The sequence below is a fragment of the Cyprinodon tularosa genome, unplaced genomic scaffold (genome assembly GCF_016077235.1).
Source record: "Cyprinodon tularosa strain WSP-4 unplaced genomic scaffold, ASM1607723v1 ctg298, whole genome shotgun sequence".
NCBI lineage: Eukaryota > Metazoa > Chordata > Actinopteri > Cyprinodontiformes > Cyprinodontidae > Cyprinodon > Cyprinodon tularosa.
In genome coordinates this window covers 919506-991094 of record NW_024039005.1, presented here as the reverse complement: position 1 = coordinate 991094, position 71589 = coordinate 919506, and the positions used below count along the sequence as shown (strand labels likewise).

General features: G+C 40.3%; 3 protein-coding genes and 1 long non-coding RNA gene across 7 annotated transcripts in view; 2 read left to right on the top strand and 2 right to left on the bottom strand.

Moving 5' to 3' along the window:
- The window catches only part of LOC119787404, a 9307-nt gene extending 2354 nt beyond the window's left edge, over window positions 1-6953 (top strand). The window contains exons 2-3 of the long non-coding RNA XR_005281318.1: window positions 5336-5743; window positions 6694-6953. This is a non-coding gene — a long non-coding RNA (uncharacterized LOC119787404). The remainder of the gene's footprint in view (window positions 1-5335; window positions 5744-6693) is intronic.
- The window catches only part of LOC119787403 (CD81 antigen-like), a 21521-nt gene extending 14342 nt beyond the window's left edge, over window positions 1-7179 (bottom strand). The window contains exons 1-2 of the mRNA XM_038291247.1: window positions 7019-7179; window positions 5029-5143 (exon numbers count right to left, since the gene is read on the bottom strand). Of these exons, the coding sequence (XP_038147175.1) occupies window positions 5029-5143; window positions 7019-7084 (181 nt within the window). The 5' untranslated portion in view covers window positions 7085-7179. The remainder of the gene's footprint in view (window positions 1-5028; window positions 5144-7018) is intronic.
- A 4252-nt stretch (window positions 7180-11431) lies between these two features.
- kcnc1b (potassium voltage-gated channel, Shaw-related subfamily, member 1b) lies at window positions 11432-42813 on the top strand. Of its 4 annotated transcripts, XM_038291259.1 has the most exons (5): window positions 11438-12995; window positions 23581-24496; window positions 26750-26923; window positions 34532-34568; window positions 42411-42813. In XM_038291259.1, the coding sequence occupies exons 1-5, from the start codon at window positions 12438-12440 to the stop codon at window positions 42457-42459; spliced, it is 1734 nt and encodes a 577-aa protein (XP_038147187.1). In that variant the 5' UTR covers window positions 11438-12437; the 3' UTR covers window positions 42460-42813. The 4 variants fall into 4 exon arrangements, with proteins under 4 accessions (XP_038147188.1, XP_038147187.1, XP_038147186.1 ...); XM_038291260.1 differs by lacking the exons at window positions 26750-26923; window positions 34532-34568; window positions 42411-42813 and adding exons at window positions 26142-26166; window positions 27798-29818 and having other exon boundaries at window positions 11432-12995; window positions 23581-24446; XM_038291258.1 differs by lacking the exon at window positions 42411-42813 and having other exon boundaries at window positions 11440-12995; window positions 34532-34937.
- On the bottom strand, window positions 40208-70253 carry sergef (secretion regulating guanine nucleotide exchange factor). Its single transcript, XM_038291261.1, has 11 exons — window positions 70149-70253; window positions 69762-69900; window positions 67834-67986; window positions 65244-65338; window positions 60201-60261; window positions 59979-60092; window positions 59819-59881; window positions 58249-58407; window positions 53302-53459; window positions 50835-50871; window positions 40208-41451 (listed from the first exon to the last, which is right to left on the bottom strand). Exons 1-11 carry the CDS (start codon window positions 70188-70190, stop codon window positions 41285-41287), a joined length of 1188 nt encoding a protein of 395 aa, XP_038147189.1. The 5' UTR covers window positions 70191-70253; the 3' UTR covers window positions 40208-41284.
- Window positions 70254-71589: the final 1336 nt, after the last annotated feature.

Below are 71589 nucleotides of genomic sequence, written 5' to 3'. Positions count from 1 at the left end.
TAAGGAGTAGAAGTAAAAAGTCGCCATAAAAATAAGTAGTAAAGTAAAGTAAAAATATCAGAAAAATCTACTTGAGTACAGTAACGAAGTATTTGTACTTCGTTACTTCCCATACCTGGTTAAGAGTGGGCAGGCATCAGAATAAACTAATTAAAACAGTGAGTGAATAGCTTGATCTGCATTCCAAGGTCCTCTTGGCCAACAAAGTAAATTATGAATGTATATTGAAGTAATAAAACAAATTATTTAAATTAAACCTAATTGAATTGAAATTTCACTTCATGCATCTCTTAATGTATTTAAATCCCTTGCCTTAACCCCCTCCTTGCCCCCTCCTGATACATTTAGTCTAGAACTGTAAGCAGTTAAATAAATAAATATTTTGTGTTTGCTAAAAATAATTAAATTGAGATCAACCAAAAATCACCAAACAACACCTAAAAAATTATTCATGTGATTTAATATTTAAAATATTAGATTTTTCAGTCTAACAATAGTTAACAACCATCTAAGCCTTATATATTGGAGGAGGCACGGCTCAGCGAGCAGAATAAAACCATATAGAGGTTTTAAAAAAGTACGACTGAAAATTACAACCTTTTAATTTTTTTTACCAAATACGGCTGCTACTTAAAATCCTTTTCATACACTGCAAAAACGATCTGAAAATTAGTAAAAATGTCTTAAATCAAGTGTGTCTACTCTTAATTTAAGTAGGTAAATAAAATGATTTGCCAATGGAATCAGTATTTTTACTCTTAAAATAAGATAATTAGATAATATGCGCTTGAAATAAGACAATATAATTATTTTTTCTTATTTTAAAAGTAAATTGTCTTCTCCCGTTGGCAAAGTTTCTCACTTACCCCCGTAATTTAAGAAAAAATTTACTTATTATAAGAAAAATCAGAGTTGTTGAGATTTTAATTTTTTGCAGTGTAAGACGCCGGTGTAGAGAAACACAGGGCCGTCTCTCCTTGACACACTGCTGCACACTGCTAAACAGCTGGTTGCAAAACACGCTGTTAACGCCGTTAATTAGATTTCTGTACAGATTTCACAGAAATAGCGTGCTACTTTAAGGCCATCTAAGGCCTTAAAGTAGCACGCTATTTTAAAACAAGTAACACATTTTTTCCTGTGAGCAGCATCCCTGAAATATGACGTTCTGAACAATAAGCTTTACTAAACTTCTAGCCAATAGGTCATGTTATGCATTACCTATTTTATAGTTTTGTGTACGTAGAAAGAAGGAATTTACAAACTTACAAAATAATTAAATTTCCAGTTTGTGAGAAGATTTATTGTTACAATTAGGTCTCTAAAGATTCACTTTATGAACTCCATGCAGAAAGAAAGTATAAGTAGCATTTAGTTTTTGTTTTTACTCAACATTATTACAGTGATCAATCTCTTTCTGGCTCAGTCTTATATCCATCCATCCATTTTCTGTCACGCTTATCCCAGCTGGGGTCCACAGTAAATTGTTAAATATGCAGTTCAAAGTACATTGACTCTTTTAGAATTATTACAACAGCTGGAGTAAAATATGCACCACATAAAGTTCTAACTTAACACTGATTCTGAGTGGGACTAAATACTAGGTATGTAACGATATCAAAATCTCACGGTACGTCAGGAACCCATCGTGTACAACGTTCCGTCTTTTGTGATTGGTTGAGGTCATTCATTGATTTCTCGCTGTAGCGGGGACATTTTTATTAGTTTCATTTCCAGACTTTCTATTTCACTGCTTGCTAAACGGCTTTGGGGAGATCTTTAAGCCACATGTTAAAAATGCGTCTCCAACTGCACCTTTAATCTCACACAGGAGAAATTCCCTCTCTTCATACAACCCATCCCCTTGGGGAGCAGTGGGCTGCCACTGTGCAGCACCCAGAGAGAAGTGTGGGGTTTAGGGTCTTCCTCAGGGACCCAGAGTGCAGGCTGTGGGGATAGATACGGTTCACATGCAAATATGAAGCAATCCAAATGTATTCAGAACAATATATTTGAAGAAAGAAGACATGAAATTACTTAAACATGTTGGAGTTACAATTATAAAATTAATGTGTGGGCATATGAAACATTCTGGTTCTGGTTCTATCCTGTGATTCAATCAGGAGGGTCATAAACTTTTATGACCTGCATCCAGTAGGTCATGAGGCAGAGTCACACGGTTGTGTGACTTCCATCCAGCGAGATGGTCATTTCACACTGTCCTATGACCTGCATCCTGCCAGATAATCATTACTGGGTTTTCTGTTTAAGGCCCGCCCCATTATGTTGTAAACTGTTAATAAAAGGCTTTGCTGTGAAGGGATCTGTGAGAAAGGGTGCTGGTTTGGAGCAAGCAGTCTTTCTCCCCTTTGCAGAGGTTTACAAATCCCTGTCTGTGTTTGATCATTTCGTCCTCTTAATCTTTTAAACTCACATTTCTCTGGATTAAAACCCAACAAACATCAGACGACTTTTTATTCATAGGCTCTCGCTGCATTTGTTTTTGAAAGTAGGCAGATAGGATTAGAGAACATGGGAAGACATTGGTCAAAGGCAGGGTTGCCAACCGTCCCTTAAAAAACTGAATTGTTCCGTATTTAGAAATAGAAGCACCTGTCCCTATTTAGTGGAAAAGGAACGCACGTTGTCCCGTATTTAGTGGAAAAGGAACGCACGTTGTCCCGTATTTAGTTGAAAAGGAACGCACGTTGTCCCGTATTTAGTGGAAAAGGAACGCACGTTGTCCCGTATTTAGTGGAAAAGGAACGCACGTTGTCCCGTATTTAGTGGAAAAAGAACGCACGTTGTCCCATATTTAGTGGAAAAGGAACGCACGTTGTCCCGTTTTAGTGGAAATGGAACGCACGTTGTCCCGTATTTAGTGGAAAAGGAACGCACGTTGTCCCGTATTTAGTGGAAAAGGAACGCACGTTGTCCCGTATAAAGGAACGCACGTTGTCCCGTGTTTAGTGGAAAAGGAACGCACGTTGTCCCGTATTTAGTGGAAAAGGAACGCACGTTGTCCCGTATTTAGTTGAAAAGGAACGCACGTGGTCCCGTATTTAGTTGAAAAGGAACGCACGTTGTCCCGTATTTAGTGGAAAAGGAACGCACGTTGTCCCGTATTTAGTGGAAAAGGAACGCACGTTGTCCCGTATTTAGTTGAAAAGGAACGCACGTTGTCCCGTATTTAGTGGAAAAGGAACGCACGTTGTCCCGTATTTAGTGGAAAAGGAACGCACGTTGTCCCGTATTTAGTGGAAAAAGAACGCACGTTGTCCCGTATTTAGTGGAAAAGGAACGCACGTTGTCCCGTTTTAGTGGAAAAGGAACGCACGTTGTCCCGTATTTAGTGGAAAAGGAACGCACGTTGTCCCGTATTTAGTGGAAAAGGAACGCACGTTGTCCCGTATAAAGGAACGCACGTTGTCCCGTATTTAGTGGAAAAGGAACGCACGTTGTCCCGTATAAAGGAACGCACGTTGTCCCGTATTTAGTGGAAAAGGAACGCACGTTGTCCCGTATAAAGGAACGCACGTTGTCCCGTATTTAGTGGAAAAGGAACGCACGTTGTCCCGTATTTAGTGGAAAAGGAACGCACGTTGTCCCGTATTTAGTGGAAAAGGAACGCACGTGGTCCCGTATTTAGTGGAAAAGGAACGCACGTTGTCCCGTATTTAGTGGAAAAGGAACGCACGTTGTCCCGTATTACTGTGGGAGTAATGGAAAATGAAGAACAAGGGCACGTTAGATACAAAACTTACGGTAACTTGTTCCCGTCCCTGTCCTGCGTTGTGACCAATGAGCTGACAGCATATATGTAACGAGCCAGAATCCCCTCATCTCATTGGTCGAGCCAATTGTTGCTCACGGAGAAGATGGCGGGAGACAACAGAGCAGAATAGGGGACTAAAGGAGGAATTTAAATGCTGACGCACCGTCGGAAAAATATGTTTACAAGTTTTTACAAGTTTGCTGTTGCATCTAAAATGGACACTATTTATTTTCAGTTTTGTATACATTTTTATAGTTTGAAGTTGAGCAGGACAGGCTTATGTTTAGATTAGATTTAGATTAGATTAGATGAGCTTTATTGATCTCGCAGCGGAGAAATTCACTGGTCACATATTGGCATAGAAGTTACAGAAGGTGCAAACAGGGAGGAAAAAGTTGCATGAAGAATAAGCAATATATAGATAAGATACTTATCTGTATATATAAGATACTTATTTTATTCAGCAAAGTTTGTTATTTTGTATTAAAGTGAATTGCTGGATAATAATCAGTTTTCCATGTGTTCATGTCGCTCACAAAGATGCAACTAATTCAATGCAGATTTCAGTCAAATAGTTAAAAAATCCTTTCACACACAAAGCGGGGCTGAAAAAAAATCCCAACGCCAGGAGGGGTGAAGGCAATCGTGTGGGACGCACATGAGGTGACCCTTTTTTTTTCTTTTTCAGAGAGTTGGTAACCCCAGTCAAAGGTCATCAGGCCAGGACTCCAACCAAGTTTATCCCCTTTGTCTTTAGAGAGCAAATAAATGTGATATAAAGATACTGACTGGTTGAAATTCCAAGCAGTAAAGTTTAACATGTTCCTGCTTAAAAAGGATAAAGACTTAACAAGGAATCTATGAGAAGAATCAGAGATTAGATCTGCTCTGGCCTAAAAAAATCGTTTTCATAATCTTTCTTTTTATTTTTTTTTGCTCTGAGTGCTTTCAATATATTTTCTACGGATGAGGATTAGGGCCACTGAAAAAAAAAAAAAGTTAACAGATTTTCTTTTTTTTTTATTTCAGTATAGTATGGAAAAAAAGTCAGAATTCTGACTTTAATCTCAGAATTCTGACTTTTTTCCCATGTTAAACTGAAATAAAATTTAAAAATCAGTTAACTTTTTTTTTCAGTGGCCCTAATCCTCTTCCGTAATTTTCTTAATGGGATTCAGAGAAAAGAAGATTTTTAGCAAATATTTTCACACAAGAAGCCATACTTATTTCTCTGGAGGTTTAGTTTTACTTACTGATGTAAAAGGTGCTGGGCGCCTGCTGGCCTTCAAACTGAAGTATGAGAAGGTTGCTGGTTTGACTGTCATGGCGTAACCACAGGGCCACTCCTAAGATCACACCTCCGGCCAGCTGTTGCAAAGGAAACAGGCTTTAAATGTTCTTTCCCACATTTTTCCCCCCCCACTTCAGTGACACCCTTAGGGACGGGCGCCATATACGGCTATAATGAACTTTAAATACATAGGATACAGAACAAACTAGGGTTAAAAATGTCCTCAAATTACACTTAAACTTTTTTTCTAATTTCTTTCTTAACTCCAGAGCGAAACTGGGATCTGTAGACTGGGAGAAGGACATCCTGAGACCTCCATGACCCGCGGCACAGAACGTGCCCTCGCAGCATTGTTCAAAGCCAAATCAGCGCAAAACAGCTCTGCCTGCTGTTTCATAAAGGAACAAAAATATTCAAATGTGTTTCCTGTCTTAAAGGCAAATGAAGCATTGGGGTCGTTGACATTTTTATGCCAATATTCAACCTATATCAAGATTTCTCCTCCCTTATTATTTTCTCTCTGTTATTTCACCTGATTGGTCACTATTGTTCACAGAGAAACAGGAAACTGAAGTCCTGATGTGAAAAATAGCCGAACGAGGAAGAGGGGGCTCAAGAGCTTTCACAAAGACGGGCACAGCAGCGCAAGCAGCAGAGGAAGCCGTCGATTAAGTTCGGTGAGTCCAGGATGTGGTGACTCTGCTCATCTAAACAATGCACTGCTGTTTAATGTTCCAAGTGGAAAATTAAATATAGATCCTGGGTGAATGTCAGTATCGGCTGAGGCGGTTTAACTTTTGAGTTTAGCAAAGAAATGACAGATATGGAAAAATGTTGGACGTTTTATTTAAAATCTTGGAGTAATCTTGAATAAATGTTGTCGTATCAAACCGAAGCTAATTTAGTCGTCTTTCTATCGTGATTTTCCTAATCCCTGTGAAGATTTGTAACAAATGTACCACTTAACCTTTAACCCTTTAAAGCCAAATGTATCATATTTGATACATACGGTTTCTGAAATGTTTTGCGTCTGACACCTTTTGCATAATTTAAAAACTTTGCTCAAAATCCTATTGTACACAATCAGATATACCTGATAACAGCCAGTAGAAGACTACACAAAAAATAATCTTGACTTATCGCATAGTAATAAATCATTAATGTTTTTTCTTTTTACATATTTTGTTAAAAGGCCAAATAAGGACTTCAAACCAAAAAAAAAAAGTAATTTTCTGTTTGGTTTTATTCTTGGATCGGGCTTTAAAGGACCTAAAACCTAAAAGCCTGAACCATGAAATAATTCACAGAAAATTCAAATCTTTCAAAATTAGAATTTCATCAAACTCTCTGAAAATTAAATTAGATTATTTATTTGATACGTTAGGCATTTCTGTATAACCTTTTATATGTCAGAAGTCTCAAAAAGTCATGTATTAAATATGCTTTAGATGGTTAACTCATTCAAACACGCTGTCACTTCTGCTCAGCCAGAAGTCGTTCCGTAGGAAGCGTATTTTCAGACCTTCTCTGATCCAGATTAAAAAATTAGAATTCATTCAACTTTATTGTCATTTCATTGTCAAATACAAAGCAACAAAATTCATTCTGCATTTAATCCAATCCACAGCAGTGGGCTGCCATTGTGCGGCTCAGGGAGCCAGAGGTGGAGGCTGTGGGGATCGAACCGGTTACTTGCAACCTTCTCAGAAAAGAAGCGCACTGCTTTAACCACCAGGCCAACATCCCTATTTAGCATCTGTGAGTTAATCCTGCTTTTTCTCATGAGCCACAATCTTTAAAACATGTAGCCCTCTAAAATACAAGCTCTAATCCGTTTACATGCAAATATGAAGCAATTAAAAATGGATTCAACACAATTTTTAAAGAAAGAAGACATGAAATGACTCAGACATCAGAAAAGTAAAAAATGCAAAAATCAAAGACTGACTCACCCAGAAAATAAAATTAAAGAAAAATAACATATATTTGATGCATTTTGTGCAGCCTGCCACAGCCATGGTTGCCACTTCTTTTCAGCTCGTCCTTCACTTCAAACCAAAGTCTACTTCCAGGATTTCTGAGACTTTATTCAGGCCAGCTTAAACAGAAACTCCTCCTTCAGAAGGATGAGTGAAAACCGATGCGGGGGACCTGCCCACCGAGTGGAGCAGACGGGGCAAGGCTGAGAGGAAAACAAAGTGTGGAGGGAGGGAGGGGGGGCCCACGTTTCCCTTCAGCAAGGTTAGGATTTCACACCGAAAAAAAATCTAAATCTACATAAGTTATTCTTTCTTCAAATAAATGCATTAGTTCTTGGATTGAGGAGGTAAAGAGACATTTTGACAATGGAACAACAAAATTGTATTATCTTATTTCAAGTGTATGTCACCTAAATATTTTATTTAAACAGTAAAAATATTAATTCATATTTACCTGCTCAAATTAAAGGATAAATACACTAAATTTAAGGAACTTTTGCTTATTTCTAGATAATTTTTTTCAGTGCACGGGCACCATAGTTAGATTTAAGCAGCTAAAAGAGACACATAAACGGAGCTTTGCAACAATATTCATATTTTTTAAGCTGTTTTAAATGTTTTAGGTGTTAAACCAAAAAACACGCAATAGATCAACATGCAGAGAACTGGAAGGAGAGGAGTAAATGTTTTCATTTTCAAATGAAAATATGAAAAGCGTTAACTTTAGAGCAGGGGCGGAGCTAGATGGGGGGCCAGGGGGGGCCATGGCCACCCATAGCTAATCGTCGGCCGCCCCTGTGGCCACCCCTACTATTTATTTCCCTCTAATACAGATGGTGGAAGCAGTAATACTCTCAATATTCAAAACATTTAAATTTTTCATATATTACCAATTACTTGACAACAAAAACACTGTGGTTAATTCTGCACATCAATATTCTAACATTAAAGATAATAAGTACAGAATTCAAGCAGAAATAGATTTTGTGTTTTATGAGGAAAAGAGAAAATGATGTATCTCTGTTTGTCATTTAGGATTCTTCAGTGAAATCAAGGATAAATAACTATTTTAATAAAAACTTATTAAATAATCAATTAATGTAGATATTAGTACTTGTAAATATAGATTTTATGCAGAATGATTATTGATAAAAGTAGGTAAGTAATGACAATGGAAAAGATTTTCGACCATAAACTCAAACCTGAAAGAATTTTATCCGCTAGACCTTTAATCTAGAAAGCACGGATGTTGAATATATTTGTCTATTTGTTAGCAAAGGCTGTGCGAAAATATAGTTTGTCTTTATTTAGAAAATATTGATGTCTTGCTCATTAATTTTCCTGTTGGAACAGTAGAGATTGACCCTGAGGATTTGGTGCCTATCTACTTTCGGCCCCCCCCTCAGTGTACATTGGTCATTGCCTGTTCACCCTTATAAAAATGTCCTGGCTACGCCTCTGAGCAGGGGTAACCAATTAAAAATCAGTTTAGGTCGAATAAAGAAAATCATCAACCAGTAAAGGTGCGGGGACATTTTTAATTATAATCTGTTACTTTAAACAGAATTTAACGCTGAAATAAAATGAGGTGTTTCTGCTTCCATGTTATACATTGAGTTATACCGTATTAACAGGAGAAGAGGCGCAAGTGAAGTTAAACACTGTCGTTGGACAACATGCGGTAATTTTTAAATGTTTTAAATCAGGTTGGGTCCGGATCGGAACCGCGGTCCGCTAATCCATCACCTCTGCTTTACAGAATCAACTTTTGCTGCAAGTCCCTCATTGGTTGAGGATAAATTCAGTCTTTTGCTGGCATTAAACTGAGGTCCAGCACTGTGGAAAATGGATTAAGTATTGGATAGCGGTTCTAGACCAAATGGCCAGGAGGGGGCCAGGAGGGGGCCAGGAGGGGGGCCAGGAGGGGGCCAAGAGGGGGCAGGAGGGGGCCAGCGTGTTTTCATGGGGGAACCTAAAAGCATGAAATAAAAAAACAGGGCAAGGGATTCAGATATACTAATATAGCTGCATACAGTGAATTTTCTATTCAAATGGGTTAATTTAAAATTATATATCTTCTTAGGTCAATATATATTCATAATTTAGAATTTTAACATATTTTTTACTTAATTTAAGTTAGAATTACAGCTTTCTATAAAATCTCAATTAGAACTCAAGAAAAACTGATAAATTCAGCTGTAACAATAAGAGCAATTTGTTTTGAAAAAAACATTTAGCAGATGAAAACTGGGATCCTATATTAATCCCACTTTCACCTTATTGTTTTTGATAATTAGAGTTTCTTTTGAGTATTATGTCTTCAGTACAGGGGCCAGGACATGGTCTACAGGGGCACCTGTCCCCGTTGGACCCTGTCTAGAACCGCCCATGTGTGTACTGATTGTTAATAGTTTTGTTCACCTTAATTGGAATAAATTCTCTTGTTAAAGAAATATTTTGCAAATATAATTTCTGATTGATTGGAATTTAGCCTTTAAGTCACAACTTCTCAACAATATTTAGGTTTAAACTTGTTCATGACTATTCTTTGAGCTAATCTATTTTTTGTGGCTCTGGCAGAACGCTTAGGGAAAATGTCTTTTTCTAAACTCAAATATTTATCATCCCTCTATAGAATTGTTTTTTTTTTTTCCAGGATCGCATCATATTAAGCTCCCTCAGTATTCCTATCCAGTCTGAGCGGCTTCCTAACAATAGCTTATTAAAAACTAGGGATGCAGGATATTGGGATTTTGGCCGATATCCGATATTTTAAAACTCATGTAGCCGATAGCCGATATCGATACCGATGTTAAAGCTGGACAAAAATAAGTAGTCATTGAAAATAGCAGTTTTTTTATCCATTTCTGACACTTTGAAAAATAATATACTCAAATATATTTTCATATGCTGATATCAAATAGATTTTTAAAAACGCGGTATCGATCTATTTTACTTTCAAAATCTGGTGAAATTTCATCGTTCTGTTACAAACTCTCGTGATATTTTGCAAATTCTTGTGAGATTTTGTTAGTAAAATAGATCGATACTGCGTCAATATATCAACATATAAAATATGGCAACATTTGGTGAATTTTCGGGGGATTTCGTAGCATAACGATGACATATAGCAATATTTCATTAGTAAAAGAGATTGATATGGTGTTTTTAAATGGCAATATATCAGCATATGAAGATATTGGGATATTTTAATGGATCAATATTTTTTCCCTCGTCTTTAGAAGTTTTTAAGTCTGTAAAAAATACGTTTTTTGAGGAAGAAGAAGAAGTAGTATTTTTTTTTTTTTTTTTAGACTTAAGAAACTCAGAAGCTGATCAAATATCGGGTTAAATATCGGTGGGGGGGCCGATGTCCGATATTCAGTTTTAAGGCCGATACCGATAGGGGGCCGATTATATCGTGGATCCCTATTAAAAACTGTAAACTTATTTTGCCATTTTTTTCTTTTTGCACCTTATCTGTAGAGTGCAAGACTTACAATTGGCTGATTGTGAATCTACGCAGCTCCTTAATGTAGTTTAGGGGTGTAATTCCAAAAAAGTCCAGTGGACTGCTTTTAATTTTTTTGGAATGACTATAATAACCTGGATGACTGAGAATCTTCACCAGCATTTAGGGGGTGGGGGGGGGGGGGGTAACCATGCTTTCAAAGGTTTGTTGCCCCCCCCCCCCCCCCCCCCCCCCCAAAAAAAATCTCTGCTTAAATCTTTTCTTGGTGTGTGCTTTCCTTCAGCCTTCACTCCTTCTTTTTCCACTTTATAATTATGAACCACTTCCACTTAAAACATGTTAGAGGTTTGGGTTGTGATTTGCTAAAATGTGAAAAAGTTTCCTTTTACTGCAAATTGCTCATATTATTAATGCTACACTGCAAAATCTATCTACAAATAAGTAAAAAGAAACATTTATTAAGTGCATTTACCCTTAATTTGATTAGGTAAATAAGATGATTTGCTTAAAATAGGATAATTAGATAAAACGCACAATTCTTTTTTTATTATTTTAAATGTACATTGTTGAGTTCCATTGGCAAACTGTCTCACTCAGGGTATTAATTCCAGAAAAGATGCACTTATTTTAAGAAAAAAAAAAACTTATTTAGATCTACTTTTTTGCAGTGTAAAAAAAACACAACTCTAGGGAAATACGTTATATTAAAAAAAATACAAAAAGAAATCAGCAAAACTGTAACAAAGAAAGAGAAAGTTTTGATTTTTGTTTTTGCAATACTGGGGGTTTAAAATTCTCATGTTTTTTTTTTTCTACATAGATTAATAGCGCCCTCTCCTGTCAAATAAACATCGAGCAATGCGTCGTAATTACCTAGAAGTGCAACATTTCCAATTTATCAGATTTTTCTTCTGTTTGCATGGATCGTAAGTGATCTTAGTGATCTGGATTTAAATCTGCAGGATAAAAACCTTCGTTGACTCTTGAATCCCACAGTTGGTCATTGATCTGTGGCGTTAGAGGCGCTTCTGCGCGTTCGTGGCTCCAGGGTCACACCTTCTGCAGACAGCTGCGCAGGAGGAAGGTGATTCCCTGCAGGCAGTTGGAGCAACTCACCGACCACAGGGGGAAAATAGACTAATTAGAAGAAAACGTGGGCTGCTTTCAGACAGTTTCCACATCTTGCTAGGAGAGGAGACACGGCATAGATGCAGGCTGATCCACTGGGCATGCTCAATCTGCTTTGGAAACAGGAGCAGAAAGACTCGGTGTGGATAACAGGCAGTTTGGGCGTTTTTGTTTTTGTCTTTTGAGGAGGATCATCATGGTAGTGGTCATCTTCGCTTCTCATCAGTCTGTCTGGTAGAAGAAAGAGGATCCTTCAGCCTTTAATCTGATTTGGGATGTTCTCCATCCCGATCGCGTCTGAATGACAGCAGTGATCTGATCCGATCTGCTGAGACAAAGAGCAGCGGTGGCGGAGAGAGGGATCAGGCTGAGCTCAGCGCGAAGGAGGGCAGTCTGTAGGCAGTCTGCATCAGGCGCTGTCCGCTCAGCACCACCGCAGTCACCTTGCTGTGTCACGAACAACTGGTTCCAACCGTTTGAGATCTTCTATGAGAACATCTAGCAGCGATGTGACGTCCTTCCCTTTAAGGTGATCCCATTGGCTGCTCTCATTTTGGATTTCGATACCTTCAACAGAGCCTGACATTATTAGTCTACAATCCACCAGATGCATGTCACATGCTGGTAAAGGAAACAGGGTAGTGGAGGGGATGCATGAACATTTCAAACAGATTCCTTCCCAATTGGCGACAGGTTGCTTTCGTGCGTAATTGCTGTGCGCTGTTAGCGGGGTACGCCTAGACTGACCTTTGCAATGAGGGGAACTTAGTGGAGAAATGCATAAGGGACGCGATGGGCCTGAGCGACGACAAGGATCGCATTGTGATCAACGTGGGAGGGATCAGACATCAGACATATCGCAGCACCCTGCGCACCCTACCTGGAACCCGCCTGTCCTGGTTGGCCGAGCCTGATGCGCCGAACCACTTCGACTATGACGCCAAGATCGACGAGTTCTTCTTCGACCGCCATCCGGGCGTCTTTGCACACATCCTTAACTATTACAGGACAGGTAAACTGCACTGCCCGGCCGACGTCTGCGGGCCGCTGTATGAGGAGGAGCTGGCCTTCTGGGGCATCGATGAGACAGACGTGGAGCCATGCTGCTGGATGACCTATCGACAGCACAGGGAGGCGGAGGAGGCCCTTGATAGCTTCGTGGGAGGGGGTCTGTTAGACCTGGGGAGTGAGGATCCGGAGCCAGAGCCGGAGCATGAGGATGATGATGAGATGACAAGGAGGCTGGCGCAGGGAGACTCACCTGATGTGAGGAGCGGCAGCCTGTGGAGCCGCTGGCAGAAGCGGGTCTGGGCTTTGTTTGAGGATCCATACTCTTCAAAATATGCAAGGGTGAGTCTTTCCCATTCTGGGTGGATCTAAATGATGTAGCAGTACAAGCAAATGGTCAGGACTGATGCGCAATTCATTCAATATAATGAATGGAGAACAGAACTTTTAAATAGCTGCTGGTGAAAGTCCTCAGTCATCCAGGTCATAGTCATAACAAAAAAGAAAGAAATGAAAAATCAACCCACTGGACTTTGTTTCCAAGTTTGTTTGTTTCTCTTCCATCCAGGAAGATTTTTAAAATCAAAATGTCCGAAATGCAAAACACAAAAACATGAGAGTGAAAGACCTCACCTATTCATCCAGGCCAACTATTCCCTCTAACGACCCCCTTTCAGAGACATAGACAGGTATGGGGCATTGCAGGCTAACAAAGAAGCCAAACGACCCCCATCCCAAAGGGGGGGACCCGTTCATTCGTTTCTATTTGCATGTTTTCTAAACTAAAACCAGGCTTTGTTGGGCTGCTGGATAAAACCTGGAACTAAACGCTATTTCTGACATTTTGGATTGAAAAATCTTCCTGGATGGAAGAGAAACGTCTTCAAACTTGGAAACAAAGTCCAGAGGATTGATTTCATTTATTTATAAATAGCTGCTGAGTTAATGGGGTTATTTAAGTTGATAACTTTAATTTCCACCTTTAAATATTTATAACTTAGCCTTCCAGTCTCTTGTTAGTTTTAGAAACTTCCTTAAGTTCTGTTCTGAGTTTTAGCTAGTTCTGCCATCCTAGATGTCATATTTCATCATATCAATTCACTTTTTACAGTCTGGCACTTTTTTTATGGAACAAGTGGATCATTTTTTGGACAGTAGGCTGACAGGAGGGGGGGGGGGCAGAGACAGGCAGCAAAGGACCAAAGGCCGGATTCGAACCCGGGTTGCCCGCATCGAGGACTAAGGCCTCTGTAAATGGGTCTTGCATGCAAACCACTGCCCCCACCATCCTCTCTTTATATAACAGGATAATTAAACGTAAAGCATGATATTAAATTCTGTCACATTTTGTCTTAAATGTTTATTAAATCAATGCTCCCTCCCAATTTCCTCTTCCTACCTGCATGGAGGTGCAGCTGTTCTGGAACCAGTCAGAACTGTACAAACAACACTTGTTAATTTGCTGTTCCTGTTGTGAGGTTACAAAGGAGATTAATGAGTTTAGGAGGCATTTTTATGACCTTTGCTTTGCATTCCCTGGAGTTTCTATAGCAGGTTGATGAGAATAAAAAGAGAGAGCAGCGAAAGAGAAGAAAAAAAATGTCTTATACTGAAAAACTTTTTAGATATTGTCCATCGTCCTTTATTAGAATAATACAGATACTCACTGGCAGTGACCAGACTAGACCAAAGGTAACGGGGGGGGGGGCTAGGAGGGGGCCAGCGTGTTTTCATGGGGGCCAAGAAAAGCATGAAATTAAAAACAGGTCAAGAGATTCAAATATATTAAGAGAGCTGCATGAAGAGAATTTTCTATTCAATTGGGTTTAATTAAAATTCTATGTCTTATTAGGTCAATATACATTCATAATTTAGGAATTAAACATATTTCTGACTTAATTTGAAATTACCCTTTTCTCTAAAATCTGAATTAGATTCTTTGTTTTGAAAAAAAAAAAAACATTTAGCAAGTGAAAACTGGGATCCTTTCTCAATCCCTCTGAATCGATCACGTTATTGTTTTTTAAATAATTAATAAAATAGAAAAAAATGAAATAGATCCAAAGGAGCTATCAGTAACCATGTGAGTTCCAGCTCAGATCATCATTAGAATTTCTTTGAGTATTGTGTCTTCATAACAGGGGCCAGGACATGATCTACAGGGGCAGTGGCCCCCGTTGACACCTTTCTAGAACCGCCCATGCTCGCTGGACTTCCAACAGGTGTGCAGGTTGCTTTCTCAGGGCAGAAGGATCAGCTGCACATAAGAACTCAGCTCTTTGGCACCAGTGGAGTGTTTGTGGCAGACTTCCAAACCAAAGTGAGGTTTGCTGTTTCAGGTCTCATTATTAGCCTTTGCTGTGGGCACCTTTCCATCTGGGCACCATGCCGCCACCTTAGTAAAAATGGAATGACAGCCTACCTTTAATTTTTTTTTTAGAAGGGCTATGATGCCCCTACATAGGGCTGCTGTGCTGCATGCTGTTTGAACTGCTGTACCAACCTGAAGCTGCTTTAAAGTTAGCGAAACGTTCTAACCTTTAAGCATTAACACAGCAGTGTAGCTTAACTACCTGCTATTTACAGCATATTAAACTTTGATGGAGGAGGATAAAAATCCCTGCATGCACCCCCCCCCCCCCCCCCCCCCCACTGTCCTACATTCGACAAACACATGTGACAAAAGCAGATCAAAGATTGACAGAGTGCCGCCAAAACTGGCAAGAAGATTAATTAGATGTAAGCCTCAGAGTTAATTACAGACTCTATTCACAGCGGATCTAAGCCCTTGACACTGCATAGTAGGCCTGTGGTTTTTCAGTGACAGGGAGAATTATCAATAAGAAAAAAAACTTTTGTCTTTCCAATGACCCGCACTCTTCCTTACCGTCACAAACCGATCATTCAGGGGGCGGCATGATAAGAGGCTTTGTTTAGAGGGCTGGATCTTCTGCAGGCTGCACTCGGAGGCTTTTGCAGACAAAACAAAAGCAGCGTGACTAAAAACAAAGGATTCATCACACTGAAGCTTGCAGATTGATCTGTCACTTGTTCATTTGAGATGTAAAACCAATGGCACTGTTACTGTAGAAAACTTAAGCAACATAATTCAGCCAAAAGTGTAAGGGTTGTTAATTCTGAGTTATTGTGGAGCACAGTGTGGAGGGGGGGGCAAAACAGGATTATGCAAGCAGAGAAAACACAAAAACACCTTTTAATGCTTCAGAGCATGGACTCCAAATTTAACTTTGATCAAGACGAGAAAAGCTGCAGAGTCCTCGATTTCATTCAATTTACTGCAGTTTTCTTCCCTCATTTTGAACATCTAACTTCATAAACCGATTTCAGCTGAAAGGTATTGGAAGGCACATGAGAGCAGTTTAATATTTAAATACAGTGTTTGGATTTTATTGGATTGACTTGATTATATTTTTACCTTTAACTGTTTATATGCTGGATCTGCACTGGAAAAATTATCAAGAAATAAGTAAAAATGTCTTAAACGAAGTGTGTTTATCCTTAATCTGAGTAGGTAAATGAGATAGTTTGCCAATGGAACGAGAATTTTTACTCTTAAAATAAGATAATTAGATAATATGCAGTTGAAATAAGGCAAGGCAAGGCAAGGCAAATTTTTTAGCACAATTCAGTACAAAGACAATGCAAAGTGCTTTACATGATTAAAATACAGGAAGATAAAACAGAATCAAGTAATAAAAAAATGAATTAAAAAAAAAATGCAGAAACAAAAAAGAATATTAAAAACAGTTGGGTTAGCATTTGATAAAAAATTTCTCCTTGGGCAGTTGACAATTCCCCAGAACCTTGCCTTTTGTTCTACTACCATAGAACTGCAAAACCTTTCCCATTATCTACAGGTAATTTAACTCTGCCCGATACACATAAGACAATACAATTGTGTTTTCTTATTTTAAGTGTAAATTATCTTGTTACATTGGCAAAATGTCTCTTTTATCTCCTCAATCTAAGAACAAATGCACTTATTTTAAAGGAATAGTACACCCAAAACATGATTAGCCTTCATTTTCTACTCACCCCCATGCTGAACAACACTCTGGAGTACTTTTTTGATATCTCAAATGCATCTGGAGATCTGGGAGGCTTCTTGCTGTCTGCTGACATTCAAATAATGGAGGTCTATGGCGCCCGAGGCAGAAAGGTCCATAAAAGTCCACAAAAAACATGTCAATATTCCTCCATACTGCTCGTCCAATGTATTCCAAGTGTCCTGAGTGGGTAGCGTCCATAATTTACTCGAAACGAAGTCATTTAGAATGTTTTTAGAGCATAAACCGTAGTGTATAGGATTTCCTAAAAGCGCGTTCACGACGCTACGGAAACCGCGGCAGACCAAACCAGATGAAAGTGCGCATTCAGCTCGGCAAAGAACTCATGCTCTTCCTCAACACTGAAGTCCTCAGACATTTTACTTTCGTTGTTTCTTTCTTTGCACAGGTAAACAGCACATTTCTTCTTCTACGCTTGCATTATCGGCAGAGCAGACGCTGAATGCGCACTTTCATCTGGTTTGGTCTGCCGCGGTTTCCGTAGACTCGTGAACGCGCTTTTAGGAAATCCTATACACTACGGTTTATGCTCTAAAAACATTCTAAATGTCTTTGTTTCGAGTAAATTCTGGACGCTACCCACTCAGGACACTTGGAATACATTGGACGAGCAGTATGGAGGAATATTGACACGTTTTTTGTGGACTTTTATGGACCTTTCTGCCTCGGGCGCCATAGACCTCCATTATTTGAATGTCAGCAGACAGCAAGAAGCCTCCCAGATCTCCAGATGCATTTGAGATATCAAAAAAGTACTCCAGAGTGTTGTTCAGCATGGGGGTGAGTAGAAAATGAAGGCTAATCATGTTTTGGGTGTACTATTCCTTTAAGAAAAAATGATTTAACTAGATTTCAATTTCTTCCAGTGCGTTTGACTTGTGAACTTCCATGAGATGACGTCTGTTCATCGCAGTATGAACCTACTAGACCCCTCAGGTCATCCGGATCCAGCCTTTTATCAGTTCGCAGAGTCAGAACCAGACATGGAGAGGCTGCGTTCAGCTTCTATGCTCCACATGTCTGGAACAAACTCCCAGAAAGTCTCAGATCAGCTGAAACACTTAGTTTATTTAAATCCAGGCTGAAGACCCACCTCTTCTCAGCTGCATTTACGTAGATTCTATTCAAAAGTTAAAATCCGCACGTCTCTGTATTCTCTCTTTTTAATCTTAAATGTTTTTAATTTTGAATCACGCTTTTAATTGTTTTTAATTGTATTCTCTCCCGTTTGTTTATAATGTTGTATGTAAAGCACTTTGAATTGTTCTGTACATGAAATGTGCTATAAAAATAAACTTGCCTTGCAAAAGCTATAAAAAAAGCCGTAAATTGGATGAAACTAATTTCCACACTTAAAAAAAATCCAAATCTAGTTAAGTCATTTTTTCCTAAAATAACTGCATTTGTTCTTGGATTGAGGAGATAAAAGAGACATTTTGCCAATGGAACAAGACAATTTACATTTAAAATAAGAAAACACAATTGCATTGTCATATTTCAAGTGAATATTATCTAATTATCCTATTTTAAGTGTAAAAATACTAATTCCATACACTTAATTTAAGAAATTTGTACTTATTTCTAGATCATTTTTCCAGTGCATGGTGTACTTGTCTAATTTTGTATATTATTTTTTTGCAGTAGCCTGAACACGTCTAAAGTTTGTTTTATAGACTGCTATAAGTTCGCAGCCCGGCGGTTGACGTGACTCAGTCATCTGGAGTCAATACCTAGTGCCCCCCCGAGTCATTATCCTAACCTTTGGATGGGAAACAGACGTTCATAAGCAGCAATGATTTTCTCGGCATAGTGCGATGAATCGTTGGCGATGAGGATGTTATAATGAGCGCCTGTTTTCCATCTTGTGCTGTGCGCCCGCCTTGCTGTGAATGGATGCTGCTGCCAGGGACGGCAGTGTTTGCTTTGTTCAGCTGAATACACAATAGGATGCATGCCCAGACCTGCCCATTTTTATGCAACTTACACCTATCCTGAAGTCATTCATTATTTCTTCACGCCACTTAACAATGCCGTGCATTAGTTTAAGAGGTATTAGGAAGCTTGACGTTGATGCATTTTTATTCGATCTGCTATTGATCCCACTTTAGCAACTTATAGTATTGTAATCCTTCTCTTCCTGTTTGCTTTTCCTGTTCACTCACCTCACATGAGATTAAGATATTTATTCCTCTGCTTTAAGAGCACATAGAAAGGCCATTTCATACCTTCTTCTTGCCACTTAGTCCCTTCCTGCTTCTGTATCCTTCCGAAGTACTTAAACCATTATGTATCATTTTATTCATCTCAGTATATAGATATTAAGGATACATTACATTGAGATAAACAGTCGTAAAAAGCTCCAATCTGAAACATTAATTATTTTAGTTTTTTCTAAAAACACTGTGCTGCACTAAGAAGCTTCATTCAACCCTTTGAAGTTCAGCATTATTGGTCAACTGTAAGAACTTACAGCTTTTTGCAAAACATAAATATGAAGAGTAAAACAAAAAAGGCTGAGGTCAAATAATGTTACACATGCATCATATAATAAAAAAATAAAAGAAACAGTGTGCACTGCAGAAACGATCTAGAAATAAGTCAAAATGTCTTAAATAAAGGGCATTTACCCTTAATTTGAGCAGAAAAATAAGAGGATTTGCCAATGGAATGAGGATTTTTACTCTCAGAATAAGGAAATTAGATGATATACACTTGAAATAAGACAATGAAACAGGGTTTTTCTTATTTTAAATGTAAATTGTCTTGTTCCAATGGCAAATAGTTTCACTTACCTCCTCAATTAAAAAAAAAATCACACTTGTTTTAGGAAAAAATGACTTATCTAGATTAAGATTATCTAGATTAAGATTTCTTCCTGTTCAAAGGGAGTTTTTCCTCTCCACTGTCGCTAGAGGCATGCTTAGTGTGAGGGATTGCTGAAGAGTCAATGAGTCGATGCAATCAGCTGGTTTTTCTTAAATAGAAAACTTTGAATCAATCTGACTGGATGATCTGGTGAACTGGAAAGTGACCTGAGATGACATGATGTGAATTGGAGCTATAGAAATAAACTGAATAGAATTATTAAATACATCAGTCACTAAATTTCATGAAACTATCTTTAGTGTTTTGTAAAGAATCCTTTTGCTATTACGTCCTGCTGTATACCTGGTTGACTGACAGCACTTCTGTCGCATCATAGCTAACTCCTGATTAGCCAATCAGCAAATTCATCAGTGTTCCTGGGTTTCTGTCCTGCAGCAAATCAAAAGAGCTTTCCAGCCGGTCGATCATCTGTGATAACCACTGCAGAATCTTTCAGAACTTCTTCTGGAACCAAACCGTCACCCGTTCGGCAAACAGGAAGCCTGGGTTTGGCCTAGTGGTTAGGACATTGCACTCGGATTCCAGAGGTTCTGAGTTCAAGCCGCACCTCCACGGACTGCCAATGTGGGTCCCTGAGCAGGACCCACACTGCTCCCCGGGCGCCGCACACTGGCAGCCCACCCCTCCCCAAGGGGATGGTTTAAATGCAGAGATCTAATTTTGTTGCTCTGTACTTGTGACAGTGGAATGGAACGCTAGAAAATATCTTTTTAATGTCCAGTTAGACCTCCATTTTGTTCCCAAAGTTGACTTTATAGACTCTCATAAGTGCACGCTCCAACTGTTGACATGACTCGTTTATCTGGAGTCATGTTACTAAGCACTAAGCCTCAGAGTTTTTTACAAACAGGATATGCTTTTCTCTCCAGATTTCCTGCACTTGACTAATTCTGTCTCCATTCCTCCATGTTACAGTTTGAAACTCAGAACCAGGCATCATAAAACCCCCCCCCGAAAGCATAAATGAGCCATCGCCATCTTCTTCCAAATCTGTGCACTAGCTGATGTTTGTGGTGCTTATAGGTGAATAGTGGTGAACTTGGAGTTCTGGCATGAAGCCTAAAAGCCTTTTCTAAAGTAACTGAACCCTTAGTGGCTCCAACCACAAAGCCCTGCTGCAGATCTTATCCAGTCAGTTGAAAGTTTTTGAAGAGCCTCCTGCCCAGGAATCTGGTGGAGGCTCTCTTTCTAAAATGCTGTGTTCACACCTATCGCGCTTTGGGCAGCAGAAGCAGCCGCATTACATGCAAAGTCTATGGTTGACGTGCATAAAGGCACATCAAAGGTCCTGCAGCGTATCTAGAGCAGCAGGAGCGGCGCATCTCGACACATTTCAGGAGCGTGACACGCTTCACAAGCAGCAGCTGCTGGAGTTGGAATTGCACATTAGCTGCTGGATGTGCCGCATCAACCAATAAGAGAAGCTGATCTGGGAGCTGGCAGGGAGTCAGACACAGCACTGCTGATGCAGAGCGCTATGATCACTCCTCTGAAACAGTTTATTAACGCCTAAATTAACTTCAAATGTAGAAACCTGCCGGCAGAATATGTTGGCTTTTATTATCCTGCTGCCTGCAGTTTGTAGCACAGACCTGAAAAACGCTAACATCTACTTCCAGCCGCCACCAACAGGAGGGGAAAACCCTGGAGAGGCAAGCGGGCCTGAGGCAGCTGCTGCTGGGGATTCCCAGTGACAGCGCAGCGCCGGTATGTGGGGGTCTGAGCGGCTCCCACAGAGAAATAATCTTTGAAGGCAGGATGGTAATCTGGATGAACTGACTGCACAGACCATGTTTTCAGGAGGACTTTCTCACTTCAACATAGATTCTAACTACTTTCTACCCGCTGATCACAGCTAATATAGCAAAGCTGCTCTCTGGCATCGAACACAGGAGCAGCAGAAGCATCTGGACTCACTTTACTGGACATTTAAATCTTAATGTTCACAAGCATTAGAAATGAAGCAGTAGAGGCTTTTTTGATGCTCATAGCAGATGTGGTCTGAATATAGCGTTACATTTGAACATTTAAAGGGGAATGCCGTTTTTTTTTTACATCGGTCCCTTGATTTTACGTTATTCCATCATGTTCTACTCACCCATATGAGTGTTGTGTCATTTGGAGCTGTTCTGAAGATATTTGGTTTTGTTATATCCAAGTCTTCCTATGGCCAACGAGTTGAAGACACATACTAAACTGTTAATAATTTATTATTTATGGTTTGTGCCTTCAACTTGTTGTTCATAGAAAGACGTTACTTGGACATAACAAAACCAAATATCTTCAGAACGGCTCCAAATGACGCAGAACTAATATGGATGAGTAGAACATGATGTAATAACTTAAAATCACGGGCCCAATGTAAAAAAGACAGTGTTCCCCTTTAACATGACTATATTAGTATATGACTATACTATATGACCATATTGCCCGACATGCTATTTGACATTACCTTCGACTGTATTTAGGGTGTTTAAGCAAAGCAAAGCCTACCTGGTGCAACCTTTGAATGACTGGTTGCATCCTTGATTGTCTGTCACGGTTTAGTGGAGATTTTTGAGGACCCAATTGCAGAGCTCAGGAAGCAGAGGTGAGTCTTGTAGTTTAATGATTAAACTAAGTCAAAAATACAAAAAAAAACAAAAACAAAAAAAACGTTAGGGGATACTCAAACAACAACAAACCAGCACTGAGTGACTGCAGAGGTGGAGTATATAAGGGAAACAGAACAAAGGATAAACTAATGAGCTGAATATGGAGCAGGTGTGAGTGGAACTACCTAAAAGGAAGCCAAGGGGAAAGGAAACAAGCACATGGGGGCAATAGAGAGTAACTAAACCCTGACAGGAACCAACTAAAAAGAGAGGGCAGAGATAAAAAAACAACCTGATTTTCAAACATGTCAAATATTCTTGAGAAACAACAGTCACTGAAAGTAGGATTTAGAGGTCAATTTCGATCCCTGTTTTGAAATTCCACTGCACTTTATTTACAGTTGTGGTAAATCCTTTTGTAAATTCCTATTTGGTGTGGTCCTGGTCTTAGTTGGTGCCAATCGGCTCTCCTGAACATTCACATATTATGATGCCTTTGTAAATTTCATTTATTGGAGTCATATAACCACATTTCCTTACAGTAGACAAAGAAGACAATAAAAAAAAAACTTAAACTCATCGACAACCAAAGCACGTACAACTTTTCCCCATAGGAGGCCTGAATTTATGCATGGTTGCTACGAAGCATCTTCCTGCAGAGAGCTTTATTTCTTAAACTGCAAAGGTATAAAATGATGGATTAAATGACACCTGCTGTAAACCAGTTCTGCACGATCAGAGGCAGATAGCATAAGGAAGACCACATGATAAAGGCTTGCACTCTGCACCCCAGAGAGATCGTCTGTTACTTTCATGTTGCATGCACCAGAACTTCTCGACCCAAATGTGATGAAATCTGAGAATCTAATCAATACATAATGAAGGGTGAATCTCGCTTTAGCCATTAGGTGAATTGTGGGTTTCTCTAAGCTCCAGTGAAGTCCCAGGGGCTGATCCTCAGGACAGTGTGACCTTGTGTAGGGAAGACTCACAGCAGTGGTTGAGCTGAAGGAGATGCCCAGACTAAAATTAGTAAGAGGGATTACAAAAATGCCCCATTTCTTACTTTTGCTCTAGCTGTTGCAGGCTCTGTTTAACTCTGCATATAGGACACTCATCAAAATGCAGTGACCTTGAAATTTTGCAAAAGTGGAGATAGAACAAGGTCTTATAGTTCATCCCCTATTAGAGCAAAAACAGAAATCACCCTGAGCTCCAAATATATCAGATGTTATATCAAAAACGATAGATTAAGCTGAATTGCGTGATGCTGAGAATGGTTGCCAAGGCATCAAAGCTTGATTACACTGAATGTGTTCCAGTGCTCATCCTCCTCTCCGTTCTTTCTAACCCTCACAGTGGATTGCTCTGGCATCACTCTTCTTCATTCTTGTGTCCATCACCACCTTCTGTCTGGAGACCCACGAAGCCTTCAACCCCATTGTGAATCGAACTGAGACGGAGCTAGTGGACAACGAAACCATAGTGAGCACGTACCAGGAGACCGAGACGGCAGCCTACCTCACCTACATCGAGGGCGTCTGCGTGGTTTGGTTCACTTTTGAATTTCTGATGCGAATAACTTTCTGTCCAAACAAATTTGACTTCATTCGGAACGCGCTCAACATCATCGATTTTGTTGCCATCCTGCCCTTCTACCTGGAGGTGAGCCTCAGTGGACTCTCCTCCAAGGCAGCGAAAGACGTGCTGGGATTCCTGAGAGTGGTCCGCTTTGTGCGGATCCTCCGTATCTTCAAGCTAACCCGTCACTTTGTGGGGTTGCGAGTGTTAGGTCACACTCTGAGGGCCAGCACCAACGAATTCCTCCTACTCATCATCTTCCTGGCTCTGGGCGTCCTCATCTTTGCCACTATGATCTACTACGCAGAACGCATTGGAGCTGACCCCAACGACCCAAGAGCCAGTGAGCATACACAGTTCAAGAACATCCCGATCGGATTCTGGTGGGCGGTGGTGACGATGACGACCCTCGGCTATGGCGATATGTACCCTCAGACGACCTTTGGTATGCTGGTGGGAGCTCTGTGTGCCCTGGCAGGCGTGCTGACCATCGCCATGCCCGTACCCGTAATTGTCAACAATTTTGGAATGTACTACTCCCTGGCAATGGCTAAACAGAAACTACCAAAGAAAAAAAACAGACATATCCCCAGAGCACCCCAACCAGGCTCTCCCAACTACTGCAAGTCCAGCATCAGCTCCCAGCATCCAAGTCCTATACCCCATGACGATGTGTTTGAGATCAAATTTCAAGGTAAGAAGGAAGTCGAACATAAATTGTGATGTTTCGTTGTTCAAGTTTATTTTGCCGACAGAAAAAGCCAAATCCATCTTCAGCAGTTTCTCTGTCTGATCCCGTACTTTAATCAGCTTCTGACTCAGACTTCACGTAAAAAAAAAAGCAATTCTGAAATTAATCAATGAAGTAAAGCATGAAATAAAAAGCACATTTGACTTCTGATAAAAGACAAAAGAGACCCTGAGTATTCCTGCTATTGATTTTGCCCTTTCTAATGCAGTGACTCATTCCTTGGGTCTCCAAAGACTCAGATGATGTAGTTGCAATATTAAGTACAACCATTAGTAGATGCTGGAACAACTAAATGCTCCTCTGGCGATGTCAGTACTGAGATACATTGCATTATACATTGAGGTGTATTACATCAGGAAAACATCCTTTAACAGCTGTTGTGCTTTACAAAACCTCTCCAACAACATTTCGTCATGTTATTCCAACAACTTTCAGTGTATTTTAATTAAGAACAACCGGCATCACAAAGATAAAAACAGTACTCCAAGCTTAGTGATGTCTAAAAAGTATTCATGTATGAGAAAACTGCAAAACTACCAAGATGTGATCAACTACCTAAACTGAAAGGCTGAGAAGAGGAGGTCCTGTTTGCAGTTTTCCAAGGACTTTAAAGAGAAAACAATAAATATGTGAAAGAAGGTGTTATGATCAGAGGACATAAGAGAATTTTGTAATGTGAAAGTGTTCTTTTTTGAATGAAAAATTGATTTTTTTATATTCTGTACAACTGTTAATATGCTGAAACTTGGTGGGAGTGAAGTGCTGGGGACTGGGAGTGGCTCAAAGAGAAGTACAAGGTTATCCTGAATTAAAACGTTAGATATGCTTATCCCAAGCGGGGTGGTGAAGGGTGCTGGTGCCTATGTCTAGCTGTCTACGGGTGAGACCCTGGACAGGTCTCCAGTCCATCGCAGGGAAACACAGTGACCAACAGGACATACAACCATTCACACTCACACCTAAGGAGGATTTAGAGAATTAACCTAACACTGATGTTTCTGGACTGTGGGAGTACCCGGAGAGAACCCACGCATGCGCAGGGAGAACATGCAAACTCCATGTAGAAAGAGAAATCGAACCCGGAACCTTCTTGCTGCAAGGCAGCAGTGCTACCCACTGCGTCACTGAGCAGCCCAAATGCAAAATCCTTAACAGCGTAATGCTTGTTAACCTTAAAACAAGGCAGTAACCAAAAGAATAACAGCCAACGTCTCAATGGAATCAGTTGGGATCAAATTTATTCAGGTTTTACAATCATCCAGTTCATGCTACACTTTTTAGATTTTAAATCTTAACCCTTTATAAGGTATTCAGTGAAACACTATGAAAATCTAAATTTCAAGCCAATAGTGTTATTGGAATCCAGGACAAGGACTTATAACCTTCGTAATGTTCAAAATGTATGGATATTTTGATGGAAAAATAAATGTCAATGTAACAACAAGAAACTAGCCTTGTGAGACCATCCTGATCTCGCGAGCTTTCAAGATTTCACTCGCTAATCAGTCTGGAGACTCTCCGTTGGATAAAATTTGGAGCCGTTCACCATACGATCGTCCAATCAGCGTTGGCTTTGAGGGGGGTTGAGGTGTGACGCAACGAGAAGCGCGACAGTTCAGTCTAAAGAACATGGCGGCTTCAGCCGATGAAACTAGCGTTAGCGTGGCTATCAAGCAAGTTTTATCGGAATTACAGAGTATTTCTTCACTGAAAGAAGAGCAAAACACTGCTCTGGAGGCTTTTCTCAGAGGAAAAGATGTTTTTGCTCTTCTCCCGACTGGTTTCGGCAAGAGTAGCCTGGCTTGTGGTTGTGTTTTCGCTGTCGCTCTGTTAGTACGTCATATGTTTCGTTGATCTGATTGGTTTATTTGGCCCGTCTATCACCAACATAGGCCAATCAGCTAACCAGTATTTTCGCCCCTTCCCAAAATTACTTCAACGGAAGGTTTCCAGATGGATATGCGGAGCAAATCCATCTGGCGGAGTCAGGTTAACAAGAAACACCAACTTGCCCGAATATATTAACAAAAATAACAAAAGTGCTTCTATAATAAATGAATCTGATCTGTTAAAGGATAAGTCCTACGATAATGTTGAGTGGCTCATGGTAAAAACAATGTTGTCTTTCAACGTAGGTCAAAAGGTTGAACCAGAAAATTGATGTTTTTTTTATTTCATCTTGTTTATTATTCCAAGATTCAAAGCTGAACGGTGAAGCGGCTAACGCAGCACTGGCTAATGAAGACTGCCCGCACATAGACCAGGCCATATCTCCCGAGGAAATCTTCAGCCCCAGCGAGCGAGAGCGGCCCTGCTTCTTGGTCACGACGGCTGAACACCCCAACCACACGGGGGGCAGAGTAAGGAGGGGTACGTACAGTAACAGCCAATCACAGGCCCCCCCGAAACACTGACACCCTGTAGGCCGTAGACATGACATTGCTTTTTTTTGCATCAGTTTTTTTCCACAAACACACACATGCAACAAACCCAATCACTCACTTCTTCAACCATCCTGCTGGAGATTCTACACACCCACCAAAGCACACAAGCACAATCCCCACAACTGTTCAAGCTAACCCACAGTTACATAAGATCTATTTTTTATACCATGCATATTGTAATACCCCTATTTATTTACAAGTAAGAAAGCTATTTTTGAGATTTATATTATCTTACATGCCTAGGACGGTATTTTTTCGTGCTACATGTGTATCATGTATGTTTATGTGTTTTGATAAACACGTGTAAGATTCCGACTTACAAAAATATTCCTGTTGACCATAACGGTGCATGAAGTGTCTTGCTGATGGGTGCTATCAGTATGGTGAAGGAGCACAACACAGAGAAGGAAAGAATTTCCATCATTATTACACCTTAAAATGGCTTTAAATCTTATCTTACTTAAAAAAACTAAACAATTAAAGTTCAAAACATTCCTCTTGTTGGTGGTGCACGGTTGTGTGCAGCAATTCTGCCTGAGGCCGACTGTAGACTTCCTGCCCACAGTGCCTACTGTTGTTACAGTGTTCTACTCCAACCATTCCAGTACCACCCTGTGCATGCCGGTGTACTCCTGATGCACTCAATGCATGGAGAATAATAATATGTTTCAAGTCTGTGTTGACCTGTTTCTTTGGAGACAAAAACAAGAAAGCAACAGGTGCAGTGTAAGCAGTGAGAAATGCAAAAACCAAGTAAAAAAAAAAAAAGAAAACCTTCTGTCATGGATCCCGTGCTGCAGTGTACTCAGAACGTTCTCTGTTTTCCAACTGAAGGTTATGAAAAGCCTTGGAGCCTTAACAGCATGTCTGGCATGAGCGGGGATGCCTCTGGAGTGTCCTCAGTGTCCGCCCTACCCTGCAGCCCACCCTGTCTAATGCAGCACTCACATTCTCCCATCCCATCCATTATGTAGCATGGTTGAGTAGCAGACACAATGCCATTGGAAGGCCAGTCCACAATCCTCCTTCTTATCTCTTCTGTCAGACTTTGCTTTGACACTTGCCGTTGCTCCTGCTTTTCTTTTCTTCTCATTGTTGTTTTTTCTTTTCCCTGGAACAATGTACCTTAACTGTGCTTAAAACTTAAGCTTCCCAAGTGATCTACTTGGGTGTGTCATCATATTCTAGATTAGACAACATTGGCAGATGCCACTCTGCATGGGTCACTCATCTGCAGACAAAGCACCGTTCTACTGCAGGCTAACTCCTCTTTTTTTCCCCCTGTGTTGACATCATTGCCTGTTGCTCTGTTGCTTTTGATCTCATACTCTTCTACTAATAAGTTTGATCTCATTTGCTTTTTGGGGCCTAGAAATTTGTTAAATATTCTTTTCATGAGATGTAACCCCTGCTGATACAATGCTGGAAATTTACTCATTGCTTTGAAACATATCCAAAAAGCTGTTAAGGCAACTGTCAAGTGCTTTGTACGTTGCAAAGTAGAGACGTTTTCATGCTGAAGTGCAATCCAGACAAGACTCCATGTCAACTGAGTGGCCATTAAAGAATATATATATATATATATATATATACAAATATATATTTGAACGCAATGTTCACAATGTCCAATGCAATATGGAGATTATGGCAAATCCTTTGATGCCATTGATGAATATATTTATTGTCAACTGAACTGAAACTGTTAATTTGCATGAACTGCATGGTAAATCATGTTCAACCAGAAGCTAATTGTAATGCAGTACCTGTAAAGGAAGAAAAAGAATTTAAAAGCTTGCTAAGCTTTGTCATTCTTATGCATTTCAATACAGCTTTACAAGAGCCTCAGTCATAGCAGAATCTTCTATGTAGCCGCCATTCTTTGCCTTTCCCCAACTCTATACATTTACTTTCCTTGTCACCATTTGGCCGGGAGTTCAGACTATAAAGAGTCGTCAAACTTGAACATATTTGTCAAAAAAGCCAACAAATGCTGTTGTGAGCATAAATACTTTTTATATGACAGTATTTACTATTAATTTAGGGTTTTTAAAACTCTGTTAATACGTTTCAGGAAGTTCTGTTACTGCTCTGCTGCTTGAACTGATGCAGGACTCATGGGACATACAGGTGCACCTCAATAAATGAACGAGTTACTTTAGTAGCCAAAGCTAGAAAATGAAACTCAGACTAATTACATCAAAATATTTCAAGCATTTATATCTGTAAATAAGACCAATAAAAATGACATTTTGAGACACGAGTCTTATGAAGTTTGTGGGAACATGACAGCCTTGATGGGAGGAAAGTTAAGCCATCAGAAGTCTAATAAAGAAGCTGGTTGTTTACAGAACACTGTATAATATAGAAGGTTCAGCGGAGGGAAAATGTGTTTTTACAAAAAGGATTAAAAGGAGTATTTACACCCTTAAGGAGATTGTGAGGCAGTGTGTGTACTGCTGAGTTTTCTAGTGGATGGACTGCAGAGAGAAATGAGACAGGACTGTTGCTCAGTGGTCAAATATCCTAGATTTCAATTTAATTCGTAGCAAAGATCCCAAGGTCTGCAGGAAGAGTAGCTTGGTATTTCAGTTTCCTGTTGGTGAAGCCTGAATGAGCCATATCATAAGCCGGTGTTGCTTTACTTGGTTTTATGCAGTTCAAAGTCAGAGCATCTAGAGCATGCATCATGCTTCATTCTGGGAGTAAAGGCCTGGTTATCCTCCCGCAGCAGCGTGTCGCAGATATTTTTGATTTATGCCCAATATTGAAGCGTGGTCTGCGCTATGTTATTCCACGCCACAAAGCCAGAGGGCCAATCAGGAACTAGCTGTGGGTCTAGATACGGCCGAGGCAGTGAGGAAGTGGGGGCAGGTTTGTGTGACAATGGAGGGATATGAGGGCCAAAAAGAGCGGGGATCCAGGTGGAAAAAGGGTCCCAGCGTTCTCACGCACCTCGCTCTGCTAGCTGCTCCATCTTCACCAGTCGTTTTCCACAATGGCGATCAGACAAGCAAAACAAGCCGGTAAGGAACCAAACATAGTGTAAAGCAAATGTAGATTTGACCAGAGGCCTCTTGTCTGCAATCACCTACAAATTTTGAGAGGTGCAGCAGAGTGTCTGTGGAAGGGGGCGGGGCATATCTGACACAGATTCAGATGACCTGGTTTCTGAGTATAAATCAGCCTTTATTCAGCAGCACTTCACACCTGAGCCCTGTACCACAAAGGCAGCTCAAGTAGTGGGATTACTTCCATTACTTCCCCACTGTGGTACAATAAAGGGATTTTCTATTCTATTCTATTCTTTCCAGCTGTCACAAGTACAGAGCAACAAAATGAACCCTCTGCATTGAACCCCTCCCCTTGGGGAGCAGTGGGCTGCCATTGTGCGGCGCCGGTGAGCAGTGGGGGGTTAAGGGTCTTGCTCATTGCGGCCAGAGTGGCAGTCTGTGGGACTGGGGCTTGAACTCAGAACCTCTGGAGGCCACCACTCCCGAAAGCAGGCATAGCGGGAAAGGTCTTGCCTTAGGACCCACACCGGCATTCCCCCCCAGCTGGGATGCGAACTCAGGCTTCCTGTTTGCAGGACGGGTGACTGACCCATTAAAATCCAAAGGATCTTCTCACAATTTGTGCTTCTTATATATAGCTTATGTTTTATTTAGCTTAATTGATCAATTTTACAGGAAACAAGTTAATACCAGGACAGTTTAAGGACATTATAAAGGAGAAAAAAAAAATACAGAATAGAAAAAGGTATATCCAAAAAGAAGGGAAGGAGTTCACCAGATCATCCAGTCAGATTGATTCAACGTTTTCTAAGGAAAACCAGCTGATTGCATCGACTCATTGACTCTTCAGCAATCCCTCACACTAAGCATACTTGTAGCGACAGTGGAGAGGAAAAACTCCCTTTGAACAGGAAGAAACCTCCAGCAGAACCAGGCTCAGTGTGAGCGGCCATCTGCTGAGGCCCACTGGGGTTCAAGGAGACAGAAGCAGACATAGAAAAAGAAGCAAATTTAGTTTTAACTGCTTTTTGATTTTCAAGTCCCTTTATTATGATATATATGAGTGTTTCAGTTATTTTCCCTCTGAATTAATTTGAGTCTTTAATTTAAACTAACAGCTGATTGGCTGCTGGGTGGAGCGTTTTTTATAAGGTTCAGATCCATCCTGAAAGCAAGCCCAACCCAGAGCAGGTCAGTTGTTCTCAACACGTTACCATGGCGACCAGCCTTGCTAAGAATGAATCCAGCTCCGTGGTACCGGAAAGAACCCAAAGTTATCCAATAATCCTGCTTTGTGGTACAGGCCTCTACTGTGATTGGTCCATCAACAAATTTACCCGAACTTAAAACCAACAGAGAAACATTCAGGTCATATTCTACAAGTTGGAATAGTCTTGGGCCACAACATTTTTTGTCAAAATTGATACATTTTGTTAAACTGTATCAGATCTGAATGAACTCCTGGTTCTGGTGTGTCAGATGTATACCCCTAACAAAAACATCTGGACGGCCATGAAGTGCACACCTCAGACACACCCTGACTAATATAGAGTATTGCATAGAGAAGCCTTATAATGATGATAACATGAAGGCTGCTAAAAATGTCATCTGGGCTTTCTTATTAAACCAGAATCACAATCAGCTCTATGTGACGAAGCATTAATGTATGCAAAAGGAACACACTCACTGACGTTTGAGTCAATATCCTATTCAGTACTTGGACTAGACCTCTCAGTAGGTAAAAAAAATAAATAATTTATTGGTCTTATTTAATATTCTAAATTTCAGATTAAGTTCATTTTGGGTTCTCATTTGCGGTACACCATGTTCCACCATAACTAACATAAATAAACGCTTAAAATATATAATTGCTTCTAATTATGTTTGAATTTTGAATTGAGTAACTTAAAGTATTTATTAAGATGTGCCTGTAAAACAATGGTGCCTTCATACCAAGTAAGGCAGAAAGAAAGTAAGAAATTGACACCTTATTAAACAAGTGTAGCATAATTCCACTTTTCTATCCCAAATGGGCACCTCTTGTCCCACTCTTGTACTTTTAATCACATTTATTCCCCTATGTTATTGTTGTTACACATCAGTGAGATCAGCATTTAACTTTTAGCACAAAGCAAAAATGACAAGCTGAAAAAAGATAGAGAAAATTATTTAATACACCTAATATCTTGTATATTAAAGCACAAAAAATGAAAGGGGACCAAGCAAACTCTTAAGAGCCAAACTTTCTCCAGCTATGATCAGAGATCCTGCAGTGTGTTTGTCTACTGATTCAAATCATCAATACTTCTTGTTTTATTGAAACTCTCCCAACATTTATGCACAAGTCTTTTCAGGGCACTTTATCAAATTCTTTGTAGACCAATCTGTAATGTTTATTTCTGTAAGAAGAAAAAAGATATGGTAATCGGAAGAAGTCGTCCGACTTTTGTTTTAATTCTGAACTGAGCGGTGTTTCACATTCCAACTTATGTCTCTCTTGTGGTAATTGATGAATGTTTAATGCTTAAAAAAAAAAAAATATTTGTGTAGATTTGATGTGAAAAGATGCAGGTGAATTTTATGGTCATGCAATTCAAATGTAGTGGAGGGGGGGGGGTCATATGATGTGGGTCTACTTGGGGAAAGGTAAATGCATGTATTTTACATTTATGCAACAGAAAAGCATTCAAATAAAATATGTAAATACAAGTCCTTGCATGAAATAAATTTTATACACAACGAGCATTAAGACTTTGTTTTTTATTCAGCAGCACACACATACATACATGGATACACGCATACATGGATACATGCATATATACATGCATACATACATACACTCACCGGCCACTTTATTAGGTACCCCATGCTAGTAACGGGTTGGACCCCCTTTTGCCTTCAGAACTGCCTCAATCCTTGGTGGCATAGATTCAACAAGGTGCTGGAAGCATTCCTCAGGGAGTTTGGTCCATATTGACATGATGGCATCACACAGTTGCCGCAGATTTGTCGGCTGCACATCCATGATGCGAATCTCCAGTTCCACCACATCCCAAAGATGCTCTATTGGATTGAGATCTGGTGACTGTGGAGGCCATTTGAGTACAGTGAACTCATTGTCATGTTCAAGAAACCAGTCTGAGATGATTCCAGCTTTATGACATGGCGCATTATCCTGCTGAAAGTAGCCATCAGAAGTTGGGTACATTGTGGTCATAAAGGGATGGACATGGTCAGCAACAATACTCAGGTAGGCTGTGGCGTTGCAACGATGCTCAATTGATACCAAGGGGCCCAAAGTGTGCCAAGAAAATATTCCCCACACCATGACACCACCACCACCAGCCTGAACCGTTGATACAAGGCAGGATGGATCCATGCTTTCATGTTGTAGACGCCAAATTCTGACCCTACCATCCGAATGTCGCAGCAGAAATCCAGACTCATCAGACCAGGCAACGTTTTTCCAATCTTCTATTGTCCAATTTCCATGAGCTTGTGCAAATTGTAGCCTCAGTTTCCTGTTCTTAGCTGAAAGGAGTGGCACCCGGTGTGGTCTTCTGCTGCTGTAGCCCATCTGCCTCAAAGTTCCACGTACTGTGCGTTCAGAGATGCTCTTCTGCCCACCTTGGTTGTAACGGGTGGTTATTTGAGTCACTGTTGCCCTTCTATCAGCTGCAACCAGTCTGGCCATTCTCCTCTGACCTCTGGCATCAACAAGGCATTTCCGCCCACAGAACTGCCGCTCACTGGATGTTTTTTCTTTTTGGGACCATTCTCTGTAAACCCTAGAGATGGTTGTGCGTGAAAATCCCAGTAGATCAGCAGTTTCTGAAATACTCAGACCAGCCCTTCTGGCACCAACAATCATGCCACGTTCAAAGTCACTCAAATCACCTTTCTTCCCCATACTGATGCTCGCTTTGAACTGCAGGAGATTGTCTTGACCATGTCTACAGGCCTAAATGCACTGAGTTGCCGCCATGTGATTGGCTGCTTAGAAATTAAGTGTTAACGAGCAGCTGGACGGGTGTACCTAATAAAGTGGCCGGTGAGTGTACATGCATATATACAAACATGCATACATGCATACGTCTCTCCTTTTCAAATGACTTAACTGACCTGATTGTTCAACCTAAATATCACGATCTGACGCCATGTCTACATTCAGCTTAGACTGAATGACTAAGGAGGAGAAAAATGGGGTGACTGTGAGATGAGCATGATGGAAAGTCCAGAAAAGCATGACAATGAAAAACCGAAGTTCTCCTCATCGAGCTGTAAAACGTGGCATGATCGGGCATGTTCATTATTAACCGACTACAGAGTCCGACCTCTGCACTCAGGCGCTCCTCTGACGCCTTGTGCCGAAGCATGGCAACGCATGGTAAAACCCATCGTTTACCATGGGGAACTAACGGAGCACATTTTCTTTACCCTCCATCATCGCCATCATTTCCACCATTTCTACATAAATGTGTGTAATAATTTATTTTTATTATTGTTTTTTTATATGTTTATAGAAAACCAACGACAGCACCGGAGCAGACAACCAACAGAGTCAGTTTGTGTTATGAACCATGGTGTACCAACCACTATGTGTATGACCCATAATGACCCATCACCCACTTGATAGTGCTGTAGCATTTTTATATGTGTGTTTATAACTTAGCATTTTTAAATAGATGTGACAGTGACAACCTGTGCATCACAAACTCAGCATAGATGTAGCACTGAGGAAGTTTTGTTGTCAAGCCTTATGTAGCTCACTATCTGTGACTGGTTACTGTGTTGTAATTTGTCTGCCTATTTTTCGCTGTGTGCCAGTGCTGTAAATACGCTTTCTATGTGTCTGCTCAATTTGTGTGTTCCAATGTTTTTTGAGTGACCATCAAATATTTGTGTGCTGCTTCTGTTAAAAAAAAAAAAGTTGCTCTGAATTTAAGTCACACCTACATCAGAGAAAAACAAAATAGTGAACTTTGCACTGTCGCGGTTGCATCTTTTTAGGGTGTTGCACCAGTGAACTTTTAACATTCCTTTGATATGTTTTCAGGCATCGGTGAGATAAAATTCACATGAAAACAATGTTTGTGTGAAGAAGCACCAATCTAACCTTGATATAATGAGGCATTATGAATGCAAGCTTTGTCGTAGAGAATCAAAAATCCTTCAGACTGTAGCTCTATGCTGGGGAAGATTCTAGGTCATCCAGGTCAGAGTCATTCCAAAAGAGTTAAAAACAATCCACTGGACTTTGTTTCCAAGTTTGAAGACGTTTCTCTTCCATCCAGGAAGCTTCTTCAATTCCAAATGTCAGAAATAGCGTTTAGTTCCAGGTTTTATCCAGCAGCCCAACAAAGCCTGGTTTTAGTTTAGAAAACATGCAAATAGAAACGGATGAACGGGTCCCCCCCTTTGGAATGGGGGTCGTTTGGCTTCTTTGTTAGCCTGCAATGCCCCATACCTGTCTATGTCTCTGAAAGGGGGTCGTTAGAGGGAATTGTTGGCTTGGCTGAATAGGCAAGCTCTTCTGTTCCCCTGTAAAGGCCTGGTTATCCTCCCCCAGCAGTGTTTCTCAGTTAGCTTGTCGCAGATATTTTTGAAGTATGTCCAATATTGAAGCGTGGTCACGCCACAACGTCAGAGGGCCAATCAGGAACTAGCTGGGGGTCTAGATACGGCCGAGGCGGTGAGGAAGTGGGGGCAAGTTTGAGCGACATGAGGGCCAAAAAGAGCGGGGATCCAGGTGGAAAAAGGGTCCCGGCGTTCTTGCGCACCTCGCTCTTCTATCTGCTCCATCTTCACCAGTTTTTTTCCACAATGGCGGTCAGACAAACAAAACAAACCAGCAAGGTACCAAACATGAAATACGCATTAGAGACTGACATTTTTTCGGGAATCCCACGGGTCACAGGATTCCCGTGGGATTCCCATAGGATGGGAGTCAGTATTAGTAACGATCACGTGATCGGGACGGTACAGGATTAAACATTAACGGGAGCAGACGGGAGCGGGAGCAAACCAATAGTAACCAAAAAAATACTAGGATCGATGCCAAAAAATAAAATAAAATAGAAAGAAAAAAAAATCCAGTACTGGCGCCGCCATTTTGTAGTTTTTTTTCCTTGAAGCCTACACTATAATGCCAGTCAAAAATACTACACGACCCAAAAACCAACAGTGCTTCCGCTCTGAGTTTTTCACCCGCGCTCAAAAACAACCATGGAGGGACCAACAGTTAGCGGCGAACTCGACTTCGAAAAGTTTGAAAAAAGTGAAATCTTATTGAAGACAACAAGAATGGGAGTGAAGCAGGAGCGGGAGTCATTCTGAATGGGAGCGGGAGTATTTTCACCAGGAGTGGGACGGGACAGGATTTAGATTTCTGCTCTGGCCTGGGATCGGGACGGGACACCATTTTTTTCTGTGGGAGTGGGACGGGACAGGAGTGAAAATCCACTCCCGTGTCATAGTGTAGAGTGGATGTAGATTTGACCAATCAGAGGCCTCCTATCTGTGACACAAGCAGACCACCTGGTTTCTGAGTATAAATCAGCCTTAAAGGGGTGGGGCTGCAATGATAGTGGGAAAGAATCAACTCTATCGCTGTTTAAGGTTGATTTTTCTTTCTTAACATAGATGGCTTCCTTCACGCCGCTCTCAAAACGTCTTTAAACTCTGAAACAAAGTCCACTGGATTTTTTTTTTTTTACTTTTTTGGAACGACTGTAGATGTAGTTGTACTTTTAAGGACAAACAAAACCTTTATGCAGTGCCTTGGAAACGTTTGCATCCTGTTCAAACTGTTGAAAACATACCAGGCAGTTAAATGCATCGAGTTTAAATCAGGAGGAAGACCATAATAATAAGCACCGCTCTTTCATGGTGAGGATGATGTGTTTAGGTGGATTTCCTGTGGTATTTTTGCACAGCAATGTCTTCAACGCAAAATGAAAAATATTATACTTTACAATACCACAAAATATAAAAACTATATGATTCAACTGCCTTTTTTGAACTATTTTAATCAATCATGTACCAGTGATGATTTAACATTATCATTACTACTATAAAAATCAAATCAGACATAGAGAAATTTTCATAGACTAAACCCCTACATGGAAAACTACAAAATAGTAAACTAGCAAATAGTTTACTTTCTATAAGCCACTTAATAGTTAATCTATCAAGACAGTTTTTCACCTGTGAAGCGGATCTCAACAAATCATCCAAACTGACCCGCTTTCTGAAGGTTCCTTGAAATTCAGATTAATGTTTGTTTAAAAGAAAATAAAAAAGCCTCTTAGGCCTTAAAAGGACACCGTTATGTATGCTGCCGTTATTCTGTCAGACCAGCATACCCAGTCAGACCAGCATACCCATAGTCAATACGCATGTGCAAGACGTCAGAGTTGCATACGTGTATGCTAGTCCCATTCATCCCTTTAGTTTATCCCCGTCTACGCCTTTAGTTTTCTAGGAAAAATAGACTTTAAACTAGTCTCGTGAGACCATCCTGATCTCGCGAGCTTTCAAGGTTTCACTCGCAGATCAGTCTGGAGACTCTCCGTTAAAGAAAATTTGGAGCCGTTCACCAAACGAACGTCCAATCAGCGTTGGCTTTGAGGCTGGTTGAGGTGTGACGCAACGAGAAGCACGACAGTTCAGTCTAAAGAACATGGCGGCTTCAGCCGATGAAACTAGCGTTAGCGTGGCTATCGAGCAAGTTTTATGGGAATTACAGAGTATTTCTTCACTGGAAGAAGAGCAAAACACTGCTCTGGAGGCTTTTCTCAGAGGAAAAGATGTTTTTGCTCTTCTCCCGACTGGTTTCGGCAAGAGTTTGATCTATCAATTGGCTCCTCTTCGTCGTCGCTCTGTTAGTACGTCATATGCTTCGTTGATCTGATTGGTTTATTTGGCCCATCTATCACCAACATAGGCCAATCAGCTAACCAGTATTTTTGCCCCTCCCCAAAATTACTTCAACGGAAGGTTTCCAGATGGATATGAGGAGCAAATCCATCTGGCGGAGTCAGGTTAACTTTAAACTACCTCAACGGGCGTCTATCCCTTTAGTCATGTACAAAAAAAAATCAATTTAAGGCCAGATCGCCATACGCTTAAAAAAATTAACAACCAAAAAGTAAGTAATTAAATAGCTTTTTTTTGTCTGATTAAAGGGACAGATGGCCATTGTGGTAGTTTACAGTGTATTTTTTGTACACAACTAAAGCGATAAACTAAAAAGGATTAACAGGTATTGACTGACAGAACACCGTCAAAACAAACATTACTTCTTAAGAACTTATACTTTACGTAACAGAGAAAGGGAATATAACTTAACATCATTATTTATTTATTTGTAAAATACGTAAAAAAAAAAGCAGAGGTATTAAAAGTATTAATGTTTATTTCTCCAGTTGAAGTATAAATCTTTTTTTTTTTACTTTTGTAGAAGTTAGAGGATCAACCTCAGCTTTTTTTCTCCAGTAAAAGTGTAAAAGTACCATTTTAAAAATTACTTAAAGTATAAAAGTAAAAATAATGCAGGAAAAAATGTTGAGGACAGAAGCTTTACTCTATTAAAGGAAAATTTTTCTACAATTCTGGATGATAACTTCCTTAGAGTTTATTTTCTTTGTTTTATAACTAATGGTAACAGAGTCACATTTAACTTTGCATCTTCTAGAAAAACTATTTATTTTGGTTTGTGCTGATCAACAAGTTGGGGCAGCACCGAGTCCAACCACAAAGAAATGAATTGTCTGGATGAAACTAATTATTTTGATGTTTTTTTTTATTTAAATACCAACAGGCCATAATTAAAATTAGCTTAATTGGAAAAAAAAAACTAACGAGTCTATTTTTAAAATTTAAGGAGTTGAAATAAAAGTTTTCTAAAAAATAATTACTCCAGTAAATTATAGAACATTTCTACTGAAGCTAACAAAGTATCTGTACTTTGTTACTTGACGCCTCTGATAAAAAAGGCGCAAACTAATTTAACTTCCTAATTAGGTGATTAATTTTTATTATTCTATTAAACTCATCTAAGAAGAAAGTCTGTGGTTGTAATGAGAAGTTTAAAGAATGCAAACACCTTCTAAAGGCACTGCATAGGTTCTACAACTATACCATTGTGTTAGTGTTGTGTAGTGCAGCTGTGATTTAATTGACAATCATGTAGAATTATTATTATTATCATTTCAGATACTCATATGTGCATACAGTTATGTAACACTGACAAGGCCAAACTGTTATCAAACTGGACAAGTGCCTCTAATATGCACAATCTTCTTCTCATTTAGGGAACAACAGTGCAAGATTACCTATTGTACAATTTTTTATTTACAATTTTCTGTCAGTCACCAGCCATTTAAAAAAGCACAGGTTTAGTGCTCAGAATTACACACGCAATAAGGACCCTCATGTGGACCAGCCTTTAAGGTCGAGCAATTGGCCTGCCTCTTAAAACTAACTCAAAAGGAACACCATTTGAGCGCAAAGGACAGATTCACTGTTTGTGTGGAAAAGTTTGAGAAAAGGTACCAACTTTTTACCAAACAACTGCAAACACACTGCCAACAACCTCTTAAGATCTGCGTGCAGTCAGTTGAATCTGGCAGAGAGAGCAGGCTGCAGAAAGGCTGGCTTCTGGCTGGCTGCAAGCAGGCTGCAGGCAGGTAGGCTGCAGGCAGGCTGGCTGCAAGCAGGCAGGCTGCAGGCAGGCTGGCTGCAAGCAGGCTGGCTGCAGGCAGGCTGCAGGCAGGCAGGCTGCAAGCAGGCTGGCTGCAGGCTGTCTGGCTGCAAGCAGGCTGCAGGCAGGCTGGCTGCAGGTAGGCCGGCTGCAGGCAGGCCAGCTGCAGGCAGGCAGGCTGGCTAAGCACCAACAGGGGCACAGCTGGTTTGTCAATGATCAACAACCGAAAAAACGAAATAAAAACAAAATAAAGACAGAGAAATGTTAACTGTGAAGACAGTCAACAATGAGGCCATTAAAGTGTGCTACTTAGTGAGACGTTACAATGTGTGTTTTGAACACCATGCATTTTGTGGCTACTTATCTCAGTGAGGTGTTCGGTGGTCGTTTCTATCGGTTTGTAGTTTAGGGTTTTTTGTTTTGTGTGTATTTTGACTAATGCAGGTCAGACTTGTACACAAATAGTGATAAATAAAAAAACAGAAATAATCAGTTTCCAGTGAGTGTTGATTTATTCATCTTCTCAAATCAGCTGTGGTTAAAAACAAGATTATAATATTAATCTCTGCTAATGCTAATAAATACGTGGACGACTAAAAATCCATTTCGAAACTAACATGACTGAAAAAGAGACCAATGGTGAAGAAAAAACAAACCTTAAGGCACTGATACCTTGATATGTTACGATTAGGTTTCTGGATCAAACAAACAATCAGCAAGGGACTGAAATTGACAAATGTATCTATGTTTGGTAGATGATCTGCTAATTCTTTCATTTTCTCCTGGATTCAAAACTATTGTCTAACTACATAATGTTGGTTTATGTTTTTAATATTTATTGACTTAGGTAACTAAGTTTGATAAAGTTTTTGTAGCTTTTTTATGCGAGTCCTTCGCCTTTATCCATGTTAATCTTTGCAAGGCGTAAAATCAGAATAATAATATACATTATTGGTGTTTTCTTCTGTTTTTTGGAAGACAATCCCTCAGCTAATATGTTGATGAGTTGAAAAGTGGTTGATAGTTTTGAGTAAAATCATTTATATTACCAGATGTCATGCACAAGAAACCTGCAGGACGTCAGTCCTCAGTAACTAGCTTTGGATGAATGTCCAAACCCCTGTGGTTTTCTCAAAGGGAGCCAAATCTCAGCCAAAACTGTAACAATATATGACATTCAAGATGCAACTAAATCAAGATGCTTGATTTCTATTTCTTAAGGCTTAAAATTGAGAAAACGTTTTAGATGGCTTATGGTTGTTATTTTTATTTAGGAATTGCTCAGATATCAATGAAACACTAGAGCAGGATCCCAGTGATAGAACCACTAACATGTTTTAGCACCACAACAGTACATTTTCTTCACCTTCAACATGACAGACTAAGATGGGAAATACCATTTTCTGCAATGAGGTCCACCTCTTTCAAACAGCACATAACTGTGTTCAATCACAGCACTGATGAAGTTTCAGTTTGAAATACGACCTCTAAAAAAACAGAAAGCTGTTGTGCAGTGAAGGGGAACTTTTTCTGTGCTCCAGTGCTTCTCAAGTGGAGTCAGTGTTCTGTCTTAAACTTGCTGCCCCCCCCACACACACAGTGCCATTGAATGTCCAGCTCCGCAGCCAATCACAACAGGCCTGAGATCAGAAACGAGGCGAGGATGAAAGACGTCAGCCTGCGAACCGTCCCCACACATCCCATGCTCATTCCAGCCCCACGACAGGAGGCGCCCCCCTGTAAAAAACACAGGACAGCGGTCTGTGGTTAGTGGAAGCAGAATGCAGAGGTGAAAAGGCTGAAATAAGACACCTACAGGGAATAACACACACATTAATAAAATAAATAAAGGGAGAAACAGATCAGAGCTTCTCTGATCTCCAAACACTCAGCAAGGAATAAAAACCTGCCTCGCTCTTCACAGCTGGAGAGCTTGTCAGTGGGTGTGGTCAGGTCCGCATCACCGAGCAGACACGTGCCATGGCAACACGGTTACCTAATAGGGTCCGTTGTCATGACAACAGAAGCCAGCTTGCTTTCTGGAGGGTAGCGCGTCTTGGTGTGCTTGCCGTCCGCTGCGGTCTGTGTGTGCGCCTCTTATGCCGTGTCTACCATCTGTACCGTCAGCTGATCTCGCCGTGTCTTTGTCTTCGTCTCTTCAAAACCTGATTTTCCTAACAGGCGCATATGCTTTGAGCTGTTAGCAGACCAGGATGTTGCAGCAGCAGCAGCTTCTGTCTGTGTGACAGTCTATAAAATGTGGAGACGGTGCATGGAAGCAAACTGTTTGTTTGGCATGCTCTATAGTTACCATGTTCATTGAAAACGACTTCATGTGTTGAAGTGTCACACTGAGGAAGAGAAAGCCTCATTTTGGAGCTTAATTCATGAACTCACTGGCGATTGGACAGCACATCAGTGTTTCCATGGCAACAAAGGGTCTGAACAGTATTCTGTGCATCGTACGGATAACAAATATAAAAGAAACCCAAAACATGAGCCACTTCCAAGTGAAGAAATCTGGCAAATGGGAATTATTTTTTTACTATTAAAATAAAAAGAGTGACACAGCACCACGGCTGGACCTTTTACAGCCAAACATGCATGACTTTAAAAAGATTAAAGCACATAAGATGGAACCTAAGATGTTTGTAGTTGTGGTAAATTGAGATAATCATAATGACATTTTTCCTCAGATTGGATGAGCTGTGCCCACAGAGACTTTGGCCTGTCGCCAACCTCTGACCAACGACGGCCAGTTTCACTATTGACCGCCTCTCGCTCAGGTGCAAATGGGCACGAGCTTGAGCAGGCAACAGATATAAACAGCGTGCAATGCTCTCTATTCTCTTCCGCCTGACCTACTTCAGCACCAGAAATAGCAGCACTCAGGTCTGTGCTTCCAATCTTGTTTTGCTATTTCGCTGCTTCTGCCACCAAGCTGAAGACAGGAGGAGGAATTTAAAAACGAGCAGATCAAGAAGAATCAGGGAAAAACACGAGCCCTTCCTCTACACCAGGGGTCTTCAATGTTTTCCAGGACAAGGACCCCAAACTGATGGCGAGATGGAACCCCTAATTATATATAGTATGAAATTAAACTGGTCCTATAGTCACTCTAGTACAGATGGAGTAATGTAACTAAAGTAATTATTAAAGTATTTCAGATTCCTGGTTGATGGGACAGGTGTTGTGAATGAAACGGTGCCCAGCTTGAAAGAGCTCCTGTGTGTCGCTGAATGTGAGCATTGATGACTGAAAGACATCTTCTGCCTCCATTTATCTGTTTACTACAGTCTGTTGGATTCATGTTAATCTGGATTTAACAGGAAAGAAGGAATATAAAAAAAAAAAAAAAAAGTCTAATCAAACAAAACTTTCAGTACCTCTGTGGACCCCTAGGCGTCACGGACGCCCTGTTGAAGACCTCCGCTCTACACGCCACGCTGAACTTCATCCAGTACAGAGCAGAACTTTCTCACATCATGGACGCTCATAATGCGCTCTATAGGTTGTTAATACTTATTTTATTTTTTACACTGACAGCTGGTTACTTGGAGGCTTGCAGCAACACCAACCGTTTGCAGGTCTTCTCTGTAAAGGAACCTTGTAGTCGCATTTCTTCTTATTGTCGTTACAATATTTGGCGCCGTTTGTAAAGGGAAGCAGTCAAAATTTAGGAGCAATATTTATGGTTAATTAGCATGTTTTAAGAGAAAAATAAGGGGGTTATATTTTTATTATTATGTCATTCATTAATTTATAAAAATCTAGATATTCAGTTTGGAGCTAAATATTTAGTTTGCAAATTACATATTTAGTTTGTTAAATATATATTTAGCGGCGCCGCATATTACATCGTCACAAGTACAGAGCAATGAAAATCATTCTCTGCATTTAACCCCTCCCCTTGGGGAGCAGTGGGGGATTAAGGGTCTTGCTCAGGGACCCACAGTGGCAATCTGTGGGAGTGGGGCTCGAACTCAGAACCTCTGGATTCCAAGCTCTATGCCCTAACTGATAGACCACCACTCCCCTATATGTCTGTGATCCTCTGTGATATTTTTATTCATGCGGATGTTAAAAAACAAAAAAAAAAAGAGGTCAGTGTTAAAAATTTAATCTGAATGATTTTGCAGCAAAGACATTTTTTATTACTTGCTGGATGCTTTGAAAAGTAGGAGAGATTTTTGAAGCATGTGGAAAACAGTGGCATTCCAAATAAATCAAAGCATCATTGGAAAAGTTGTTTACCAAAAGGAATTAGAATCCAAAAAAATCAGATCTATTCATTATCTATTGATTAATTACGTGCAGCAATATGTTTCAGCCATTTATTTCTGCTAAGGTTGATTACAGCTTAATGTGAAAGAAAAGGCTGTTTCTAAGACAAAATTGAACATAACTTTGGTTAAAAAAAAGGGAGTTTTGAAAGATTTATGTTACGTAATATTAGAGACAATCAGATGATATTTAATTGATATCCAACAGACAGTGAAACGCCATAAAGAGCCATCAATAAAAAAGCTGGCTGCGCCGTTTCCATGTGGAGTCATTGTTTGATGGAAGGAAAGATTGGAGCACAAGGAAAAAAGATAAGCGTTATCAGTCTTATGAGGACGGCCAAGCCAAGTCTATCCAAGAGTTTGGGGAAGATTCACAAGTTAAAGACTGAAACCGCAGTCAGAGCTTCAGAAGCCTCACACTCAGAGCCGTATCCAGGACATGGATTACATCCGTCGCATTTCTTCTCATAAGTCAGTCCTCAAAAGTCTGTCACATCCAAATTACAAACTTCTGAAAGTTCTTTAAATGTGAAATGATTCCATCCTGTTCAATAAATAAGTGTTTTTAATTCAGAGTCATTTTCATGTGAATGTGCTTTACTGGAGGCATCCATGTTTGTCAAAGAACACTACTGCCACCTACTGGTTAGTGACGTCACGGTGCGGTATCGGCTGTTGATCAAGTCCCAGTGCTGTATCTGGTGTTTGTCACAACGCGCTATTATCCAAGTCATCTTGAAAACATTCTTCTTCCAAATGTTGGCTACATATTACGGGTTTTTTCTCTGGCCAGAAGTTCGATGGCAAATCCTCCCTCTTCAAGTTGGCGATCCAACGACCAACCCGTCCGTGGAGGATCAGGAATCAGAAAGGTGGAATAACTCTTTTTTCACTTTTACCCGATGTATTCCAGCATCCAGCTGCCATGCACGTGGGCATTGTCAGTTTCACTATAGCTCTGGTGAATTTCAATGGTGAAGTCCTCTGGAAATCTTCAATAATTGTTGTTGATTGCAGATGTGTCTAGTAGTTCCCATTGATTTAGCTTGGAAAGCTGGGAGAATTGTAGCCTGGTGAGACCATCCTGATCTCGCAAGCTTTCAAGATTTCACTCGCTAATCAGTCTGGAGACTCTCCGTTAGGGTTGTCAAAAGTATCGAAACTCAAAAAAGTATCGATACTGAAATGTTGTATCCGGATACAATACTCGTTTTTAAAAGTGCCACCACCAGTGGCACCTAAGCAGTCATTCATCTAAAGTGCAGAATAGACTTTTTTCTGTAACAGGTGCAGCTGCTGAGAATAATTTTTGTTTCTTAACCGGTTTGGCTAGTGTCATTGTTATGTGTGCAAAGCATAGCCAAGGAAGGAACACTTCATTTTAATTTTATAAGTTTTTTATCAAGCTTGCATAATATTATGCACAGCATACAACCTTTATTGTGTTTATTTATTGTATTTTATTTATTAATGAAAATACTTCTGTTGAATTTTGGAGTCTTTGTTTTTATCCTTGTGGTATCGAAAATGGTATCGAGTATCGAATATTTTCCTTAGTATCGGTATCGAGTTGAAAAGTTTAGTATCGTGACAACCCTACTCTCCGTTAAAGAAAATTTGGAGCCGTTCACCAAACGAACGTCCAATCAGCGTTGGCTTTGCGGCGGGTTGAGGTGTGACGCAACGAGAAGCGCGACAGTTCAGTCTAAAGAACATGGCGGCTTCAGCCGATGAAACTAGCGTTAGCGTGGCTATCGAGCAAGTTTTATGGGAATTACAGAGTATTTCTTCACTGAAAGAAGAGCAAAACACTGCTCTGGAGGCTTTTCTCAGAGGAAAAGATGTTTTTGCTCTTCTCCCGACTGGTTTCAGCAAGAGTAGCCTGGCTTGTGGTTGTGTTTTTGTCGTCGCTCTGTTAGTACGTCATATGCTTCGTTGATCTGATTGGTTTATTTGGCCCGTCTATCACCAACATAGGCCAATCAGCTAACCAGTATTTTCGCCCCTTCCCAAAATTACTTAAACGGAAGGTTTCCAGATGGATATGCGGAGCAAATCCATCTGGCGGAGTCAGGTTAGGAGAATGGCGCTAGGCTTACCGCACCGTGACGTCACTGCCGGAAGATGGCAGGAGGGAGGGGTTACTATATTTGGGCAAAAATGGCCGCTCCCAGATTCAGTATTTTTTTACTGGCTAATGCTAAATTCATTAAATCACCACTAATGTGTTAGTTTTAGGTATAAATAACGATCCATTGATTATTCCTCGCTGACTGGACTTTTCCTTTAAAGAGAAAAACACCTGGACGGCGGATTGTTGGTCCAAAAACCTCTTTTCAAATGAAAGTAAATGCTTCACTTGGACATCAATGCTTCATTTTAAAGGACTAACTACAGGAGGAGGTTTGTGATTGTTTACATTCACATATGTAGACTAAAGGAAATTGCTCTCATATAATTTACCTGTTAATGTGTGTGTGGTTAATATAGCTCCTGTTAGGCTTGTTTGGCTAACTGCCTCTGTCACTGATATCATCTGTCTATGCTGTAATTACTTCTTGATGAAAGGCCATAAAGCAAAGAGCTGACCGCAAAAAAATCCCAGCTGCTTCGCCAGGATTCATTTTTCACACTGCTGTTTGACTCTACTGTATTAGATAGGACTTACTGTTTTTTCTTTTTTTTTACTATAATAGGTAGGAATGTCTGAAAAAGGTTCTGCTCTCATTTGTGTCCACATTACCCTTTATGTAGTCATGTCAGTTCAGCAGAGACGTCTCATGTTTCACCCACAGAACCCAATAAAGCTCTTTTCTGACATGAGATACGTAACATTAATGGCTTCGCAAATCTAGTAAAGTGTTGGCTTTCAGTCATTCAGACTTAAAATGGTATTTACAGAGGCAACAAATCATTCTGATCTTCACAGTGTCTGTGAGAGAACTCACTAGCTGGGACACACAAAGAAAAAAGAGGGTCCCTGATGAGATGCAGATAATAAAAATAGAGTTTGACATGTGAAGGATTTTCTAAAAGACGTTGCAAACATCCCAAGAAATCGACATTAACAGAGAAATTCAAACAAAAAGTCCATAAATGAAGAAAAGAGCTGGGTGTAAGCGCTGAAGACGTCAACTAAAATTCATTCAATACTTTTATTATGTTTTATTATGTCCAACTGTTAAAAAAAAAAAAAAAAACTGTTTTCAACTTTTTAAGCTCCTGCATTCTTTCTATGGAGGATAAAAAGTGCCAAAATTAAATAAATAAATACAGCATTAAATAAATAATTAAATGTGTCAATAATTAATTAAATGTGGAATTAAATAAATAAATGTGTCATTCATTAATTAAAACCACGTCACTAATATAAAGTGCCACATTTAAATAAATAAATACAGCGATAAACAATTAATTAAATGTGTAATTCATTAGATAAATAAGGAATTAAATATATAAATGTGTCATTAATTTAATAAAATACGTCTTCATTTTATTAAAAAAATATATATAATTATTTCAGTGTGCATTCACCCATCAAAGTTAGGGGGCGGAGTTAACACGAATCGAGTCGCCACCTACTGTATCAGAGTATGTTCACAACCTGTGGATCACAGTCTCTGTAATCGATTTGCTTCGCCTTAATGTGCAGGGTGACCAATCAGGTGTTAGATAACCGCCCCCTAACTTTGATGGGTGAGTTTGACAGATTCTTTTAATGGTTTCAATGCACGGCGACACAGGACCATGAAATAATTAAATGCACACTGAAATAATTATATATATTTTTTTAATAAAATGAAGACGTATTTTATTAAATTAATTACACATTTATATATTTAATTCCTTATTTATTTAATGAATTACACATTTAATTCATATTATTTATTTAATTGTGGCCCTTTATATAAGTGACGTGGTTTTAATTAATGAATGACACATTTATTTATTTAATTCCACATTTAATTAATTATTGACACATTTAATTATTTATTTAATGCTGTATTTATTTATTTAATTTTGGCACTTTTTATCCTCCATATCTTTCATGATGTTGATCCTTTGCTCTTTATAAAGATATTTCATTATAATTAAGTCTAGTCTTTTACTTTAGAGTGGATATTCTTCTTGACTGGGTTTTTTTGGTCTCACTGAAACATCCACCTTATTTTATAATTACATTCTAAAAGCATCTTCATGTAATTATTCTTCTGGCTTGCTGGTACCATCTTATTATGGATGGTTTACATGTGCAAGATGTTAAAGCTCTGGATTACGGCCCTGGATCTCCTGACTTGAACATGTATAAGAAGTTTATAGGTCTGTAACGAAATAGTTTAACTAAACTAATACATCAGGAGGTGGTTCAGTCAGGTCTGACTGGGGCAGGTTTGCTTTCCAGCTATGGAAGGACTTTAGTGACTTCTTCTGCTTCCTCTCTGCAGGCGCTCCATGCGTCTTTGGACTTAATGGTTTTGATTTCCATGCATGCATTTCTTCAATTATTGCCGACATTCGCTGTAGATTTCATCTCAGTAATTAGAAAGATACTTACTGTGAAAAACATTTGAACATTTACAATTCTTATTTCTCCTGATGTGACAGAGGAAAGGTTCAGTGAAAAAATATTTCTCTGTGATGTATGACGCAGAGGAGGAGGCGACTATGCAGCAAATCATTTGCTTCTTACCAAGATAAAAAAAGAATATAACTTGGATTTAGAACTGAATGAAAACTAAATTGTTGATATAAATGAGTATGATGAGACAGGCAAGTAGGTCGATGAAATTATGGCTCCAGGTTCAGCAGCATTACGACATCTATAGGATCTCCTATTAACGAAGTTTGAAGTTATTATAAATTTTTATAAAAAGGAACCTTTTTAACTGCGGTAAAATGTATTTATATATTTATTAGCATGAATATATGAATTGGCATGAAACAAAAGTCAGTTCAGTGTAGCTATAGGCTTCCTGAAAGTTATTTTGCTGAAAGAGATGCAATTTAAACACGGCTAATTTGGTTCAAATATTGCATCAAATGAGAAAAACCTCAGGGGGATCTTTCAGACATCTGCTATCAAAATGGAAAGCAGCAGGTCTCTGGAAGGAGCCATTTATCCTTTTTTTCTGTATTTATGTCCACCAGGGGGTGCATTTCCTTTTGTGCTTTGATTATGTTGAAAGGGGGATGAGGTTATTTAAGGTCAAGTGTCATTCACGTTAAGGTGTTGATAAATGAGAACAGGCAAAAGCATTTCTATTGTACTTTGTTAGAAGTTATGTTGGTTTATTTTTTCTGAATGGAAATGAAAATGCAATGGACCCAGGAAAATAAATGGCTTTAATCATATCTCCAATGAAGAGCTGAATATTCTTGATTGAGCACATTAAAAGGCCAAAGCCTACAAGGGGAGAAAGCAACGAGTAGCTAAAATGTACGTTTTTAGCCGCTACAGACTCCTTTACTGCTTAGATGTTGCGACAATAAAGTTTCTCCATTAATATTTCAAGCAAAGTTGTGGAAAGTGTTTTACAAAATAAAACAATCAGAAAAGAGAATGATACGGTGGCCCTGAAGTGCAAACTGCAACTACAAATCTAAAAGCGCAACTACATTAAGCAAAGCACAACTACATAAAGCAAAGCTCTACTACATTAAGGAAATCGCAAGTACATTAACCTACCGGAAAAGGTAGGTACCAGTGGGAAACATGAGACATCGCTGATTGGACGACGGCGCCGTTTGACCCTTGAACCGGAAGTCATTCTGCCTGCTGCGGCTTTTGAAAACATGGATATTGTCGGCGCCCCAAACATAGCTGCCGTTATCCAGGAACATTTTGAATCAGGACATACGTACAAGGTTATACTGGATATGCTCAAGACTAATCACGAAATTTCAGTTAGTTTGCGTACACTGAAGACACACTTAAAAGAAGCTGGACTGTTCAGACGACGCAACTTCCGGTTCAAGGGTCAAACGGCGCCGTCGTCCAATCAGGGATGTCTCATGTTTCCCACTGGTACCTACCTTTTCCAGTAGGTTAATGTAATTGTGTTTTCCTTAATGTAGTTGCGCTTTGCTTTATGTAGTTGCGATTTCCTTAATGTAGTTGCGCTTTGCTTTATGTAGTTGCGATTTCCTTAATGTAGTTGCGCTTTGTTTTATGTAGTTGCGATTTCCTTAATGTAGTTGCGTTTTGCTTTATGTAGTTGCGATTTCCTTAATGTATTTGCGATTTCCTTAATGTAGTTGCGCTTTGCTTTATGTAGTTGCGATTTCCTTAATGTAGTTGCGCTTTGCTTTATGTAGTTGCGATTTCCTTAATGTAGTTGCGATTTCCTCAATGTAGTTGCGCTTTGCTTTATGTAGTTGCGATTTCCTTAATGTAGTTGCTCTTTGTTTTATGTAGTTGCGATTTCCTTAATGTAGTTGCGCTTTGTTTTATGTAGTTGCGATTTCCTTAATGTAGTTGCGTTTTGCTTTATGTAGTTGCGATTTCCTTAATGTAGTTGCGATTTCCTTAATGTAGTTGCGCTTTGCTTTATGTAGTTGCGATTTCCTTAATGTAGTTGCGCTTTGCTTTATGTAGTTGCGATTTCCTTAATGTAGTTGCGATTTCCTCAATGTAGTTGCGCTTTGCTTTATGTAGTTGCGATTTCCTTAATGTAGTTGCTCTTTGTTTTATGTAGTTGCGATTTCCTTAATGTAGTTGCGCTTTGCTTTATGTAGTTGCGATTTCCTTAATGTATTTGTGCTTTTAGATTTGTAGTTGCAGTTTGCACTTCAGGGCCACCGTAGCATGACCTTTTTTAATGAGAAAACACTCACCTACGATAGCAAGATTGTGCTCAGATCCACAGGCAATCTGCAAAAGAAGAAACCAACAAAACGATGTAAAATTTACACTATATATGCAGATAATAGCACCTAGCCGCTCTTTGTCATGCCAGCAGTTATTTAGCAGACATATTTGGCAGAAAGTGAGAATAATGTCGTCAAAGTGAGTTGGACAAGGGCCAAATTATAATGTTTACCTAACTGATCATAACACCTGCAAAAACTGAATCTATAGTGGGGTGTTCAGATCTTGACTTGTGTTGGGAGACAGAAATCAGTTCTATTTAGACCTCAACCTTCAGGATTACACAATATTAGGCATCTACCATGAACATCTTGGCTTCAGGTGGCAGAGACATGGTTCCACACATAGATTTATGCTCTTTTCTACTCTACATATTAATAACTACCTGCTTAATTTACAGCGTTATCAGTTTTATTCGATTTTAAATCTCAACGCTGAACCTGGCTTTGTATATTTAGGGAGGTAAACAGCATCTGGACTGACTGGCACCAACTGTTTTATCATCTGCAGCTCTTGTAATGCTCAAAGACTGCTAAATTATTTAAAACTCAGGTCCTGACATTTGTAACTTTTTCAGTTTTAGATTAAGATTCAAACAATTAACTGTGTAATTAACATTAGATTATTGATGATACCTTAATTCCCTGAGTTTTAGAGCGTAGACACCAACTCTAAAACTTGGAGAACAACCCATTAAGAGTGGTAATTATGCTAAAAATGTGCAAATAATATACACCATTTATTTTAAGATAAAAAAATTTATGTTTTTTCTTAAATTATGCTCAATCAAGACGTTCTTAAGTTTAATAATTTATGCTTTTTCTGGTTGCAAAATGAATAAACAATTTTGACCATCAGACTGATGATATATTTGCAAGAAATAAATCGTCAACAGTATAATTGATTAGTGAAGTAATCTTTATTTGCAGAAATATGCAATAGCTGGCAGGTTTTTATTTTGACCAGATCGTGTTGAAGGACCACAGATCCAGTTCCAGCTTTCGTTAAAGTTGTCTGTTGTCAATAAAGTGAAAATAACTTTTTTTGTTGTTGCTTTTAAAACCCGCTTACACTCGGCCAGGAAATAAAAACTACAATGTTTTAGAGTAAATTGATCAAATTGAACTGTGATGTGGAAAATCAATGATACAAGCCGTTCAAATAGAAATTAATGCAAAACTCTGCATCCGTTAAACTGCAAAGGTTTTGTCCCAAAAAAGTAAAAAAAAAAACATAACAAAGTAAAGTCAGTTGTGCATCATTTCATGGGCATTACGCTGCCGTGTGTTATGCATAAGTTAGGCTGTCATTGGACAGAAGTTGTGGACTCGTTATGAAAACTCTGTATACGCCCCAACTTGAAAAAATCCATAGAAAGTTCAGCGTCTGCCAGCGTTCTAGGAGATCCTGGGATGTCGGGCAGAGGCTGGATAAATCAGCAAGGTGTGACAGGACCCTTAGTTTCCAAATAGTTTTGTGCTTTATAATGTGAAGGTAAAGATTTTTTTTTTTTCAACTCTCAGAAATATGATGGGAAAAGTGTTAATCATGATGACAGTTCATAAATACCCAGCAGCAGCATCCAGAACTTTGCAGATGTAACAGTTTTTTCTCCTCCATGTTCACAATGACTGACATAAAGGAAATGTGTTAAAGAAATTTACATCTCAATGAGTTTCTAATGCAGCGTTGCCCACGCTGTCCTGTGTTTCTATCAGAGCTGAACTGCAATAATAAAACACTGTTTTAAGCTGAAGACGACCTCAAGGAAAACAAAAAAATATATATAAATGCATATTAATCCTTGAGTCGCTGATAATTTGCTGCTTATTCTTCCCTCGTTTTTCAATTACTTAAAAATCATGATTATCTTTGCAGTTCATTGGATCTTTAAAGGCTTCAAATATGGAGGCGGGACAAGCAGATTAACCAACTGCTCTACTAATTCATCTGGCTTTTCATGAAGCACTTAGACACTCAGAGATGATTCCTGTTGGACACGCCTCATTGCAGCTGAGCTGCTCTGTACTCAGCGGCGAACGATCCAGTACTTGCCCTTGTCCGTCTGACACCAACCTTACTGACAAAGCGCCGCTTCCATACAGCACCCGTTCAGGCTGCAGGTTAAGTGCCCCCCCCCAAAACCACACAATGAATTACTCTTATGATAGAGATGTCCGCCTTATGGAAGCAGATGTCTTCCTCATGCATAAATAACATCCTTTTTTCTGTAGGCAGAAAATCACGATGAAGTTTGAAACCATCAGCCAGGGTTTTATCTGTGGTTAGCTGCTGCCTCCTGCTGGACTACTGACAGTATATCTAACCATCTAACCTACACAGACCTTCAGCGATAAAAACTTAGATTTAGATGAATGATTGCTGAAAAGGCAATCACCCCCAAAGATGAAGGGCTTTGACACTGCATGCTACCTGTGTTGCTCCATTAAGGGATGTAACTTCCACTGGGAGGCAATCCTTCCTGTTTCCCTCAGCTTCAGGACCAGGCTTCTCTGCATTCTGGTTGACTGAGGGCGGTCGACCAAGCTGCCCGTAATCTCCTCTACCCCATGTCAGTACTCTCCCATTCTCTGAAAGAAAATTGGAGCAAATAGTCATTTTTGGACATAGATATCAACTATCAATCTCAACAGTACTGAATAATTAAAATAACAGAACAAAACTTAATTGTCTGAAATGTAAACTAATTAGACCCTCCCCTTACTGTCATGTCTTTAGAATCAGTCTGAAATATTAATGCTTAAATAAGTAGAAAATCTCCTGAAAGGGACAGTAGGTCTGCTGCTGCTGATGGAGTCTATGTTCATTCATGGAGTCGCTTCTAGTTTAACGTACAGTTTGTTCTCTAAGATCACGATAAAGTGCCCAAAAAACAAAATGTCACCTTTTCTTATTAAAAAAAGATTTTATGAGGCAAAATATTTATATCGAGTAGTAAAATCAAATATTAATACCACACACTATGTCATACAATATGATACAACGGGGGTCGGCAACCCGCGGCTCTTTAGCGCCCCCTGCCAGATCGCGCTTATTCAAAGCAAACAAAATGGAAAAAGATGGATTTTTGTTTCTTTTAACTACGGAAGAGGATTAGGGCCAGTGGGAAAAAAAAAAGTTAACTGATTTTTAAATTTTATTTCAGTTTAGTATGAGAAAAAAAGTCAATTTCTGACTTTAATCTCAGAATTCTGACCTTAATCTCAGAATTCTGGCTTTAATTTCAGAATTCTGACTTTTTTCTCAGAATTCTGACCTTAATCTCAGAATTCTGACTTTTTTCTCAGAATTCTGACTTTTTTCTCAGAATTCTGACCTTAATCTCAGAATTCTGACTTTTTTCTCAGAATTCTGACCTTAATATCAGAATTCTGACTTTTTTCTCAGAATTCTGACTTTTTTCTCAGAATTCTGACGTTAATCTCAGAATTCTGGCTTTAATCTCAGAATTCTGACTTTTTTCTCAGAATTCTGACCTTAATCTCAGAATTCTGACTTTTTTCTCAGAATTCTGACTTTTTTCTCAGAATTCTGACCTTAATCTCAGAATTCTGACTTTTTTCTCAGAATTCTGACTTTAATCTCAGAATTCTGACTTTTTTTCCTCAGAATTCTGACTTTAATCTCAGAATTCTGACCTTAATCTCAGAATTCTGGCTTTAATCTCAGAATTCTGACCTTAATCTCAGAATTCTGACTTTTTTCTCAGAATTCTGACTTTTTTCTCAGAATTCTGACCTTAATCTCAGAATTCTGACTTTTTTCTCAGAATTCTGACCTTAATCTCAGAATTCTGACTTTTTTCTCAGAATTCTGACTTTTTTCTCAGAATTCTGACGTTAATCTCAGAATTCTGGCTTTAATCTCAGAATTCTGACTTTTTTCTCAGAATTCTGACCTTAATCTCAGAATTCTGACTTTTTTCTCAGAATTCTGACTTTTTTCTCAGAATTCTGACCTTAATCTCAGAATTCTGACTTTTTTCTCAGAATTCTGACTTTAATCTCAGAATTCTGACTTTTTTTCCTCAGAATTCTGACTTTCTTCTCAGAATTCTGACCTTAATCTCAGAATTCTGGCTTTAATCTCAGAATTCTGACCTTAATCTCAGAATTCTGGCTTTTTTCTCAGAATTCTGACTTTAATCTCAGAATTCTGACTTTTTTTCCTCAGAATTCTGACTTTCTTAGAATTCTGGCTTTAATTTCAGAATTCTGACTTTTTTCTCAGAATTCTGACCTTAATCTCAGAATTCTGACTTTTTTCTCAGAATTCTGACTTTTTTCTCAGAATTCTGACTTTAATCTCAGAATTCTGGCTTTAATCTCAGAATTCTGACCTTAATCTCAGAATTCTGGCTTTAATCTCAGAATTCTGACTTTAATCTCAGAATTCTGACTTTTTTCTCAGAATTCTGACTTTTTTCTCAGAATTCTGACGTTAATCTCAGAATTCTGGCTTTAATCTCAGAATTCTGACTTTTTTCTCAGAATTCTGACCTTAATCTCAGAATTCTGACTTTTTTCTCAGAATTCTGACTTTTTTCTCAGAATTCTGACCTTAATCTCAGAATTCTGACTTTTTTCTCAGAATTCTGACTTTAATCTCAGAATTCTGACTTTTTTTCCTCAGAATTCTGACTTTCTTCTCAGAATTCTGACCTTAATCTCAGAATTCTGGCTTTAATCTCAGAATTCTGACCTTAATCTCAGAATTCTGACTTTTTTCTCAGAATTCTGACTTTAATCTCAGAATTCTGACTTTTTTTCCTCAGAATTCTGACTTTCTTAGAATTCTGGCTTTAATTTCAGAATTCTGACTTTTTTCTCAGAATTCTGACCTTAATCTCAGAATTCTGACTTTTTTCTCAGAATTCTGACTTTTTTCTCAGAATTCTGACTTTAATCTCAGAATTCTGGCTTTAATCTCAGAATTCTGACCTTAATCTCAGAATTCTGGCTTTAATCTCAGAATTCTGACTTTAATCTCAGAATTCTGACTTTTTTCTCAGAATTCTGACTTTTTTCTCAGAATTCTGACGTTAATCTCAGAATTCTGGCTTTAATCTCAGAATTCTGACTTTTTTCTCAGAATTCTGACCTTAATCTCAGAATTCTGACTTTTTTCTCAGAATTCTGACTTTTTTCTCAGAATTCTGACCTTAATCTCAGAATTCTGACTTTTTTCTCAGAATTCTGACTTTAATCTCAGAATTCTGACTTTTTTTCCTCAGAATTCTGACTTTCTTCTCAGAATTCTGACCTTAATCTCAGAATTCTGGCTTTAATCTCAGAATTCTGACTTTAATCTCAGAATTCTGACTTTTTTTCCTCAGAATTCTGACTTTCTTCTCAGAATTCTGACCTTAATCTCAGAATTCTGGCTTTAATCTCAGAATTCTGACCTTAATCTCAGAATTCTGACTTTTTTCTCAGAATTCTGACTTTAATCTCAGAATTCTGACTTTTTTTCCTCAGAATTCTGACTTTCTTAGAATTCTGGCTTTAATTTCAGAATTCTGACTTTTTTCTCAGAATTCTGACCTTAATCTCAGAATTCTGACTTTTTTCTCAGTATTCTGAGATTAAAGTCAGAATTCTGACTTTAATCTCAGAATTCTGACTTTAATCTCAGAATTCTGAACTTAATCTCAGAATTCTGACTTTAATCTCAGAATTCTGACTTTAATCTCAGAATTCTGACCTTAATCTCAGAATTCTGACCTTAATCTCAGAATTCTGACTTTAATCTCAGAATTCTGGCTTTAATCTCAGAATTCTGACTTTTTTCTCAGAATTCTGACTTTAATCTCAGAATTCTGACTTTAATCTCAGAATTCTGACTTTAATCTCAGAATTCTGACTTTAATCTTTAATCTTTTTCCCATGTTAAACTGAAATAAAATGTAAAAATCAGTTAACTTTTTTTTTCAGTGGCCCTAATCCTCTTCCGTATTTAATATAGTGTGTGGGAGGACAAACAAATCTTTATATTTTCCATTGCTGTAAAAATGTGTATAATAATAAATTTAATCAATAAATACAAACATTTCTATTAAAAAATAGCTTTTTTAGGATAATTATCATTGATGATGTGTTAGTTTATTAAACATTAATATTAGCTGCCTGTTGTGTTTCAGAACTGATGTTTTCTCCACTACTTTCCCTAATCAGGCCAGTTCCTCGGTCGGCTTTATACAGATATAATCTTCATTCTGTGCGTGGCAAAGATTTGGGAATAGAATGAGAGCGGCGTCCTTTAGCTAAGAACAAAGTGTAATATTTTAATAAGGCTGGAGCCATGAATGTCTAATCATCTGCAAACGTGTGATGATGTAATGATGTGGAAAAACTGAGATGGAAATGTTTCTCTAACTGTTAATCGGCGCCACTTTCCGATAAGTGAGCCCAGTTGGTGAGCAGCCGCCTTCTGTAACTCTAAGCAACTTCTCTGGTATGAGTAAGATTACAATTTCTATCAGAATCTGTTATCATTTCTCCTGTTTATTTAAAACATATACATTATGAAGCGTTATTGGAAGAGTTTGTCCCAAGTGATATCTGTTCAGGAAAAACAACCGGAGAGAGAAAGCTTCAAGGTGTAAACACAGAAATGGTTAAACCCTCGAGAACTGGACTATTTGGAGATCAGAACAGAGGACATGTTTGGTTATAAACACTCTGAGAATAAAGGATGAAGTTTCATAGTTTATAAATGATTTGCAGCAGCTGGATCCAGTCAGCTATCAATTATAGCTTCTCCTCACAATACATGTACAGTTATGCTGCCTTCACACCAAAAGCAAAAGTCTATGGGTTACGGCGTCGCAGGGTCCAGAGGCGCATCCGAGCGTTCTGACATCGGAGCATCTGACGCTGGAGTTCAATAAATTGATTGCTGCTGGACACCGAAGCATCAACCAATCAGAAAAGGACTCTAGGTATGAAGTATTCCTAGCTGAATGCCTGACTGAAATGGTTCCTCACCTACAACATGTCAGTGACTCAAAACATCCCAATGAATCCACCTGGGACTGGCTGAGAATTAGAAATGGAAAAGTCACAGAAAAAGTCCAAGTCAAGATCTATTTGGGCAAACCTTTACTAACAACTAGGTGGGGGGGGGGGGGGGGGGGGATCTTAAGTTCTTACCAAGATAAAAAAAAAATTACTCATAAATGTTTTTTTATGCCATTTTACCTGCCATTTTTTTTATACAAAGAGAACATAAATGACATGACTTTGGTTTGTAAAGTAAATATTTAAGAGTGTCCTATTTATTTCCACATGACTATAGTTTGAACATAGCAGGACGGTGAGCTATTCTCAGCCGTAAACCTTTGCAGCTCAACCTTTGTACCTGTTTGAGCAACGACGTGTGTCCAGCCACTGCAAACATTAATAACTCTCTCTCCCTTCAGCAGAGATGGATTCAGCAGACCGGGGGAGGGCAGGAAGGGCTGAGCTGTAGCCAGCTGACCGTGTTTATTGCTTCCCCACAGGAATAATTCACCTTCTTCTGTAAAAAAAACAAAAGGCAGAGCAGCAACTGAGTCATTGGTCTACGAACTCCAGGATGTGAAGTTAGGCTAAGCAGAGAGAAACATGAACAAGGCTAAAATCTCAGGCTCTGCACCCACTGAGGGGGGTGAAGAGCCATGGTTTATCAGCATTATCAATGAACATTTTGTTTCCTTTTACATATCACTAAAATTAACAAGGTACCTTTTTATGCACATAGAAGGCATTGGTAGAATGTCTTTTTGTTTTTAAAGACCAATCAGACCTGCTAAACAGACCTTCCCCAGATGCTTGCAGCAGTTCCATTTAGGGAAGACTGAGCAGTATTTTTGATTTATGCCCCATATTGAAGCGTGGTCTGCACTATGTTATTCCACGCCACAATGCCAGAGGGCCAATCAGGAAATAGCTGTGGGTCTAGATACGGCCGAGGCGGTGAGGAATTGGGGGCAAGTTTGTGTGACAACGGAGGGACATGAGGGCCAAAAAGAGGGGGGATCCAGGTGGAAAAAGGGTCCCAGTAGTGAAGCTGCTCCATTTTCACCAGTGGTTTTCATACAAACAAAACAAACCGGTAAGGAACCAAACAGGAAATACACATAGTGTAGAGCGGATGTAGATTTTTCGTAAAAGTTTAAAAACAATCCACTGGACTTCTCAATTCAAAAGACATTTGAATGGAGAAAGCTTCCTGGAGGGGAAGCAAAACGTCTTCAAACCTTGGAAAACAAAGTCCAGTGGATTGTTTTTAAACTTTTTTGGAATACGTGTAGCGCATGTCCGCTGTTCTGCTGCGCTTATGTGCCTGGTGTATTTCCTCTTTAGGTACTTGAACCCTTTATCGGGCAAGTCGCCATTTGTGATCACGTGCTCACCTCTTAACCCTTACATATGGAGTCCCCCCCCATCCCTCTGAGTTCTAAAAGCGTAAGATCTATATCCAGCCTTTCAGCAAAGATCCTGCTTCGTGGCTTTAAATCTTATTTTGGCATTCGACCAATTAGATGAGCCCTTAAATGATTTATTACCTACTGTTAATTAAGTTGAAAAAAAGTTATCAGGTTAAGAAACAAAGGTAAGAAGCTACTTGGTCCCAATGGAATTTCCCATTGGTAACCTTTCCAGCACTAAGTTGCTAACTGGTTAGCAAGATGCTTCCAACAAACCGGCCACAACCAAACTTGCTTGTGAACCTTCCACCACAACAATCCTGCCCCCCTTGATAATCGACCAATCGCATTCACTTTATTCACTCGTGTAAAGTCGGGCACCATTCAGGAGAATTTGGAAATGCAACAGTCGGAAAAGCCGACTTTAAGGCCAGATGAGAGAATAGTGTCTCCTGCTTATTTAAGTTTATCATTGTTAGTCTGAGCTTTTCAGCACTAATGTTTTATTTATGGTCTTACCTGTTAAACACACACAGTGTGCTGAACCTGCTGTTACAAGGTGGGATTTCCTCTGGCTGAGACCTGCAGTGTGGCAGTTTGACATCTTTAAACTACCATTCAATCAAAGAAAAGATGCATTTTCTCTGCCACTGATGCATATCAGCTCTCTGTAGGTTACCTGGTACCAGACAGGGAACCTTGGAGTTCAGATGAGGTGGAACAGGATGGGGGCTGAGTGCTCGCTTAGCATGACTGTAAAGCCCGTTTCCCCACTGATAGACGGAGCCGGAGGCTGGAGGTTAAACAGAAAAGGAAGATTCATGGCCTCAATGTTTAATAGAACAATAAAACAGACCAAACTAAAACTAAACAATAAAACAGACCAGTGAAGCTACCGTACCGCAAACTGTGAGCGAGTGTCTGAGTCCTGCTGCTACGCTCACCACTGGCTCCTTTAGAGCCTGAAAACAAACAATCAATAATCAGATCAGAAGAGGAAGTGTGGAGAATTAACAACGATAGAATATGCAAAGAATATATATTACACCAAATTATATATTTTAAGACTTTATGGCTTAAAGCTAAAAATGAAAACCTAAAATTCTATTTCATAGAAAATAAAAAGATATTTAAGATATTTATGTAATGTTCCTTTTAGAGTCCATACAGTTATGAGGACGACTGCTGACTTGACAGGAGTTCAGCATTTAGGAGGAGGAGCTAAAGGAGGTACAGGAGCAACAGGAGGTACAGGAGCAACAGGAGGTACAAGAGCTACAGGAGCAACAGGAGGCACAGGAGGTAAAAAAGCTACAGGAGGTACAAGAGCTACAGGAGGTACAAGAGCTACAGGAGGTACAGGAGCAACAGGAGGTACAGGAGCACCTGGAGGAACAGGAGCAACAGGAGGAACAGAAGCAACAGGAGGAAAAGGAGGTACAGGAGCAACAGAAGGTACAGGAGGAAAGGAGGTACAGGAGCAACAGGAGCAACAGAAGGTACAGGAGCAACAGGAGGAAAAGGAGGTACAGGAGCAACAGGAGGAACAGGAGCAACAGAAGGTACAGGAGCAACAGGAGTAACAGAAGGTACAGGAGCAACAGGAGGTACAGGAGCAACAGAAGGTACAGGAGCAACAGGAGTAACAGAAGGTACAGGAGTAACAGGAGGTACAGGAGCAACAGAAGGTACAGGAGCAACAGGAGGTACAGGAGCAACAGGAGGTACAGGAGCAACAGGAGGTACAGGAGCAACAGAAGGTACAGGAGCAACAGGAGTAACAGAAGATACAGGAGCAACAGGAGGTACAGGAGCAACAGGAGGAAGAGGTACAGGAGCAACAGAAGGTACAGGAGCAACAGGAGGTACAGGAGCAACAGAAGGTACAGGAGCAAAAGGAGCAACAGGAGGTACAGGAGGAAAAGGAGGTACAGGAGGTACAGGAGCAACAGAAGGTACAGGAGCAGCAGGAGGTACAGGAGCAGCAGGAGGTACAGTAGCAACAGGAGGTACAGGAGCAGCAGGAGCAACAGGAGGTACAGGAGCAACAGAAGGTACAGGAGCAACATAAGGTACAGGAGCAACAGGAGTAACAGAAGGTACAGGAGCAACAGGAGTAACAGAAGGTACAGGAGCAACAGGAGGTACAGGAGCAACAGGAGGTACAGGGGCAACAGGAGGTACAGGAGCAACAGAAGGTACAGGAGCAACAGGAGGTACAGGAGCAACAGGAGGTACAGGAGCAGCAGGAGGTACAGTAGCAACAGGAGGTACAGGAGCAGCAGGAGCAACAGGAGGTACAGGAGCAACAGGAGGTACAGGAACAGCAGGAGGTACAGGAGCAGCAGGAGGTACAGGAGCAACAGGAGGTACAGGAGCAGCAGGAGGTACAGTAGCAACAGGAGGTACAGGAGCAGCAGGAGGTACAGGAGCAGCAGGAGGTACAGGAGCAGCAGGAGGTACAGTAGCAACAGGAGGTACAGGAGCAACAGGAGGTACAGGAACAGCAGGAGGTACAGGAGCAGCAGGAGGTACAGGAGCAACAGGAGGTACAGGAGCAGCAGGAGGTACAGGAGCAACAGGAGGTACAGGAGCAACAGAAGGTACAGGAGCAACAGAAGGTACAGGAGCAACAGGAGGTACAGGAGCAGCAGGAGGTACAGGAGCAGCAGGAGGTACAGGGGCAACAGGAGGTACAGGAGCAACAGAAGGTACAGGAGCAGCAGGAGGTACAGGAGCAGCAGGAGGTACAGGAGCAGCAGGAGGTACAGGAGCAACAGGAGGTACAGGAGCAACAGGAGGTACAGGAGCAGCAGGAGGTACAGGAGGAAAAGGAGGTACAGGAGGTACAGGAGCAACAGGAGGAACAGGAGCAACAGAAGGTACAGGAGCAACAGGAGTAACAGAAGGTACAGGAGTAACAGGAGGTACAGGAGCAACAGGAGGTACAGGAGCAACAGAAGGTACAGGAGCAAAAGGAGCAACAGGAGGTACAGGAGGAAAAGGAGGTACAGGAGGTACAGGAGCAACAGGAGGAACAGGAGCAACAGAAGGTACAGGAGCAGCAGGAGGTACAGGAGCAGCAGGAGGTACAGGAGCAGCAGGAGGTACAGGAGCAACAGGAGGTACAGGAGGAAAGGAGGTACAGGAGCAACAGAAGGTACAGGAGCAACAGGAGGAAAAGGAGGTACAGGAGCAACAGGAGGAACAGGAGCAACAGAAGGTACAGGAGCAACAGGAGTAACAGAAGGTAGAGGAGCAACAGGAGGTACGGGAGCAACAGAAGGTACAGGAGTAACAGAAGGTACAGGAGTAACAGGAGGTACAGGAGCAAGAGGAGGTACAGGAGCAACAGAAGGTACAGGAGCAACAGGAGCAACAGGAGGTACAGGAGCAACAGGAGGTACAGGAGCAACAGAAGGCACAGGAGCAACAGGAGGTATAGGAGCAACAGAAGGTACAGGAGGTACAGGAGCAACAGAAGGTACAGGAGACACAGGAGCAACAGGAGGTAAAGGAGCAACAGAAGGTACAGGAGCAACAGGAGGTACAGGAGCAACAGGAGGTACAGGAGCAACAGAAGGTACAGGAGCAACAGGAGGTACAGGAGCAGCAGGAGGTACAGGAGCAGCAGGAGGTACAGTAGCAACAGGAGGTACAGGAGCAGCAGGAGGTACAGGAGCAACAGAAGGTACAGGAGCAACAGAAGGTACAGGAGCAACAGGAGGTACAGGAGCAGCAGGAGGTACAGGAGCAGCAGGAGGTACAGTAGCAACAGGAGGTACAGGAGCAGCAGGAGGTACAGGAGCAACAGAAGGTACAGGAGCAACAGAAGGTACAGGAGCAACAGGAGTAACAGAAGGTACAGGAGCAACAGGAGGTACAGGAGCAACAGGAGGAAAAGGAGGTACAGGAGCAACAGAAGGTACAGGAGCAAAAGGAGGTACAGGAGCAGCAGGAGGTACAGGAGCAGCAGGAGGTACAGTAGCAACAGGAGGTACAGGAGCAACAGGAGGTACAGGAGCAACAGAAGGTACAGGAGCAACAGGAGCAGCAGGAGGTACAGGAGCAGCAGGAGGTACAGTAGCAACAGGAGGTACAGGAGCAACAGGAGGTACAGGAACAGCAGGAGGTACAGGAGCAGCAGGAGGTACAGGAGCAACAGGAGGTACAGGAGCAGCAGGAGGTACAGGAGCAACAGGAGGTACAGGAGCAACAGAAGGTACAGGAGCAACAGGAGGTACAGGAGCAACAGGAGGTACAGGAGCAGCAGGAGGTACAGGAGCAACAGGAGGTACAGGGGCAACAGGAGGTACAGGAGCAACAGAAGGTACAGGAGCAGCAGGAGGTACAGGAGCAGCAGGAGGTACAGGAGCAACAGGAGGTACAGGAGCAGCAGGAGGTACAGGAGGAAAAGGAGGTACAGGAGCAACAGAAGGTACAGGAGGAAAAGGAGGTACAGGAGGTACAGGAGCAACAGGAGGAACAGGAGCAACAGAAGGTACAGGAGCAACAGGAGTAACAGAAGGTACAGGAGCAACAGGAGTAACAGAAGGTACAGGAGTAACAGGAGGTACAGGAGCAACAGGAGGTACAGGAGCAACAGAAGGTACAGGAGCAAAAGGAGCAACAGGAGGTACAGGAGGAAAAGGAGGTACAGGAGCAACATGAGGAACAGGAGGTACAGGAGCAACAGGAGTAACAGAAGGTACAGGAGTAACAGGAGGTACAGGAGCAACAGGAGGTACAGGAGCAACAGAAGGTACAGGAGCAACAGGAGGTACAGGAGCAACAGGAGCAACAGGAGGTACAGGAGCAACAGAAGGTACAGGAGCAGCAGGAGGTACAGGAGCAGCAGGAGGTACAGGAGCAGCAGGAGGTACAGGAGCAGCAGGAGGTACAGGAGCAACAGGAGCTACAGGGGCAACAGGAGGTACAGGAGCAACAGAAGGTACAGGAGCAGCAGGAGGTACAGGAGCAGCAGGAGCAACAGGAGGTACAGGAGCAACAGGAGGTACAGGAGCAACAGGAGGTACAGGAGCAGCAGGAGGTACAGGAGCAGCAGGAGCAACAGGAGTAACAGAAGGTACAGGAGCAACAGGAGGTACAGGAGCAACAGGAGGTACAGGAGCAGCAGGAGCAACAGGAGGTACAGGAGCAACAGGAGGTACAGGAGCAACAGGAGGTACAGGAGCAACAGGAGGTACAGGAGCAGCAGGAGGTACAGGAGCAGCAGGAGCAACAGGAGTAACAGAAGGTACAGGAGCAACAGGAGGTACAGGAGCAACAGGAGGAAAAGGAGGTACAGGAGCATCAGGAGGTACAGGAGCAGCAGGAGCAACAGGAGGTACAGGAGCAACAGGAGGTACAGGAGCAACAGGAGGTACAGGAGCAACAGGAGGTACAGGGGCAACAGGAGGTACAGGAGCAACAGAAGGTACAGGAGCAACAGAAGGTATAGGAGCAGCAGGAGGTACAGGAGCAGCAGGAGGTACAGGAGCAGCAGGAGCAACAGGAGGTACAGGAGCAACAGGAGGTACAGGAGCAACAGGAGGTACAGGAGCAGCAGGAGGTACAGGAGCAGCAGGAGCAACAGGAGGTACAGGAGCAACAGGAGGTACAGGAGGTACAGGAGCAGCAGGAGGTACAGGAGCAGCAGGAGCAACAGGAGGTACAGGAGCAACAGGAGGTACAGGAGGTACAGGAGCAGCAGGAGCAGGTTGTTCACAGAGATCTGTCTCCAAGCATATTTAGTGATCATTAAATGTAAAGAGATTCTTTTACATTTTTTGCTTATTTTAATGAAAGACAACCATCAAACTTCACAGAAATACATTTGTTTGATACGTGTTACTTTTGCCGTCATCTATATATGATCTTTAATGGTCTATTCATCCTCTGTGATTGGCCTGTAAAACGGCGCAGACTGCTGACAGGGTCTCACCTCCACAGCCAGGAGCTCAGCAGAGTGTGAGAGCGTCGGTCCGACGCCCAGCTGTCCGAAGGCGTTGGAACCGCACGCCAACAGCTGACCACTATCTGTCAGGAAAAAATAAGACGTCTACATCAAAGCAATACGCAAGGAAGTCAGAAGTATTCAGTCACAGAACAAAAGTGTCAACCAATAAACTGAGAAAGACTAAAGTTTTTAGTTGCTTTCTGAAAAGATCTACAGATGCGGAGAAACGACGCTAAGAGATTTATTATGAAGCCAAAAACGAAAAAAGTCTGACTTTGAAATGAGAACATAAACATTTCTAAAAACTCCTGGGTTTAATCAATTATTAATGGCTAAAAAGTTTAAAGCTTTAGCATTTTTCATAACTTAAAATGGGAAACATGATCAATCGTATCCAGTAACCAGTTTTATAATAAGAATAATACAATAAACAGTCAAAAATTAAACCCACTTATTGGAAGCCGAGCTTAACTGTTAAGAAAAGGAAAACAGTGGCTAACCTGGATCCTGTTTTCAGCCTGGCTGGTATTTAAAGCATTACATATATCATCATATAGATCAGTGCTTCTATGTTTGTTTTCTATGTCTGCTTCTGTCTCCTTGAACCCCAGTGGGCCTCAGCAGATGGCCGCTCACACTGAGCCTGGTTCTGCTGGAGGTTTCTTCCTGTTCAAAGGGAGTTTTTCCTCTCCACTGTCGCTACAAGCATGCTTAGTGTGAGGGATTGCTGAAGAGTCAATGAGTCGATGCAATCAGCTGGTTTTCCTTAGATAGAAAACTTTGAATCAATCTGACTGGATGATCTGGTGAACTGGAAAGTGACCTGAGATGACATGATGTGAATAAACTGAATTTTATAAGAGCTAATCAAGATAAATGATCAAATGTGGAAATGATGAGTTAACCTTGATTAAGACCCATAAGTTAAGCTCAGCTTCATTTTAAACCTGCTGACAGGTCATGACTAAAGCCAGGCATACACTGTGCGATTGTTTTAATCATTGCATGCAGCTATCTCCCTACCTCATGATTCCTGATGGGGGGGTGGTCGTTAGAGGCTGATCTCTCCTCGCCATCGCCTGTTCACTACACCACGCACCATCAGGCTGAAAGTCGGCCTGTTCGAAAAATTCTCGCCCGACTGGAGAATCGGCCTGAAAAGGGTAACAAAGCTGCACACTGTATGCTTGGCTTAACTCTGTTGTAGTTTTTTCTTTAACTTGATAATATTGGATAAATCTGAACAGGATGGAATAATGCATCATTTCCTGTCAACTTTTATACCAACTGATTTTTTTTTTCCAAGACAAAGTATAATTTAACTACTGATCCAATTTAATTCTATTACAGTAAGGTCACAAACATATGCAGCAAGGTTAATTCTATTCAGTTTATTTCTATAGCTCCAATTCCCATGATGTCATCTCAGGTCACTTTCCAGTTCACCAGATCATCCAGTCAGATTGATTCAAAGTTTTCTATCTAAGGAAAACCAGCTGATTGCATCGACTCATTGACTCTTCAGCAATCCCTCACACTAAGCATGCTTGTAGCGACAGTGGAGAGGAAAAACTCCCTTTGAACAGGAAGAAACCTCCAGCAGAACCAGGCTCAGTGTGAGCGGCCATCTGCTGAGGCCCACTGGGGTTCAAGGAGACAGAAGCAGACATAGAAAAAGAAGCATAGATACAAAAGGCAACTGTCAACCAGCTCCACAGGCGGCCCCGTCCAGGAAACACACAGCCAGGCAGACGAGCTCCGAGCCAGCTCCCATGTCAGAGGATGAAGAGAGCACATCCAGTTAGTCACGGTCACCACGGTTAAAATAACTTTAATAATATAAACCCACAGGGAATTTAGTATTATCATTCATATGCCGCATTTCCACTACCCTCCAATAACCAATCCATGCTGAGCTTTGATCAGTTAACTGTGCTGAGCTGGGTTCCTTACACACCACGCTAGCACGGTTCCTCACTAGTGGCGATCTACGGTACTACTGCTCTCTAGAAGGAAACAAGCAAACAAACATGGAGGCGCCTGTAACATTCAGGAAGTTTGTGGAGAGTCAGGCGAAGAAGGCAGCCTTTGGTGAATTTACTTGACAGAGTCGGCTTTTGGGAAGTGGATACGACAAACGATCGTCTAATCAGGGCTTCCAGACGCAGGAAACAACGACAGACGTTGAGGTTCATCACACTGCTTAACGTCTTCCTAAAGCCAGCAAACTGCTTGTTTTTGCAGCCTAATGCTGCACAGGGAGGCATTTTTAATGCATTTTTTCGTGGCAATCAGCAATCCGGTGAATAAACAGAGATCTGTGGCCGAGCCCTACTGATGGACTAGTACCATGTTAGCGCGGTCGGTTGTATCTGGGTCCGGTTCAGTCTTGTGGGCCATTTAAACTCTACAGGTATCTCTGTTACCGTGCTCCACTCGATCTTGGCTCAGTTTCAAAAAGGTAGTGTGTATGGGGCTATAGAGTTAACAGAGCAACCAGATCTATCATCAAACGTTAAAAAAATAAAACATACCTGTAGTAAGATGTTGTTTGTGAGTTATATTAACTGCTCACCAGTGATGAGAAGAGTAAAATCCCAGCCGCAGGCTACATTTGAGACTTTGTGATTCAAAACAGGGCAGAGCTGAAGCGTTAAGACATCAGAACAGTGAGCGAGTCCCAGCTGGCCTTTGTGATTCTGTCCACAGACAAACACCTCTCCTCTCTCTGGTAAACGCACACAAAAAAAACCTTAAGAACATTACATGATGCGTTTTCTTTAGAGAAGTTTAAACTCAAACACAGCATTTGCTTTTAAAATGATAGAGCTGGGATCAGGTTAGTTAAGGGTTTGTCCGCTCACATTAAATCCAAATTAAAGACAGGAAGGATTTGAGAAACTATGATCTCCAAAACATTGAATTTTAGAGAATAGGTCATTTAACAAAGGAAAATCAATAAACAATTTCATTTTAAAGGAAAAGTCGCTCACATCCAGAATCCAAACTTCTGAAAGTTCTTTAAATCTGAAATGATTCCATCCTGTTCAATAAATGATCAGTGTTTTTAATTCAGAGTAATTTTCATGTGAATGTGCTTTACTGGAGGCATCCATGTTTGTCAAAGAACACTACTGCCACCTACTGGTTAGTGACGTCACGGTGCGGCATCGGCTGTTGATCAAGTCCCCGTGCTGTATCTGGTGTTTGTCACAACGCGCTATTATCCAAGTCATCTTGAAAACATTCTTCTTCCAAATGTTGGCTACATATTACGGGTTTTTTCTCTGGCCAGAAGTTCGATGGCAAATCCTCCCTCTTCAAGTTGGCGATCCAACGACCAACCCGTCCGTGGAGGATCAGGAATCAGAAAGGTGGAATAACTCTTTTTTTTTCCACTTTTACCCGATGTATTCCAGCATCCAGCTGCCATGCACGTGGGCATTGTCAGTTTCACTATAGCTCTGGTGAATTTCAATGGTGAAGTCCTCTGGAAATCTTCAATAATTGTTGTTGATTGCAGATGTGTCTAGTAGTTCCCATTGATTTAGCTTGTAAAGCGGGGAGAACGGCGCTAGGCTTACCGCACCGTGACGTCACTGCTGGAAGATGGCAGGAGGGAGGGGCTACTATATTTGGGGAAAAATGGCCGCTCCCAGACTCAGTGATTGCCACGAAAATAATTATTTTTATTTTTTTAGTGATTAAGACCATAATCCTTAAATCACTGCTAACATGTTAGCTTTAGGTATAAATAATGATCCACTGTTTAATCTTTGCTGACCGAACTTTTCCTTTAAATTATTTACTATAATAAAAGAAGCAGAAAATAACTGAACAGCCAATCTGCTCATGTTAAATTCCACTTAACAGTAACTAAGCGGCTCTTAGTACTCTTTATTTTTTTTAAATGAAACTGCATTTTATTTCAAACGGTTATTATAAATCTAAATTGTATTTTAGAGCATGTTTACGGTCTCAAAGACATACAAGTAAAGATATGATTGTAGAAATATAACTTATGCAAGCTTAATAAAATGATTGACAGATGACCGTTGTCATTGACCAATTATTTTTTTTTTTTTATAGAAATTTTTTACATTTTGGGACAATATGCTCTGATAAAGAGGACATTTATATACATGTTTGAGACAGAATGATTTGACATTTAAATTTCCCTTGGACACTAAAGGGGTGATAGAATTTTTATGGTGGAAGTTTAGAATAGTGAGATTTACAGAGAAAGGAGGAGTTGATGGGGTTTGAACTTCTCTGTGCGTCTATTTCACCCACTGAACTATTGTTAATTATCTATGACAATGGAAACCCTGCATTCTATCACCCCTTTGAGAGCTTTTATTTTAATCGCAGTTTAATAATTCGTCCAGCAGAGGTCGCCATTTCCCCTCCTATAGTGTATGTCTGTGAAGTGATCTAAACCACAGATCCTGTCTTTGGTCTCAACAACCTTCAGTTTATTTCTTGGAAAACAAACAAACTGACCGGTGAGAACCAAGGAGTGTCCCCCTCCTCCGCCCACAGTCCGGACCGTCTGGTCCCGCAGAGCCTCGGTGTCAGACAGCCTCGGTCTGCTCTGGTCCTCCGCATGGTTCTGTCCCAGCTGACCGTAGCTGTTTGCTCCCTGAACAACAAAACGCACATAAAGAGATAAATTCATGTCTGATGTTCAATGATTCACACTCTGCTCCTGTTCTGGGAGCTGTAGCTGTAATATGGAAGCTAAAAAGGCTAAACTTTAGCTTCCAGAATCAAATAATCACAATCCTCAGATCAGCCGCAGCCACGCGCAGTTCAGTAATTTTCTTAAATGAATAAACACACAGCCTGAAAAAAGGTGACGGCGGCTTTTTGTGAGGAAAACAAACTTACCCAAGCATGTAAACAAAACGTGAGGGGTGAGCGTGTTTCCATGGAGCACACCGGCAGTAAAACAAACACGGCTTGCGACACTGTCGCAAATTCCGATCACGTCAGTGAATTGAGCCCTGCCACCATCAGCTTCCACTGATCAGCCTTTAAATCTAGACTTTTTATTAAGATGTAACTATAAAATAGAAAAGCTCCCTAATCTAGACTTTTTATTAAGATGTAACTATAAAATAGAAAAGCTCCCTGTTAAATGATCTAACTACTTTTATTCTCAACATTAGTTTATAAGCATAACTTTTCTGTTTTGTTTGGAATAACTAAAATATTTGCTTCAAGCATAAATCCATATTTCTTAAGAACTGGGTGGATAATGATATTCTATTTGTAAAACAGCTGTTTAATGAGAATAGTCAACTGTTAAATTAAGGGGAATTTCTTAATAAATATAACTTCCCTGTGACCCCTAAAGAATTTTCAGTTGTTTTCTGCTCTATTCCAGCAGCTTTGAACTTTCCTATATGATCCTCAGGTAGAGCCTATGTCCAATATCCCAGATTTCCAGAGTTATTTATTGGTAATTCAGATCCGTTCCTACGGAAGAGGATTGGGGAAAAAAAAAAGTTAACTGATTTTTAAATTTTATTTCAGTTTAATATTTATTATTTAACTTTTTTCTCAGATTTCTGACTTTAATCTCATAATTTTGACTTTTTTCTCAGAATTCTGACTTTTTTGTCAGAATTCTGACTTTAATCTCAGAATTTTGACTTTAATCTCAGAATTTTGACTTTTTTGTCAGATTTCTGACATTAATCTCAGAATTCTGACTTTAATCTCAGAATTTTGACTTTAATCTCAGAATTTTGACTTTTTTCTCATAATTCTAAATTTAATCTCAGAATTCTGACTTTTTTCTCAGAATTCTGACTTTAATCTCAGAATTCTGACTTTTTTCTCAGATTTCTGACTTTAATGCATAATTCTGACTTTTTTTTCCTCAGAATTCTGACTTCAATCTCAGAATTCTGACTTTTTTCTCAGATTTAAACTTAGACTTAGACTTGACTTTATTAATCCCTTGGGATTACTCCCTTCGGGAAATTGTATTTCCAGTAGCAGGAAAAATTGCACATACAAGAAAATAGAGGATGTTTAGGCACAGTATATACAATAGAAAAATAAATTCAATTAAATAAGATGTAGGAAGATTTCTGACTTTAATCTCATAATTCTGACTTTTTTCTCAGAATTCTGACTTTAATCTCAGAATTGTGGATCTTAATGTAGATGGGCACCATGAAGGCAGAGATGTGGAGCACTCAGCTTCACTGACAAAGATGTGAGTTGTTTGAGAGGAACAGGAACACATTGGTGGAAAATGACGGAATTAGGCAACTTTTTACGTGCCCGTGGGGTCCCCTCATTAATGGAGGAGCAGAAG

What these genes read in the sequence shown, in the direction of transcription:
- sergef (XM_038291261.1), bottom strand. Translation starts at nt 70,190, where the DNA reads ATGGAAACACGCTCACCCCTCACGTTTTGTTTACATGCTTGG. An exon ending in CGTTTTGTTTACATGCTTGG is followed by an intron (nt 69,901 to 70,148) that starts GTAAGTTTGTTT and finishes TTTGTTGTTCAG; the next exon opens with GGAGCAAACAGCTACGGTCA. An exon ending in CCCTTAATGGAGCAACACAG is followed by an intron (nt 50,872 to 53,301) that starts GTAGCATGCAGT and finishes CTTCTTTTGCAG; the next exon opens with ATTGCCTGTGGATCTGAGCA.
- kcnc1b (XM_038291257.1), top strand. Translation starts at nt 12,438, where the DNA reads ATGGGCCTGAGCGACGACAAGGATCGCATTGTGATCAACGTGGGAGGG. An exon ending in GTTTGAGATCAAATTTCAAG is followed by an intron (nt 24,497 to 26,749) that starts GTAAGAAGGAAG and finishes TATTATTCCAAG; the next exon opens with ATTCAAAGCTGAACGGTGAA. An exon ending in GGGGGGCAGAGTAAGGAGGG is followed by an intron (nt 26,924 to 27,831) that starts GTACGTACAGTA and finishes TTCCAACTGAAG; the next exon opens with GTTATGAAAAGCCTTGGAGC.